General features: G+C 37.2%; 2 protein-coding genes and 3 long non-coding RNA genes across 5 annotated transcripts; 2 read left to right on the top strand and 3 right to left on the bottom strand.

Annotated features, from left to right (window-relative positions):
• Positions 1-5,463: 5,463 nt before the first annotated feature.
• Positions 5,464-9,306, bottom strand: LOC119787636. The gene is made up of 3 exons (XR_005281343.1): positions 9,221-9,306; positions 6,008-6,109; positions 5,464-5,901 (listed from the first exon to the last, which is right to left on the bottom strand). It is a non-coding gene; the product is annotated as an uncharacterized LOC119787636 (long non-coding RNA).
• Positions 9,307-20,029: 10,723 nt separating this feature from the next.
• On the top strand, positions 20,030-37,947 carry LOC119787669 (trichohyalin-like). The gene is made up of 6 exons (XM_038291650.1): positions 20,030-20,334; positions 36,056-36,315; positions 37,089-37,206; positions 37,271-37,460; positions 37,532-37,632; positions 37,758-37,947. Exons 1-6 carry the CDS (start codon positions 20,030-20,032, stop codon positions 37,945-37,947), a joined length of 1,164 nt encoding a protein of 387 aa, XP_038147578.1.
• Positions 37,948-41,474: 3,527 nt separating this feature from the next.
• Positions 41,475-44,042, top strand: LOC119787615 (beta-1,4-galactosyltransferase 1-like). The gene is made up of 2 exons (XM_038291582.1): positions 41,475-41,846; positions 43,269-44,042. Exons 1-2 carry the CDS (start codon positions 41,475-41,477, stop codon positions 43,935-43,937), a joined length of 1,041 nt encoding a protein of 346 aa, XP_038147510.1. The 3' UTR covers positions 43,938-44,042.
• A 1,149-nt stretch (positions 44,043-45,191) lies between these two features.
• LOC119787617 lies at positions 45,192-46,929 on the bottom strand. Its single transcript, XR_005281342.1, has 2 exons — positions 46,124-46,929; positions 45,192-45,579 (listed from the first exon to the last, which is right to left on the bottom strand). It is a non-coding gene; the product is annotated as an uncharacterized LOC119787617 (long non-coding RNA).
• Positions 46,930-47,243: 314 nt separating this feature from the next.
• Positions 47,244-51,018, bottom strand: LOC119787616. The gene is made up of 3 exons (XR_005281341.1): positions 50,864-51,018; positions 47,490-47,607; positions 47,244-47,407 (listed from the first exon to the last, which is right to left on the bottom strand). It is a non-coding gene; the product is annotated as an uncharacterized LOC119787616 (long non-coding RNA).
• Positions 51,019-65,966: the final 14,948 nt, after the last annotated feature.

Raw genomic sequence — 65,966 nt, 5'->3', positions numbered from 1 at the left:
GTTTGTAAGTGAGGTTTGACATTTAAGTTATGCTTTTGATTGCAGAGTTTTATTCTGATTTTAAACTTTGCACTCCCCCAACAACATTTACAGGGCATTTTGAATTACTGGTTATTTTAATATTCTATGGGTGCTCATCTATCAGGATAATATTTATTATTTTTGGCTGTTGCCTTTCAAAAGTGTATTAACCGTTATATTAGAGTTTGAGTTTTGATTGTACAGCTTGTTTTCGCTTTTGCGCCCATCATATTTGTTTGTAATTTGAAGTTGTTGGTTATTGTAATATTGTTATTTTATTCTTCAAAGTGGGTAAAGTGTCACTCTTTCCTTGGACACCAAATAACCTAGAGCCAGCCCTGCTTACAAGTATATAAGTCTGCTTTTTGGCATCTGACAGCTCCTTATACGGTGCATTTTTGTTGACAAAAGTTGTTATGGCCTCCAAGTGATAATCCTTAAAAAGATGCTAAATGAACTTATATAGTGCTTTTTCATGCAGAAGATAAGCAGGAGACTCTTAGATTGCGGGTCAAACTCCTGCATTCAACTCCACTGTAGATATGTATAACATGTTATTCAGTGACTAGTGAATCTAAGATGAGTTTTTTGTGATTTATTAAAACGATATGCAGCTATCAGTGGCACAGTGTCAGAATACAGTGGCAGGAATATTGAAGTCATGGGTACTGGAATGTTGCAGATAAACCAGAATAAAATGATGGCAGTCAACCCTAATTCTGACTACCAAATAACCTCTTTCTTGCCCCTACTCAGGTGAATATGCACCATTTAAAATTTAACACCTGCACAGACACATACAGGCAAACAATGTGCCAACACCCAGGCCTCAACCTATCCACATGAGGGCAGCAGACACACATGCAAAAACAACCCCACCCCTATACACACAGAGACTCTGCTTACCATCATCAAGTTACATGTCTTCTAAAACAACTATTAACTAGCTTTCAAACAATAAATCAGACAGAAAGACTGTTTCTGCTCCCCCTCTTTTCCCAGAATTTCTGGCTATATAAAAATATAAACAGCTTGACAGAGCTGCCTCATTTCTGCTACCATAATTCTCTCTTTTTTTTTCTTCTTTTTTTTTGCTGAATTTATGTAAGACAACATAAATCAATTTGATTATCACAAACTAACAAACTCTTTGAACGGAAAGATCTGTTCAATAAACCAGCTTTAATTTTTTTTTTTTACAGTGTCCTGTCTGGCAATGTGGCAATAAGAATAATTGTCTTGATACCAAAAAGAGCCCAAAAGATTTTACTTTCACAAGTGTAGCAGTACGGCAATTGCCATATTGCTGCACTTGTTTCATGCATATAAATTGCTTTATTATAATTATGCAGGGAGTTTTACAGTTTATATTGACACTGCAATGTAGGTAGAGCAGAAAAACAGAAGAAGAAAAAGAAAAAAAAGAGAAAAGATGAAAGAAAGAGGAGATAGAAAGGAGACAATGACAAAACATTTTCAGTCTGCTTCATCACCTGCAAAGAGATGAAAAAAGAACAGCACAACCGAAAGACATGGTACGAGACATACAATAAAGCAACACCTTGAAACTATCCCTGAAGTAGTATTATTAAGTCTGACATGTAGTCTATGTTACCTGAAGATATGAATGTGGGTCCTTAAAATTTTTTCTTCAAATCGGTTATATATTGGCTTTGAGCAGGACCCTGTCTGGATGGATTGATGGTTGGTTAACAGAAGAGAAGCTGCAGAGAGCTGTGTTAAACTATGACTCCGCTTGGTCTGCAATCTGGGATTTTAGGGTTTTGGAGGACAGGTATATTTGGGACTGCCCCATCCATAGTGGGAAGGATGCCATCTCTCTGAATCACACCAGGTCTTCCTCAAAATAAATTGCCAATTATTAACTTAGCCCACATCATTTTCAGGACAATGAGAACATTTTGATGTCCTTTTTAATTGATGAAAACAAAATTAATCACATACATAAATTGTTGGAAACAGTTTTTCACATCCCAGTTCAGCGGACTAGCCAGTTTAATTTGCGGCAATAACTGGTGATTTTAATCATGCTTCACTCACTGCTACACTGCCAACATTACAACATTTTTCAGCAGCTGTATCAAAAAACAAAACTTGAGACTTTTTTTTAACCAAAATAAAGTATCATGTGTCTCCAAACGGAGAGTTCCTCTTTAGAAAGTTCACTACATCTAGTTTTCCTCTGCTCAGAGTATAGCTCCCTTTACAACATGCATTAAAGATAATAGTAAAAAGGTTTTCACAGGAAGCTAAATAAGCCCTGTAAGGTTGTTTTGAAGCTACAAACTGGGAAGCCCTTTGTCACCCACAAAGGACATCAGTGCAAGACTCACCTCTGCCTCCTGATTTCTGCACTTGGGTCCTCAAAATCCTCCACTCAAACCATGACAGAGAGAGGCAAAATGTGCATCTAGCAATTGCAATGCATTTTTTTTTAATCAAGTACAATAAAACAATACTAGCTGATCTGGATCTCAGTATCAATGAATGTGAATGCTTCATTTTGGATCTTATGTAGCTTGCCTATCCTATCTCTCTCTATGGAATTGCAGTTATTGATTTTCAAGTGAAATGTAAAATGTTCAATCTGAGTAGAGGATTTAGGACCACAAAACAGACCTTCTGTTCTGTTATTCCACAGACCAGGTTAAACGACTTTGTAATTCTCTTTTTTTCGAACCATAAATTGAAAAACTTCCCCAAACTTGAAAATAGTTTGATTAATAATAAAATAATGCCTGTTTTCACAGTATACTTATACAGATTTGATTAATGGTATTTTGCCTAAATGACAGTAAAATATTTAATAGTTTGTTAAATTTGAGTAGTGTAAAATTTGGGACACAGTCAAAGCCAAAAAAAAAAAAAAAAAACGCTAAAAACACTAATTTGTTGTTGATTAGGGTTCTTTTATTAATTGATCCTGATCCTTTGTCATTATAAATTAATCAAATCCTCTTATTACATTTATAATAAAGTGCTTTAACATATGAGTACCAGAATAAATTTTAAATCCATAGGACCTGATCTCCAGGAGTTTGCTTATCTTAGAACACAATGAAACATATTTCTACATGCAGAGCAAATTTTCAAAGAAGGCAGAAAGTGATTTGCATTTGCAATCGATTGCGACCTTTTTCTTAATAGCGGCCTTCATACAGTAAACATGCAAATGATAATATAATGACTAAACCATGCAAATTCATGGATGGAAGATATTAAAAATTAGAAAGTTTACAACATGCAAAGTAATTTTTCAAATCTGAAACTCAAACACAACTAGAGGTTTTTGCTTCATTTTTGCACATCTGAAAATCTATTGCAAACTGAAACCTAACAATATCTACATTTATCCTTGATATTGCTACAAAGGAGGCATTGGTACAATGCCAGAGGATGGAAAGAAATTCTTTGCATATTTAAAAATATAATTCAACCATCAGAAATAACAATACAAGAATAATATTAATTAAGAAAAAAATGTATATACAGGCTTGTACAAATTGATACAGAATCAAAAAAAAAAGTATACTACTCCACCAAAATGAGAAAAAAAAAAGAGTGAATTTCAATATTGTATTATAAAACAAGATAAAACTGTTTTCTTGCTCAAAGCTCTTTAAGAGGCTCCAGTCGAAGCACAGATAAGTGTTTTTACATATTTATTGGCCTACCTTGTTAAGTATGGAGTTACATCAGAGCCAAAGGTTTTGTCAAATTGAAAGAAATTTTTGTTAATAGGCATTGGTGTAGATTAATCCAGCTCTTCAGAGCATACACTGCTTAAATTAGACTATTGTTGCCTGTATGAAGTGCACTATAATTGATATCTTCTATTATCATTGTTATTTCAATCTAAGAAATAAACACAAGGACAAAAGACAATTAGGATAAATGTATTAATACAATTACTTTGTCTTTGGCGCTCAGACCTCAGCAGGAAACATAGAGTTAATTTTGATAGCTATGCATGAACAGGAGCAAAGACAGAGCTGTTTCCTCCCCTGGCCTGAAACTGCTAGCCTCGTGAGACCATCCTGATCTCGCGAGCTTTCAAGGTTTCACTCGCAGATCAGTCTGGCTACTTTCCTTTAAAGAAAATTTGGAGCCGTTCACCAAACAAACGTCCAATCAGCGTTGGCTTTGAGGCGGGTTGAGGTGTGACGCAACGAGAAGCGCGACAGTTCAGTCTAAAGAACATGGCGGCTTCAGCCGATGAAACTAGCGTTAGCGTGGCTATCGAGCAAGTTCTATCGGAATTACAGAGTATTTCTTCACTGAAAGAAGAGCAAAACACTGCTCTGGAGGCTTTTCTCAGAGGAAAAGATGTTTTTGCTCTTCTCCCGACTGGTTTCGGCAAGAGATTGATCTATCAATTGGCTTGTGTCTGGCTTGTGGTTGTGTTTTCGTCGCCGCTCTGTTAGTACGTCATATGCTTCGTTGATCTGATTGGTTTATTTGGCCCGTCTATCACCAACATAGGCCAATCAGCTAACCAGTATTTTCGCCCCTTCCCAAAATTACTTCAACGGAAGGTTTCCAGATGGACATGCGGAGCAAATCCATCTGGCAGAGTCAGGTTCTGAAACTGGTGGTGGAGTGGAGATAGATCAAGTTGGTCAGTCTGTAGACTGCTGGTTAGTGAGACGGTCTGCTGAGCTTTATGGGGAGATCCAGTGGACTGCGTGAGCTAATACTAGAGCTTCACTCAGGGACCTGGAAGAGGGAAGTCCAGTTTGGATAACACAGGTTGAGAGAACCTGTCCATGATGAGGAAGCTAGAAGTGACGGTGGAGAGGAAAAACTTCCTGTTGGGAAGAAACATCTCCCAGAACCAGACTCAACATGGCGGTCTTCTGCCGGACCAGTTGAAATGAGACGTGGAACGCAGTAAGAGTCCAGGAGGAATGATACTCTGATGAAGCTTTAGCTACAATGGTGGAGGAGGGGCTGGAGGTGGGTTGAGAAGGTGTCATCTGAATGAAGTCACACATCGCATCCACCGCCTGCGCACAGGAGAACACAAGCGGATCGGAGACCTTTTAAGATGAACTTTGGATCCCGATTGGCTTTCGTGGAGGTGTTGTTCAAAGCTAACTGACTGTGCCGCAGGTGGATGAAGGAGAGCAATCAGTTTCTTCAGTTAAACTTCCGCCTAGGCTCCATTATTTAAATATTCATTTAAATTATCAAATTTTTATAATCCCCTCCAACTTCAAGGCTTTTTGTTTTTATGGTCTCTCTCAGACTACCTCTAGCACACACAATTGGCTTATTTTAATGTGGCAGAGCCAAACCATTTTGCACATAACTTTGAGAAATCTGTAGATCAGTTTTAACATTCCTACCTGTTGCATGTGCAAAAAAAAAAAAAAAAGAAAGAAAAACTCTTACATATGCATTTTAACACCCATTATTTGAAATCAGGCCCTTGATAATTATTATTGAAGTACTGAAAATAGATTAAGTTTTCTATATGAGTAAATACGTTTCATCATAAACCAACATCATCATAGATAATATGAGAACCCAAATACTGTTTGTACAGTATTTAACTGCTTTATGCACCAGGATATGGAGGAGGGTTTCCAAACACATTTCCTTGTGAATTCTGAGCCATGAAACCACCAGGGAATGGACCAGAATTTTGATTAACATACTGGCCCCCAAAACCCCCAGGAAATGGAGCAGAGCTTTGATTAGCAAACTGCCCACCCCAACCATTAGTAGGAGGAGCAGGATTAACCACCATGACTGGATTGGCCTGAACATTAATCATAGGTTTGGGCTGGGCGGTGATGACAGCAGAACCTCTATTAATTGCGACAGGGTAAGGGCAGCACCAGTTGCCTTGGCAGCCTGAAGAGGAAAGCAGAATACAGACTTATCAAAGTGATAAAGTGTCTTTTGGTGATTTTAAGGCTTAGATATTAGATTTTTAAAAATAAAAAATAAATGCTCTTACAAGTATGGGTACTATTAGAGCAATCACATATGTGACTTCTTGAATCTATCTGCTGGTGTTTTCCTTCCATTTTAAAATTCAGCAACAAATTCAAATATGATCCTGTGTGATCAAGAAAAATACAGTGAGCTCTGATGTTTTCTGTATATACAAAACAAAACAAACAATTTAAAAAACTGTGCAATGCAAAAAAACAGTTGACATGTTGGAAGATGATGCAGGTTTCCTAAAGCTTCTTTAAACACAAATATTTACCATGCAGCTGTACTTTCAGAAACACAAAGAAAAAACACCAGCGGGCTAGGGCAGGCAGACTCAGTGGTCGGGAAATTGTTCTGGTTGGTACACGAGCAGGCAGAGACCAGGCAGGAGTCAGAAGACAGGTCAGGCAAACAAATCAGACGGGTACAGGCAGCTCAGAGGTTGAGGGCCAGAACAGGTCCGGATCAGGTAGTCAGAACACACGAACACTAGAATACGCTTCTCCAACAGCTTGAAATAATCTGGCACTGGTCTGAAGACTGGTTAAAGAGAGTCTAATTCAGTAATGAGAACTGGGTGGAGCTAAGCAGATGTTTGAAATGAGTAATCAGCCCAGGCATCAGTGCTAAGATCATGACAGACATTAGTTGAAAAGCAGGTTAATGTTTGACTCCATGAGCTTTTACAATATTAGTGAATTGAAATGTGTTAGGTTCAAAAATGTAGGTTTGTAAAAGAGAAACTAGGTCCACACAGGAAAGAGATTCAAACAACTCCTGCAGGAGTGGCAAAAGCCCAACCCAACTTCCAGCTCTTTCAACGACCCCCCTCCTGCATTCGTCTTTTATTAACAGAACATAACACATGGTTACAAACAGAGTATTGTTCTGAAAGGACAATTGATCAGGTCATAAGACAGGATGCTCTACTGACTGAATCATAAGACAGAGTGAAGCATCTCCTTTCTTCAATGTTTATAAGCACACACATAAATTTTATAATCATCATTAAATAAACTTAACAAAATGAACAGAATTTTGATTTATAAAATTTTTGCAAATATTCACAGGGATATTTTTAAACATATGAGCTGGTCTCTAAACCAACGCAAACCTAAACCGTTCATTGTGGATTTGATCAAATGGACGATCTAAAATATGCCCTGAAATATGCCCTCCTCCCACCACCCCATGGCTTGTTAAGTCAAAGAAACAAAAAGATTTTAAACAGTTGACATTTTGTATTATTATTTGTCCATTGCAATGTATTTGTTTTTCTCATATTGTTTTGAATTATGTTATGAACTTCGGTAGATTAAGACTTACAAGTGGCAAATATTGACATAGAGTAATGTAAATATCTAATTTCAATGAATAAAAGAAGAAATGGAGACATAAGTTAAACAGAACTATGCACAAAATGTTTGTGTGTTAGCCACATTTCAGAAAAAACATCCTTTATGACTTCAGCTTTAGTCAAAATTTTTCTACTGACTTAAAAAATGTGAGTTAAAAATAATATGAAGTGAACAAAAGATAAAATTCTTGTTAATACTAATACAGGCTTTCCTGCTGATTATTCAGAATGGAACAAACAGTTTGTTTTTTCATTCAATACAATTCAATAAAGAATACTCTTAACATTATTTCATTGTCTTTTAAGAGAAGACAGTGTTCTTCCCTAAACAAACTTCATGGTTGAATTTTTTAAATCTAAAATTTGAAGAAAATCTAATTTGAAATTTGGCTGACTGGTCAGCGCCCATGACTTTCAACTAGAGTCTGCGGCATCAGATTCCACCCGGCCGCTCTGTTGTGTACCTACCCATAAAAGTATACAACTTTAATTCTCTGTAAAGTCACACTGACCCTACGGTTAGATCTTTCCTACACTAAATATAAGTATTTTGCAGAAACTCTATTGCTTTTTTAGTTAAATATCGCAGTCCATACACCTGCCCTGCTCCACCCATCTAACCATCGTAGACAGATTCTCTAAAATGGTCCATCTGGTCCCTCTACCTAAGCTCCCAACTGCCAAGGAAATGGGCACAATCCTGGCTAAGGAGGTCTTCCATCTGCATGGACTGCCGGCTGAAATAATGTCCAACAGAGGTCCTCAGTTTGTGGCCCATTATTGGCAGGAGTCCTGCTTAATGTTAGGGGTATCTGTTAACCTATCGTCTGGTTTTCACCCTCAGACAGATGATCAAACAGAGAGGATGAACCAGGAGTTTGAGAATAAACTTCGTCTCCTCTGTGAGTCCAACCCTACTAGGTGGGTGCAGAACCTTCCCTGGGTGGAACACGCTATCAACTCCACTCCTTCCAGCTCCACCGGCCTCTTGCCCTTCTACGTGGTGTACTGGTTCTAACCACCAGTATTCTCTGTTGAGGAGAGGGAGTCCAGAGTACCGTCAGCCTGTCTGTCCAACCCCAGATGTCAGCGTGCTTAGAGGAGGGCAAGGAGAGCCATTATCCACTCATCCCAGGTCCAGGCCCAGAATGCTAATCGCCGGCGGGTTACAGCCCTGTGTTACCAACCAGGAGACAGGGTCTGGCTCTCTACCAAGACCTACCATTAAAGGTGGACTGCAAGAAGCTGGCACCTCGGTTAATTTGACTCTTCCCCATCTCCAAGGTGGTCAATCCAGTGGCTGTCCGTCTTTGCCTACCTCAGACGAAGAGGATTCACTCCACATTCCACGTCTCCCATGTCAGGCTGGCAGAGACTCAAGGTTTGTACCCACCACCAGGGGGTGGGGAGATGGGGGGGTTCTGTAATGGTCTCTGCACTGATTCTGGCCTCAGTCCATACACCTGCTCTGCTCCACCCGTCCACAATCACCTCTGACCGGAGTCACCTGTTTCCATCAGTATATAAACCCCATCAGACCAGTCACCAGTGCCAGATTATCTCGTGCCAACCCGGTAAGAATAGTCCAGCATCTCAAGAAATATCTTTTGTCTACCCGTTTCTGACCCGATCTGTCTTCTGATCCAAGATCTGTCTTCAGACAGGGGTCGGCCTGCCTGACCCCTGTCTGAAGACAGATCTCTGGATCACAAACTCGGAGAAGCTCCGCTTAACTGTCTGCCTTCCCCTCCTGGATCATGAACTGGTAAACTTCACACAATATGCCAGCCTGTCTGCCTGTAGCCTGTTTGCTCCACTCAGATTCAGTCCCGCTCTCAAAGCAACCTCTTAAATAAACTGTCAAACATCACTAACCTGTCTTGGTTACCGTATATTTGGATCCAGCCTGTTTCACTACACCAGCTCTCAGGAGACGTTCTTCCGAGCTTAAAAGACTGAAGCAAACCAATCTATCTGTGTAGTATACTCTTTCCCTGAAGTGAAAAAAATGCTGCCTAACCTGTGACTAAGCATTCATCAGATGATGGTTTGATTAAATGGACTGCAGACATTTTCTCCTTCTGTATTTCATTAACTTTAAAAAAACCATAAGGCTAATATTCTCTGGTTGCTTTCTGCTGCCTGTCTCATAAACAAAGTTGAATTCTGCTGTTGTTGGAGGGATCAAAAATAATATGCATAAAAAATACTTTACTCGATTATTAAACAGGAATTAACCCTTTTTATTGTGTTTCTAATTTATGTAATCTTTTTGTTAGATCAGGGAGGTTCCGAAACACGACTTTGAAATGATTTTATCAGCAACCCGCATAGTACAATCTAGCCGAAAACTTGTAAAATGGAAATAAAAACTCAAAAACAGACCTCGGTTCATTAAACAAAACAGGTTTATGGAATTACAATGTGGAACAGCATAAAAAAGAAGATTTGAATAGTTTTTATTTGGTTTTATATGAGCTTTGACATGATTCTGATTGAAAGGAGTAAAAGTGAAACTAGAATATAACTAGAAAATAGAATAGAATAGAATAGAATAGAATAGAATAGAATAGAATAGAATAGAATAGAATAGAATAGAATAGAATAGAACAGAACATACTTTATTGTCCTCTAAAGGAAATTTGTCATGGACCCAATTGTGCAGTGCATAGTAGTAGCTGCCACTAGAAACCAAAAATACACATAAAAACAATTTTCAAACACCCCTTTAGAAACAAGTGAAACATTTTTCCCCCCCCAAGGTCATAAACAACCAATCTCGGCCTGCTGACTTCCACTTTTCATTAAACACCTTTTTTTTTTTGCCTCCCTTCTTTTCATTGTCAGTTTTCCTTTTTTCCTGCTCTCTGGATTTTCTGACATCTTGAATGTACGGCAACATTATCCCTCCTTTGCTTCACAGGTGCACAGGTGTGTGGTGATGAGAATTGTGGTGCGATAGTTTCTCAATTTAATTTGTTTAATATTTTAAATGCTATTTGGAGAAACTATCATTTAAAATACATATAGAATTCAACCCTGCAGGTTGACGGGTGTTAATGTCAAGCCCTAGTTATAACTCTTCCAAAAGGAAATTGATGCCAGAGACTGATCCTTGAACCGTCCTTATCTGTAACTGGAATCTGGAGGCACAGAAGCGGCAGACAGACCAAATACTTTCATTGTGTTGCATGAAGTAAGAATGATTAGGTACTGTTAAAGTTTCCCATAACAGCTGCTTATGAGCGTAGGTTCCTCTTTATAGCGTGACTGTCAGAATAATCTGATGTAGCAGAGAACAGGATCTTACTTAGTAATAGCTAATCTTGTGGCATGAGGGAGATTAGGGAGATTTCAGGTATGACCTAAGAAGAAGAACCAACAAACCATTTGGAACAATGAACAACAAGGAATTTTTTTCCATGGAGGTTGGAACCCATTATCTGCAGGGCTTCGATGTTTCTGAATTTTCAATTCAGAAATCATGTGACTGAAAAGAGGGAAATGCAGTGTAGTTGAATATGTATTTAAAAGGGCTACATAATGTTCCTTTATTAAGATCCTGTTGGTTTATATTAGCACCTTTAAAAAGCTGCTCATAAAATGATGTAACTTAAACTACCAGTATTAGGTAAGCTGAGGTGCCTGGATTTCTCTAAAATAAGAGCTATCTAAGAACTATTCAAAATAAAACGTAACAGAAATCAAGAAGTCTACCACATTGCATTGACATTAGACAGAAAATAATCTAGACTTTCTAGTCTTATTGCATTTTCAAATTCTCTAAACCTAGCTAAAACAAAATATTTTCTGCAAGTCTGCAGGTAAAACTGAAATGTTTAGTAATGAGTAGATTATTTAACTGAAAAAGGAGTTGATCAGCATAGTTTGAAGTAAGATTGCAATACTGTGCAATCATATATGGTAGTGTTGTAGTACTTGAGATTGGTCTTGGTCTCTAGACCATATTTTTAAGTTATTAATTTTATCAGGGTATTGTCGTCATTTTTACTCTGTCTTGTCTCGGTCTGAGACAGGGCAGGCTCAGTTTTCTTTGAAAAAGACTTGTCAGGACCATTGCCGATACCTTACTGAAAAGAGTTTAAAAAAAGACCCGGTCAAATAAATGTTCATAAAAAAACAACAAACACATAGTCCTGGGTTTTGTAATATTTCCCCTAGATGCAGCCACCTGCCTGCTGCCGGTGTGACGCTAACTTACCACTCCCTGAGTGTACAGAACTGCAACAGGAGGAAAGTAACTGCATGAAGAAACAGAGAATAACATCCTGAGCTATCTCTATAGTTATGCTGCTATAGGCTTAGTCTGCTAGAGGACATAGGGTCCCATTTTCATCATTCTGCTTCATTCTATCTCTATTCTCTCACTCAGAATTTGTTAGTTTAATCTCTAACGCTGTTCTATATCTGCTTTTTATCATGTAGCTTAATCTGGTCTGTTCCTGTTTGGCTGTGACGCCATCCTGGAGAGAAATATCAGCTAGGCTGCGGCCATCAGTGCCTTTTTTCATAGATGTTTGAGCTCTGCCTGTTTTTCAGTCTAGTCCTGTTTCCCTGATTGTGACTAGCTGGATGTGCTCACTTTGACCTTTGACATGGGGGGCTGGCTGGGAGCTTCTCTGCCTCGCTGTGTGTTTCCTGGAAGGGGCCGTCTGTGGAGAAGGTTGACAGTTGCCTTTTGTATGTCTGCTTCTTTCTGTATCTCTGGTTCTGTCTCTTTGAACTCCAGTCGACCTCTGCAGATGTCTGCTCACACTGAGCCTGGTTCTGCAGGAGGTTTCGTCCTGTTAAAAGGGAGTTTTTTACTATGGCCCTGAAGTGCAAACTCCAACTACAAATCTAAAAGCGCAACTACATTAAGGAAATCGCAACTACATAAAGCAAAGCGCAACTACATTAAGGAAATCGCAACTACATAAAGCAAAGCGCAACTACATTAAGAAAAACAAAACTACATAAAGCAAAGCACAACTACGTACATTAAGGAAAACACAATTACATTAACCTACTGGAAAAGGTAGGTACCAGTGGGAAACATGAGACATCGCTGATTGGACGACGGCGCCGTTTGACCCTTGAACCGGAAGTTGCATCGTCTGAACAGTCCAGCTTCTTTTAAGTGTGTCTTCAGTGTACGCAAACTAACTGAAATTTGGTGATTAGTCTTGAGCATATCCAGTATCACCTCGTACGTATGTCCTGATTAAAAATATTCCTGGATAACGGCAGCTATGTTTGGGGCGCCGACAATATCCATGTTTTCAAAAGCCGCAGCAGGCAGAATGACTTCCGGTTCAAAGGTCAGATGGTGCCGTCGCCTAATCAGCAATGTCTCATGGTTCCCACTGGTACCTACCTTTTCCGGTAGGTTAATGTAATTGTGTTTTCCTTAATGTAGTTGCGCTTTGCTTTATATAGTTTTGTTTTTGTTAATGTAGTTGCGCTTTGCTTAATTTAGTTGCGCTTTGCTTTATGTAGTTGCGATTTCCTTAATGTAGTTGCGCTTTTAGATTTGTAGTTGCAGTTTGCACTTCAGGGCCACCGTAGTTTTTCCTCTCCACTGTCGCTACAAGCATGCTTGGTGTAAGGGATTGCCTTTGAGTCAATAACTCAAGGCTATCAGCTGGTTTTCCTTAGATAGAAAACTTTATATCAGTTTGACTTTATGATCTCGTTGAATTATCTTGTCACGTCTTGTGAATTGGCGCTATATAAATAAACTGAATTAAATTGATAGGTTCCCTTTGTGAGAAACAAAGTGTGTGGCCAACTGCATTTCAAGCTGAAAAAAACCATTAAGGATGTAATCTGCTTCACAGCTGATTTTTTTATCTTTTCAATTGGTGTGCAGGGAGACGCTGTCATGCAGGGTTTACAACATTCTTAACTTTGCAGCGGGTGCTTTTTTTTGGCTTTTTGGCTAACCCTAACCCTTGGATTAGAGTAATACAGTAGCTATTTCTTCAGCATAGGGGAATAAATTACTGTTTCAGTCACACTAAAGGTACAGATTTCATCTGAGTACATTATGCCCACATGGATGGCAGAACCGCTGATGACAAAGATTACAAGACTCAGATTTGGCCCACATTCTTCTGTCAGAGTAAAACATTGCTTTTATGTTTTCTGCAATGTAGAAAGAATATACTGTCTGCCTCTGTGTGCATCTCTGCTAAGTGCTTGTATATGTCCATATGGGTGTAATGGTGAGATTGTGGGATCCACTACATACTACTAACGCTGGACCTCTGGTGGATAAACATCAATAATGGAAGAGGTTCGTCACCCACCGCTGCAATGCAAGAGTTGTTGGTTTAGCGTTCTGCTCATAAGCTTACCTGGAAGTAGCAGTTCCTTGAGATGGCTTGTGAAAGTGGCATTGGTTCAGAGGATATAGCAGACTCTGCATGAGCTGGTGTTGCTCATGCATAGTCTGCTCATGCTAGTGACTGCTCATGCCATGACTGACAATCCAATCATGGTTGATTTTATAACTTGAATGTAATCTACACCAGTCATTTTAGCTAAGCTTTTAAAATATTGTAAAAAGTTCCGTAGAAAAAGCAGATAATTCTGAAATATAAAGTCTTTCTTTATTTGTCATTGTATACAGCAAAATTGGGTGCAAGGATTCCATAACACAAGCGTTAGTGAATTCAACAACAAGGGAACCATCAAAATCAGACTGTGGTTTGGAAATAAGTTGAGTGGAATTAATTGAACCATAGTGTTTAAGAAAATCAATTGCTTCTTCCCCTACTTCCTCTGTTATGCCTACAACCAGCACAGCATTTGAAATTTTGATACCACTTTCCAAAACACCTCCATTTTTCAACACTTGTACAAGAATCAAAACTTTAATAATGATAAAGTACCTTATGTAAACATAGCAGAAATATCAAACACGAGACAATTCCTCCTGGTTAGCTCGCCAGGTTTTATGTAGCATGTACAACGCTGCAAATATATACAGTAGCAACTGTTATCAATGGACTAGAGCCAGAAGACTAAATTCGGCTCGGATGAAAAACATGTGCTTAAGAAAACACAGACAAAATATGTAATTGCATAGGTATGCTGTTTTGTGTTTTTTTTTTTCACAGTGAAGGTTTGCAATAATCATTTACAAAATGTACACAGTGAACCTGAGGAAGGTGAAAAAAGAGTACTATTATCCCCTTAGAATATCAAGAAAACATTCCAAAGTTCATACATTTTTATAATTTGCTACTAGTTTTACTCCTTTTTTCAAAGTCCAACCCACAGTTCAATTTCTTAGTTCTTGGATGGGCAAAACAAGATGGAATGAGTTCTTTAAAACAAATACGCACCAATAATCCACTGCTCTTTAGGAGGATAGCAACATGGGTGCAAATGTATGGGAAGAGGTAGGCTACAGAGCCTCCTACTGCACTGGCATAGAGCTGCTCTTTGAATCTTTTGGTCTTTTTTTTTCAGGTTCTGGCTTCACTCGCCATACATACAGACTTGGCTAGGTTTTCAAGTCATAAAGACAAGTAAAAAATCCTGAATCCAATAGAGTTTTCGCAGAAGGCAGAGGCATCTGTAGTCATGCAAGATCCTAACGTTTCCAACATCTACCTGGAACTGCTGGCAGCAGCCATCTTTTAAGCCTCACAGTACCATAAATGTTTTGGTTCAAATGACGCGGTACGAATTCTCGTGGTGATTTACACCCATTTATAAAAAGCAGGGCAAAAACACTGGGTTACATACATATTTTCTGTGTTGTCTATTTTTCTTTGCTTTTTTGTTTTATTTTCTCTCTTTTCATGCACGCGTTCCTGTCTTTCTGTCTCTCTCTCTCTCTCTCTCTCTCTCTCTCCCTCAGGTATTGTCCCCTCGTTCTTTCTTAGCCCCTGTCCATCTCCCTGTCCATTTTATATGATTTTTCTTCTCAAATGTTTTTCAATAAAGTTTATTATATCAAATATCAAGTGGAGCATTAAGGCAATTGGTCTACTTAAACAGGAAAAAAAAAATGCTGGTTAAAGTAAAAAATTTTAAGCTCTATCATTTGCTTTTCAACATTCAAAATAACTCAGGATTTTTAGACATTTAAAATAAAGCTGGATATCATCAGCAAATAGGTGAAAGGAAACATCACTAAACTGTTGGATGATATTTCCCAAAGGGGTCAAAAACAACAAAAATAAAACAGGGCCAAAAACTGAACCTTGAGGTACTCCTCACAACAAATATGCAAACTCAGAGCTTATTTGGTTTGCAGCAACACTACAGCTAGACCCGGACAAATATGAGGAGAATCACTGTAGAACTGACCCCAACAGTCCTACTTGATCCCTCAGTCTTCTCAGCAGAACCTGATAATAAACAGTGTTGATCATCAGTCACATCTATCTGCCTGTCTGTCTGTCACAGGCAGAAGATGGTTGTCAACAAACCAACCATATGTTATGATCTAGTTTCTTAAAGCCAAATTTATATATCCATAAATATAAATGTGACTAGAAATTAGCTATTTCAACTTTGCAATCGAATGCCTTTATGACAATAGAGATACATATACTTCTCAAATAATGGCATTTGGGATAATTGATAAAAGCAATTTATCTAATAATTATAGTCAGTTGTACAAAAAAGCTAAACACAATCATGGCCAGAAAAAACAAACAACCAGGTCACTCATTATGTATTTGTTTTTAATTATGTTAGTTTCAAATTATAAACCTTACATCTGATTGTTCTGTTTTTGGAATTAATTCCCTCATACAATATTTTTTATAAGTCACTTATACATATATAGTCTAAATCAAAGTCAAAAGTCCTAATGTAAGAATTATTAACAATAAGAAACATTTCAGCAGAACAAAATCCTCCACACCAACATCTTTTTAATTATAATATAAATCCAAGTTTGATGCTCTAAACACCATAGGGGTACGGAGGAGGGTTTGGATTATTATACTGAGCTCCATAACCACTAGGAGGAGGAGCAGGGTTTGGATTAGCATATTGTAGACCTGGGGTTTGATTAACCACCATGACTGGATTAGCTTGAACATTGATCACCGGTGCTGGTGGAGGCTGTGTGATGACGACAGTAGTTTTATCTCTTGCCTTTAATTCACGATGCATCTGACACCATGAGCACCATAAGCAAAAAGCAGAGACCACCATGTCGTTGCAGATGGAACCCTAAAAACAACCACATTAAAACAGTTTGTTACTTTTTAGTTGAACACGAATTAAGGTTTAGGTGAATGTCGAATGTGCCATACCTTTATTCCATATCTGTTCCGAATGGAAGCCCTCAGAGTCAATGATGCTGGAGGAATAAAAATGGGGACCCCACAGGCTGTGAATGCAGCAGGACTCATTATGTCACATAAGGGAAGGCAGTAGCACTCTTGAAATGTTCCTGAAACAGTGCAGGCAAGGCAAGGGCAACACCAGAAGCCATAGCAGCCTGAGGAAGACATCAGAATGCAGATTCAAATTGATAAAGTAGGGATTTTAAACAATTTCTTTTTGATTTTAGTAATAATAAAAAGAAAAATGTTAAGCTCTTACAAGTATTGGCATCTGCAAAGCAGTCACAAAGATGCGTTGTCCAAGCTCCTTCTGGCATTATACTTTAGATCTTAAAATTCCGGCACAAACTGAACCCTCTGTGGTCAAGAAAAATAAAAACAACTTCAAATGTCTCGGCACAATATGTGAAGTTAAACAGTTGATTTCTATATATCTTGACACAAGGAATATAGTATTTGTGGCCCAAGTGTATGATTCATCTTTACAGAGTGGTTCTTAATGGTTTGAATACAGCCTGACTTCAGCCCATTTAAATTCTTTAAAAAGATTTCCTTTACAGTCTTCTCAAGACTGTGGTTATTCCCATTGCTGATGGTCCTTTTCTCGCCTTTCTAGTGTGGTCGGAAAATTTGATTTCTCCTGTCTCATATTCCGTAAAAATAAAAATAAATATCCACTGGACTTGGTTTCCAAGTGGATATTTTTTGAATTTTTACGGAATGACTATGACCTGGATGACTGAAAATCTTCATCAGCATCCTGTCTCATACATTTAGTTATGCTATTTATCCAGTTATTCAATTTTTTTACTCAGTTTGTTTCACCTGCAAGGCTGAGAAAATATCTGAGTGAGGGGTGGTTTTAGACAAAACATACTTATTCCCATGACAAGCCAAGTTGTTTCTCAGGGTTTGTTAAAGTGTGTGTAATTTGTTTTGACTCTGACACAACCTTTACATCTTTTGTCATCAACATAAGTAAGGGAGGCAAACTCCGTCTAGTCAGAACAGGGCTGAATACAGAGCAGCAAGGGCTGTATGAGGAACTGTTCTCTCTTTGCAAAGATATGTGTTGGAATAACTATGTATAAGATACTTAATGTTTGTTCTTATGATGTATAATGTGTGACATACAGTATTACTGTTCCAGAGAGGTGTTGCACAAGCAGTATAGGTAAACTATCAGGAAGTATTGCTCAAGCTTAACGAAACCAGGAGGTTCTCGGACCTTTTAACCGCAAGACATTTAAATCCAAATTGACCTGTTCACTAAGGCTGCAAATTGAATTGTATTTCTTGTTTCCTATTCCTTTAGCTCAACCTTAGTTTGTGTAACTAGGGACCCCCCCCCCCCCGACTTTAATAAATAGCGAGACGGTTGGAGATTTGTAAACTCTGCAGTCTCTTCCTACTCTCCTCAAGAGTAAAACTAAATTAATTGTCTCTGTGCCTTCTTTCTTTCCCTGTATGTATGTGTGATGTTTTAGGTGCTTAGACGTGACAATATGAAAATAAAATGCAGAGTGGGTGAAATCCATCGATCTCCATTTTGACTAGTGTGAATAGTTGAATACTTTCTTCCCACTAAACCAGGAATGTGTTGCAACAAGCACTATTTGAACAACCAGATTATTTAGAAATGATCTTTTGGGGCTTACCTTGCTTGTGGTGTGTTTCAGCTAATTAACTAACTCAATTAGCTGGTTAAGATGACAGACCATTAATTCTGACATAATTTTCTCAGATAATGAGCTTTGAATTGTATTGTGTTTAGGAAGTCTTAATTAGTAACATGAGTTAATAAACTATTTGACAATATTCTATCTCTGAGATCTGCCTGTATATGGATTTTCATGTGCAAAAAGGTAATCTAAACCATCAACTGTTCTGTGTCACTGTTTTGAATCTAACGCTTGGGGAAACTGTAAATGCACCACCATGAACAATCTGAAAATTGTAAACAACAATAGAGATACTGTATATATAAGACTTTACGCTTTACGCGTTACTTAGACTTAGAGACTGAGACTTTATTATTGTTTTGTATACAAAATGAATTTTTGTTGATTACAGCTTACAACAGTTGTAATGATATTGCAATTGAAGCAGATAAACATTGCCAATATATAGTGCAGCAGTGATCAGAATGTAAAACAACGTAGGAGAACAAATAAACCAGTTTAAATAATGTTGCAAAGGGCATTAATATGAAAACATTCAGTCTTGTGCAAAAATAAATATGGTGCAAAATGCAGTACAAACATTGACTTGTGTCCTATGTAAAAGGATTATAGAAGTTCAGCAATGTTGGTAGTGCAAATAATGTTATGCATTACTAAGAGGGCGAGCCCTGCAGCGAGCTCAAGCTAGATTTGAGGGTAAATTTCAATTCCAAATTTCCTTTAACTAGTTTATCTTTTGTTCAAACAGACATTTGGATATACTGAATCAGTTTCTGACTTTTTCCGTAAGATGTGGAATCTAAAACAGGATAACCAGCCAGTATCACATTTTGCCATTGAGGTTCGAACTCTAGCAGCCTCTACAGCCTGAAACTTAGAAGCATTAAAGGGAGCTTTTTTTCAGGCCTTGGATGAAAGAATTAAGGATGAACTAGCATGCAGAGAGGAGTCTGAAACTCTAAGGGAACTAATCTCCCTCGCTATTCACATTTGCAATAGAATTCAAGAGAAAAATAGAGGACCAAGCAAAACAGTGGAATAATTTACCTCTACCCCAATCTCATCTTCCAGATCGTTCATGAACTTATGGCCTTTCAAGGCCACATCTAGAAGAACTGATGGTTGATTGGTTACACTTGGTTTTAAACTGTGGAAGAACAAGGTATGATGGAAACTGGACTCTCCCTGTATTGCGGTGAGAATAGTGAGTGGTCACTTCATTTATTTCTGCCCAAAGCATCTAAAAGAAAGTGCCCACTGGTAAGGAAGGGGCCAGTGTTCAGTTTTAAGAACAAATCTTTCCACTTGACATTACCCTGCTCTCTCCTACTGTATCAACCATTTCCCTCTTTTGCTTTAAACGATACTGGTTGTGACCAAGACCTTATGGATAACAATTTAGCTGAATAATTACTTCTTCCTGTTGTACGCCTACCTGAACCACTTCATGTCTTGGTTCTAGATAGAAGTCCTCTGCATGTAATCAATAACCGGATGGAACCACCAAAACTCCTGGTGTCAGTCAATCATATCGAAGAAAATATTATTTCCTGTTGTCTTCACCCCAATCTCCCATTATTTTACGATACTATTGTCTCACCCATCATAATCCTCACCTGAACTGGAAAGACAATAGGGCTGAGTCACTGAGTAACCGCTGTCTGTCAAACTGTCTGCAGTCGGCCATGTCTCCAGTCTCAAATTCTGAAGAACAGGAAACTGCAGTAGACTTCTTCCTGGTTCCACCTGAGTATCATGACCTTGATCTGATTTTCAGTGAGTCTAAGGCTCTCTTTCTCCAGCCTCACCACCCATATAACTGTGCTAATGAGCCACTCCCTGGAGCTTCTCTCCCCTCCACTAGGTTTTTTAACATGTCCAAGCCTGAGAAAAAGAGTATGGAGAAGTACTTAAATAAGATGCTAGATGCTGGAGTTATCTTCATCTCTACTTCACCTCTTGGAGCAGATACTTTCTATGTAATGAAAATGTATGAATCACTAAGACCTTGCATTGATTATAGGGGCCTTAACCAGATTACTGTGAAAAATAAATATACACTTCCTCTTCTCTCAGCAGAATATAGATCATGGCTCACATTTCTTCACTAAGTCAGATCTCCGAAACCCCTACCCTCTATTCAGAGACGAATGGAAGTTTGCACTCAAGACCCCCCTAGGTCATTTTGAATATCTAGCAATGCCTTCTAGTCCCTTGTGAATTACGTCCTTAGAGATTTTTCAAATCAGCTTTTATTCGTACACCTTAAAGACCTTCTGATTTCTGCAGGACCTTATCTGAATATAGGATCAACGTGGCTCAATTTTTCCCAGAGAACAGAGAACAGAGAACTCTTTGTCAAATCCAAGTAGTGTGAGTTTCATGCCACATTAGTCGCTTTTTTTAGAACACATTCTCAAGACTATGCAGGTGAAGATAGATGCAAAAAAGATTCCAGGCATTCTCAGTTGGCCTTCTCCCTCATCTCACTACAACATTTCTTAGAATTTGCCAACTTCTACCTCATTCAAACTGCTTAACCTCTTATTATCCTTACCTCCTCTAAAATACTTTGGTTTATAGATTAATTATAGATCCTTTGGTAACCTGAAGCCAAAAGAGCTTTTTTTGAGCTCAAGAAAAGGTTAGCCATTGCTCTGATTCTGATTCAGCTAAAAAATTTTCTTGAAATTGATGCCTCTGATTTAGTGGTGGCTGCAATCCTTTCTCAGATTTCCTCTGATGGCAACAAGCTCTGTCCATGTGCCTTCTTCACCTGCTGTTTGCATTGATGCAATGATATGTTGCAATTTTGGCCTCATCACCCTGCTCTTACTTACAGAAGTTTCACTTTGCATTTTTTGTCGGCCAGCTACAAGCTTTAACACATTGCTACCTAAATAAGGATTGTTAATACTAGCCGAAATGAGATTCTGCAAACGCATGTATCCTGACCTTAAAAAACATGGTAGTTAAAAGAAATTAAAACAACTGATAATTTGGAGTGGAGGGAGTGAAGGTTATTATCAATATCTTACCTATTAACATGGGCTTTTCGATTTATTTTTCAGACTAGATGATTTGGTGGTGTTTTTCTGTTTAAAGTAATTAAAAACTGTTTGCTTAAATCAAATTTTACATTATTTAATTGTTTTAAAATAAGCCAGTATTCTTTCCAAGACATACTTAGAAATTGACATACTTGGAAACTGAAATTATCTCATTTAAAATCTTAAAAAAATAAAATTTGTTCATAATGCAAGATAATTAAAAGTGTTCAAGGACGTTAAGCATGGCTGTATGAATGTAACTCTAAAGACACCAGACAAACTGAAAAAATCATAAACGTGTTAAGTTACTTTTAAACCTTGATTGCTTAGAGGTGCCCTGCTGCAGGGAATTTTGTTCATTGTTGTGGTTCTTTTTTGTTAAAAAAGTTAATATTGCTCTGTCCTTTGCCACACCTCAAACTGATGCTACAGATTCAAAGCAGTGCTTGTAAGAGAACAATTTTAATCAGGCTAAACAAAGTTACAATTTAACATATAAAGAGTTAAAAGTCACCAAGACTTGTAATTAAATTTGGAACTTAAAGTTACACCTTGAGATTTAAATACATTTTAACATAGAGTAACCGAAAGATTAAATCATTTTACCTTAATTTATCCTATTCCTATTGAAAGATATTTCCCGAATATTTATTTACCTTATAACTTCAGACAGAGAAACATATCTGAAATATCAAGTTACTGTACAATATATGTATAAAACTTAAAAAATGGAAAAACTACCAAGAAAGAATTTAATTTTCACTGTCTGGTAACACAGTTAAGTAACAATATTTTTCCTGTATACAATTTGAAGTATACATTTTGCTAACTATCCCGTTAAACTATTATTAATTTATTCACCTGCTCTTGTGGAGACCTTCCTTGCAGCTTAGTAGATGCCAGCAAATGCCAGCTTACAGTTCAGTTTGCTTTCTTGACTTAAACAAAAAAACTTGAATAACCTGTGACCCATCATGCACGCCATGCAGATTTAGTTACAAGATACTGCAGGTATGTTCTATTTTCCTGCTTATCTGCATTTGACCAAACAACATAATGTTGATGTTTTTATTTTCACTTTCTTTGGTCTATCTCTTAAACAAACCAAAGTCTTGCAGTTGTTAGACGGATTGAAAATTAGAAAATAGAAATTGGGAAATAAATAAAGTCATTAAACAGTCATCCTCCATTTTCACTGATATCTGAGATCCTGGACATGCTCTAAATGAGCCCTGCCTTTTTGTTTGCTCAAGGAAGTGACAAACAGGAGAAGAGTCATAACTATAAAAATGGGAATAAAAACACAATAAAAGATAGACTTTTTAGTCATAAAAAAAACATCACTATGGAACATTTATTTGAGATACCATAGCATAACATTTTACTTGTGATTTCACTTAGATTACTTAGGTTTTGACACAATTCTGACTAAAAGAAGTAAAACTGAGTCAAAACCTTAAAGTCTTTATGTTTTCAGGTTTTAGGCTTGATCACCTCAGAAACCAGGAGAAAGTGATTTTGTTCCTTGTTGTATCAGTGTATTTTAATCCCCTACATGGTGTAGGAGTTAGCCTTAATGCATCAGCTATGTTTTTTTCAATCAAGAAATTATTTTTGAAACTCTTTTTTCTAGCTGAAGTTTCTCTAATTCTGTCTCCTTGCACAACCCTCCCACTGTCCTCATCCCATCCTACTAGAGTCTCTGCTAATCTCCCTGTAGAGTCTCTCAGCTTTCCTACTATCCACTCTTAGATCCAGAGCAGGACACAGCCGGCTAACTGGGATAAACGTTTTGGATGCCGACCTTACCAAAGTACCATCTTTAATTATTTTTAATATAATCAATGGCTTAACCTTAAATCCCGTTTCTATAATTTTATTTCAATGTCTGATTCTATTCTGTTCTTTCAATTATTTCTAGAAACAAACAAGGAGTTAAGAAAAGAAATGTTTTTATTACCTGCTTGGAGGAAGCTTAGAGCACACTAGGAGCAATTTCAAGCAGCATAGCGACAGTGCTGCTGTATTGAGACTGACCAGTTTATCAACACCAGTTAAGATGGACTACTTCATTCATGTGAATCCTATATTTACTTACAGGGCAGAGTTTGAACAAAAACAACTAAAGGCAATAACTACAGCCTTCTATCACATTGTTATATATGCATTTGCTTTGTTTTTGGTTTTCCTTTTCTCTTTTTTTATTTCGAACTTTCTGCAGGTGGATAAGAAATATCTAATGTTTTATGATTCATTTTCAATAATGTTAATCTTTAGTAACAGATCCTTTCCCACAGCAGCTGTAAGACATTATAACCATCACTGATCCCAACAACCTCAGTAAGTTGTTACATTCATGCTGATTTTGCACATCTCTACCTGAAGGCCCATTCATACCTCACGTAAAAGACGGATACGGATACGTGTGGAGTGTTTCATACGTTCTAACCGTCGATTTCGTCCGTACTTTGACACGAAAATTGGGAGCTTACGCTTACGGACGAAACGGATCAATACGGAGCAATACTACCGGAAACGGTGGGGGCGCTATTGAGTTTTTAGTACAAAATGTCAACAGAATCAGGTCTTGGACCATCGCCATGTTTTGATCAATGACGAATCATTGGCGCCCAGCACTGCCACCTAGAGGAAATACGGGTTATTGCGCAACGGATAGAACGTACGGACAGAAATACGGACGTGCAGGCCAAACGTGAGGTATGAATGGGCCTTTAGTCAGTTAAATAACATGCTGCTGTCATTTTGCACATCTCTGATGTTGCTGCTATTTTCAAATCTTCATTACTGTAAAAAAATTCATAGCTGTATATTGGCTATTTATTCTGCAAGTGCACAGTTTTATATTGTTAAAACACTTTACAGTACAGTATTTGTTGTTTTTATTTTATTCTTGACTATTATGTTATTCTTATACACTTTCCTATGGTGCACATTTGTGTGACCATTTTTTATAATCTTTTTGATGCTGTAAACACCAGAATTTTATTTTATTGGGATTTTCTATTCTATTCTATTCTATTCTATTGTAGGTCAAATGTGGGAAATGAGTTTAATTCGTGCAGCCTGTAGCACAGAGACAGAAGGGGAAAAATCTGTGCAGATCTGCCCACCCTGCCTAGTCAGAGCCTCGCTATATGCAGTTAGAGTGACATGGAGAAAAAATGGATCTGAGATTAAAAAGTGGTACTCAACCGGTGTGTTCTGGCCTTAAACCTCTACACACAAATGCATGCGCTCCTGCAGGGCGGACAAACAGAAACCGTGGAACTGTTTATAATAAATTCAATTCAGTTTATTTATATAGTGCCAATTCACAACACGTCATCTCAAGGCACTTCAGAGACAATTCAACCAGGCCATACAGTCAAATTTATTCTAAGTTTTCTATTTAAGGAAAACCAGTTGATTGCATCGACTCACTTGAAGGCGATCCCTCACACCAAGCATGCTTGTAGCGACAGTGAAGAGGAAAAACTCCCTTTTAACAGGAAGAAACCTCCAGCAGAACCAGGCTCAGTGTGAGCGGCCATCTGCTGAGGCCGACTGGGGTTCAAGGAGACAGAAGCAGAGATACAGAAATAAGCAGAGATACAAAAGGAGTCAACCATCTCCACAGATGGCCCCGTCCAGGAAACACGCAGCCAGTCAGACAAGCTCAGACAGTCACAGTCAAACAAATGGGACTACACTGAAAAATAGACCATGCTCATCTATGAATAATCTATAAACAAAGGTGTTTGTGGCAGCAGCACGGCTGAGATTTCCCTCCAGGATGGTGTCACAGCCAAACAGGAGCCATATGAAGCTACTATGAGAAAAAGCAGAGAGAGCATAATGTTAGAGATTGAACTAACAGATTTTGCAGAGTGGGAGAATAGAGATAGAATGAAGCAGATTGAGGAAAAAGGGGTCCCTATGTCCTCCAGCAGTCTAAGCCTATAGAAGCATAACTATAGAGATAGCTCAGGATAACCTGAGCTACTCTAACTATAAGCTTTATCTAAAAGGAAAGTTTTAAGCCTAGCCTTAAAAGTAGACAGGGTGTCTGCCTCACGGACTAAAGCTGGTAGTTGGTTCCACAAGAAAGGAGCCTGATAACTAAAAGATCTGCCTCTCATTCTACTTTTAAAAAATTCTAGGGACCACTTAAACCGGCAGATTGAGAGCAAAGTGCTCTGTTAGGAATATAAGGAACAATCATATCTCTAATGAAAGATGGAGGTTGGCCATATAAGGCTTTATATGTGAGGAGGATTTTAAATTCTATATTCTATATACTATTATATTTGTAAACAGCAGACTGACGCAGTGAGAGAGGTGCCAGACTCAGGCCTATATCTTACTTACATCCTCTCATACAATGCATTATTTCCCTGACATTATTTGTCAGGGTTTAGTTGAGGTTTGAGGACCCAAATGCGGAGGCAGGGAGGCAGAGGTGAGTTCTTGTAGTTTTAATTGAATGTTCACAGGTTACAGAGGCAGGAATCCAAAAATCCAACTTAAAAAATGTGGAACAAACCAGAACCATGGAGACATCAGGGAAAACGGTCACAAAGAGCCAGGGAAAGATGAGGAAAGACAAGGAACCAGCACTGAGGAGCTGCACAGGGAGAGTATTGATTGGCTGAATGAACAAAGACAGGACTAACGAGCTGATTGGGAGCAGGTGTGAACAGAGGCTTAGGAGCTAGGGAAAAGGAGACCAACACAGAAGGGCAACAAAGAAAACCTAAAAACTCATACATCCAAAAAACACAACAAAATAGGAAGTAAACCAAGAAAACTAGAAAACATCGAAAAACGTGAATCAATATGAAACTGAAAACTCAAAGACAACTTGACAGAACCAATGTGCAATTAACATTAACATCTAGGTGGAATGCAGGAATAATGTTTTAATTTTTTGGTGTGCCAAATCTCCTTTAGGATAATGAAATATTTTTTGGGCTAAGCCCCTGATGATAAGAATGTCTAGCTTTGCCCCTGACAACATTTCAGTACTATCTTGTTGCATGAGGTGAGAGCGGAGCAGTGAACGCCCTCACCACATGGGATTCACGGCTGGCCGCTTCCCCGCCCTTCCACGTGAGGTTTGCATAGAGATACTATGTACATTAACCTCCCTCGCTGCGGACAGCGTGCTCGGTCTGAATGGACCTTAATATAAACTCTTCTGTTTATTTCAAACAAATTTTAACTATCTATAAAATGCAAATTTGGAGATTGTGTGGAAAGGGCATTGTCTGATACGTTTGCCCAAGCAGACTAGTCAGAGCAGACTGACCTTTGACCTACATAGGGAAACTTTAAAATAGCTAGAAAACCGTGATTAATTTAAAGGAGCCGGTTGTCGTCATTTGTTTTATTTCTGGGTTTTTTGTTACTAAAGTCATATTTTCCTCAGTCAAAGTCAGCTTGTCATTTGTTTATTTAACAGTTCTATTCTGTTTTTATTCTCTTGTTTGTTGTCTCATAATTAAGAGTATAAATTAAGAGAATAAACCAAATTAAAAATTTAATTGCCCTTGTTTAATCAATAAAAAAACTAGATTAACGTTAACATTACTTTTGTCTTTTATATTTTTTATTGGATTGAAATTAAAGAAATATATAGACATTAGAGAAAGCTTTTAAATTAATATTAGCCAGAAAAATCCTGATTATTGTTATTTCCATATTTCAGCATAAACCTTTCTTGTAGTCTGTGGTCTACAAATAGTTCAACCTGGTTGAGCAGTTTCATGTTTAAATATTTTAACCAGTGTTATGTTACCAAATCTGTTTCATCAAGTTACTTTCCTGTTAATCCAGTCTCTTTATTTTTTGTTGACGGACGTGCTGTATCTTTTAGATCTGTCTGTGGTTCCAAATGCCTGAGTCAAATAATTAGGCCATTAGCAGAACTTGGCATCATGTGAGGAGATAATCCAGTCATTTGATTCAGCTGCAGAAGAGATTCACATCTAAAAGGAGGCAGGACACTTAAGGGTTAGGGAACCCTGCTAGACATTCCTATCATAATGTTTGTGATGAAAGACCATTCTTCTGGAAGTAGTTTTTTGTCAGGAAGGAAAATCCATTTATTTCAGAACAGAAAACAGAAAATTTTAACTCCAAATTAAACTAAATTTGTTTTTGGTGGGATGATTAAATTACTGGTGAGGGGAAAAAATAATTTTGTTAATATGAATGATAAAAAGTAGTCTGATCTTGTAGGCACCAACTATACCATACCATAACATACCAACTTTATTTATGAAGCACTTTATACACTGGACAGGACCAAAGTGCTGTACACAATCATAAAATACGATGCAATCATAAAATAGAAAAGATCGATTATAAAATACATATTAGTATACAAACAGAATACAACAAGTGAAACCTCTCAAATTGTGCCAAAAGCCAAGGAAAAAATATGAGTCTTAAGAAGGGACTTAAAAATAGCAAGAGAAGAGGCCTTTCTTATGCTCAAAAGCAGATCATTCCACAGCTTAGGAGCTGCCACAGAAAAAGCACGGTCCCCTCTGAGCTTGCATTTTGTCTTTGGGACCCTCAGAAGCAACTGATCAGCTGACCTGAGGGAACGGGAGGGTGTGTAAGAATGTAACAGCTCAGACCGATAAGGAGGGGCAAGGCCATTTAGAGTTTTAAAAACAAAAGAATTTTAAAATCAATCCAAAAATGTACTGGCAGCCAGTGTAAGGAAGCTAAAACAAATGTGGTCGAATTTTCGTGTACCTGTTAAAAGACGTGCAGCAGCATTTTGAACCCTCTGAAGTTGGGAAATATACAAATCAATGACCCCCGTATAAAGTGAGTTGCAGTAATCCAGCCGTGAGGTCACGAATGCATGGATCACTGTTTCAAAATGTTGTTTTGAAAGAATGGGTTTTATTTTGGCTAGCTGCCTTAAGTGGAAAAAGCTGGACTTTATAACGGCTCTGATGTGTGCTTCCATCTTAAGTTAGTAATAACCGGCTTAACGTACTGAGCCAAGGAGCCAAGACTGGTCAAGGAATGAGCAGTGGTTCTGCCAAAGATCATTTCCTGAGTCTTGTATTCATTGAGTTTCAAAAAATTTAGGGCCACCCAGGCCTTCGAATCTTCAAGACATAAAAACAGAGACCGAAGAGAGGTGGAGTTTACATTCTTTAGCGGTAAATATATCTGTGTGTCATCTGCATAGCAGTGAAAGGCAATCCCATGTTTTCTAAAAATAGAGCCGAGAGGAAGAAGGTAAAGCAAGAAAAGATGCGGGCCTAGAACTGACCCCTGTGGGACACCACATGACAGTGGAGCAGACTATCAACAAGCCCAAAATCCCCTATGAACTGGATTATTGTTTGCGTAGATAGCCGGGTGCGTATATTGCTAGATGTGTTGGATCTTTCTATTGAGGGATTTATCTCTGTATTAATATCAACGCTGATTATCATCTGTGAGTCAGAAAAGTTATTAAAGGTTATGAAAAAAAGACAGGTAATGAGTTTTAGGGGTACATTTAGTAACAATCATCAGTGGTCTATTGTTGATTGAAATGTAAATGATAATAAAACGCCCATCAAGGTCTATGATGCTCTTGTTATGGATAAATGAAATTGACTTATGGATTAAAATCCAAACTCCTCTTTGTTTTCTATTGTAATGTGATACAAATGAGTTAGTAAACTAAGATGATTTTAATCTTATGTATCTGAAAGATGTGTTTTTTTGAAGTAAACAAATATCTGAATAGAATGATTTTAGGTTATTAAATGTATTTTTTTTTGTCTTAGTGCCATGCCATGGATATTCCAAGAAATTTTTTTTTTTATTGTAGATTGGTGACTGTTAACAATAGGGGGGCCATTCTTTACGCTGAGTGAGCAAGTGTGTGTGTAACAATGAGCCGTTGTTACCTCTACTGCATATTTGACAAAGATAACAGTTAAACAGAACATCTGTTATGTAGTTTGGTTTATTTAGGTTGTCTTGATTGCAGTATATTTGTTTGGGGTTCTTTCGCCGGTCTCATCTTGTTTTTTTTTTTTTGGCGAAAAGTTAAATTGATTTCATTTGGCAAAATTTATATTCATTGCTTAACTCATCCTAAAAAGGAAACGCATAAATTAAAGAGGTAAAATATCTAAGTTCATTGTGGAATACTCATCTTTGCCATATCCCTCTCCAAGCAGGTGCGCACAGGGATGCACCATTGGAGAATTGAAGAGGGGTTGGCTCATGTACAGTATGGTATTTCCGTTTTGTCTTGATTTTTAAATGTTTTTCTTCATTAGCTGTTCATTTAAAACATATTCTTGTTTCTTCTGATTTTGTGGCTGTATATCCTTTTAGAATGGTTTCTTCCAATTTAGTTTCACCCCTTTTTAAGAAACATGTCTGCCATTGTTCCGTTTTTTTGGTGTGATTTGGTTGATGTGTTGCATCAGAAGCAATTAAAGAAGTGTCCCCTGAGCCAGTTCTTTTCAACCGGTTTGGGTCCCACCTCCAAAACTGCTTTGCCTCTTGACGAGCATTTACAAGATAATGTGTGTACAAGATAATGTGGACATATGCAGGTTTTTGTGAAAATAACTTTACAGACACCAGGAAACTGAAGACTAGTTAAACGTGTTTGATTGTGTGGGAGATCTGTATCAAACTCATATGCAAATCTACAAGCCCTAAAGCAAGGATAGATGATAAATATTAACTTGAGTCACTACATGTAGAACCATAATTACTGATGAGGAGTAGATGTAGAACATCTGGAGAGCCACACCGGCCCAATCACACCCTGTAGAGAGCAGAGCATAGAACCACACAACCTAGATCTGCACAGATTTCAGAATCCAAGCAGGGATGTTTCTCAGATGGTGTACACAAAGAATGAAAAATCTTTAAGCACAAACAGAATTTATTCCAGTCATGTTTAACAAAATTACTGATATAAGCACAAATTGCAGAGGAAGTCTTTACTGTCTTCCTTATGCCTGCTTCCTCCTTGATCATAGCTATGGGACCAGAAAAATGGAACAGAACTAGGCTACTAAATAGTTTCCAATTTATCCAAAAATACTACACCCGGCAAGGAGGTTTACAGAGACTGTTTTATAATATATATATTAAAAAAAAGATATTTTATTTACTAAAATATTTAGTAAATTTTTTATTATTTATTACTTTTTTCTGTTTTTCTGTCATTTGATTTACTAAGCAGAATCTGTAATTTTATTTAATCAGAATAGTGTAATAGGGAAAGCTGCTGGACACACAGGGAATGACCACGCCAACCTGACGACCAGCTCTGGTTAATCCAAGTTTTTGTTGTTATTGCCTTAAAACTATTTATTTTCCTTATTTCTACTCAACAAACCAGTGTGTCAGAAAAACAGGGCTTGAAAACCCTGACATAATGCCAGACTTGCTAATATGGGTGCAGATTATTTAATTATTTTCTTAACATTAATGAAAATGAATACAATTTTAAATTAAAATAACTTATTTATGTTTGTTTTTTAAATCGCCAGTAACTGCAATTTACAGGGATAAAAACTTGAAAAACAAAAATTATATTTAATTTTCCTATATATTTAAATTCCAGACAGCTGAGGTGTACGTGTTAATGTAGTTTTTGTTAACTGTATGTTTTATTATTTTATTTTTTATCACTTCTATCATACACCGTGCTGTGAATACAAAAAGAGGAATAAAGATGGTGAAGCTTGTTCACTTTTTAAACATTTTTCTTTAGTTTGATTTTGGGGATTTTTTTAGCCTATTGGTGGTTGAAGACTGTAATGGCTTACAGATGTATGCTATAGTTTTATTTTTATCTCTAGCTTTATGCTCCCAGTTATGCTGTAAATCGAAAAAAGAAAAAAAATGAGGGCTAGAAAGCATGTTTAGTTTTTTAGATCTGATGTTAAGTCCGTTAAGTCATTGATAAGCCGCTTGTTCTGTTAACCTGATTAAAAACAATAAATAAACAAAAAAGGAATTAAATGGTGATCAATAAACCTGAGTCTATGTGAGGTGGAGTACCTGTATTCATTAGTTTACCTGCATCTGAGACAATCAAACCAGCTGATGGGTTTTGAGTATTTAATTTGATGTAATACCTGTTGCTCCCAGTAGGCTGCGCTCTGTATCAGTAACATAATTACTTCATTTATTTAAAAGGCCTTTTAAAACTACAGCTGTCTCTAAGTGCAGCAGATTTAAACTAAGAAACATTTAAAACATAAAAGCAGGAAAGAAATATAACAAACTTTAAAAACATCACAATCAAAATGATGAACAAAATCTTTAGACTCATAAGGTCAGTTAGGGTGTGTTGGTTGAACTCTATTCTGATCAGTTGGACTCACTACCTCTGTGACTCCCTTTGTTGCCTAGCAACATTAAATGGCTATTGATATTCTTTGTATTCCTCTGATATAGTTGATCAAAGAACCAAAATTAGCATCTTTGTTTCATAGAGTGAGAAGGTAAACTGGTGTGAGAGAGAGCAGAGGCGTCGGTTCAGACAAAGAAAAAACTGTGGATTTAAACTCCTGGAGGAGAGGCTAGAGAGGTAAGAGAAACAGGAAACTACAACCATTTTACCCAATCAATATCCAATCCGTCTATCCGCACACTAATCAGATTATTGATCCAAAGTCTCTAGATTTGAGCTTTAACTTTGATTTCTGCATTGGAAACCAATTTTACTCTGGTTACAGTTGGGTCCTTTTCCTCAGCTGTTCTCTGACTCACAAGGATCCATTTCAGGTTTGATTTTGTTGGACTTTTTGTCAAACAGATCTGATCTCAGCCCCGCCGTTGGTGGACATAATAGGAAATATGCATGGATATGCATACATTTGAATAGAAACAGATGTTCTATGCAGAGAGCCCTAACAGTGGGGGCATTAAACAGATTTAACTGACCAGTTTGGACAGTTATTGGACACCTGCTGAGCTGCAGATATGTTGATTTATTTATTTAGTCTGTTTTATTCTGTTTAAATGGATCCAACCATCCAACACATTTCAATCTCAGACAAAGTTAAACTGATTAAATACAAATTTTGAAATGATTAAGGGTTGTATTTGTTAAAGGAAACACTGTAACCTTTGACCCCTAGAATAAGCTTAATTTGAGATAAACTAATAGATTTTTCAGGTGAATATTTAGCCCTTGGTCTCGTCTTCACCAGGAACTCCAGGACTTCTCAAGCTGGTGGTCCAAACTGGTCTGATACCAGAACTTTTTTTTTTTTTGTAAAAAAATGTTTTATGACTTTTATTTGACAATTTTTATGCTTTTCACATTTTCTTCTTTAAAGCTCTTCTCTGACGTCATCAGACTTTTTTTTTTTTACTTTATTTAAACAGAGTTTAAGTTTTTTTTTTTACTTTTATTTTCATAAATCCAAATAACACTTTCAGAAAAGCAAAAACGTACAATTGAACATATGCCATCCATAACAGTTTTCTTTCAGAAAAAGAAACATAAAACATAAAAGAATAAGAAAGAAAATTTCAAATTAAATTAAAAAACAAAAAACAAAACACAGGGGTTTAACTAAAGTATATTGCTATCAAGTCTGAAAACTTTAAGACTTTGTTGTTCTCCAGTAACTTAATCGAGGCATGAAAACTTTTAATATCATTTCGAAATGCTTGAAAATTTGGAGAAACTTTAAAGAATCTGCACTTGTGGATAAAGAATTTTCCCATAATGAAAATAATATTACATAAAAATTCTACATTTTTATCATGAAAAGTAATGCCAAATTTAACTCCTTTATATTCAAACTTTAGGAATCACATTTTTCTTTAATAGCCAATCATAAATCTTGTCCCAAAAAGACTTAACCCAACAACAATTGTAAAAAAGATGTTCTTGTGTTTCTAAATCTTTCTGACAAAATATACATACATTAAGATCAAATTTAAATCTTAAACTTAAGATCTCTGCACATGGATATATATTATTTATAGTTTTAAAATGAACTTCTTTCATCTTTGGTAATTTATGAAATTAGAAAAATCTGGTTCTAACCTTAAAAACTTCCATCTCTGAAAACCTGTTTAAAGATAAGTTCCTCTTAACTGGGAGAGGAAAAATTGTATTGCTTATTTGTTCTCTTATCATTTTGTAATTAAATTTGAGATCCGTAAAATCTTAATTATCTATAAGAAGAGTGGGAAAGATCGGTGTTACATCAGAATATTTAACCATTCCTTTGACCAAATTTATCATGGTTGCCGGAATTGCCCTAATCAGAGATAGAAATTGTTTCTGTGGACAATCTAAATTATCTGATACCAGAACTACAGGTGCTGGTCATAAAATTAGAATATCATGAAAAAGTAGATTGATTTCAGTAATTCCATTTAAAAAGTGAAACTTGTATATTATATTCATACATTACATACAAACTCATATATTTCAGATGTTAATTTTGTTTAATTTTGATGATTACAAATGACAACAAATGAAAATCTCAAATTCATCATATCAGAAAATTAGAATATTGTGAAAAGGTTCAAAATTGATGGCCCCTGGTGCCACACTCTAATCAGCTAATTAACTCAAACCACCTGCAAAAGCCTTTAAATGGTCTTTCAGTCTAGTTCTATAGGCTACACAATCATGGGGAAGACTGCTGACTTGACAGTTGTCCAAAAGACGACCATCGACACCTTGCACAAGGAGGGCAAGACACAAAAGGTCATCGCTAAAGAGGCTGGCTGTTCACAGAGCTCAGTGTCCAAGCACATTAATAGAGAGGCGAAGGGAAGGAAAAGATGTGGTCGAAAAAAGTGTACAAGCAAGAGAGATAACCGCACCCTGGAGAGGATTGTGAAACAAAACCCATTCAAAAATGTGGGGGAGATTCACAAAGAGTGGACTGCAGCTGGAGTGAGTGCTTCAAGAACCACCACACACAGACGTATGAAAGACATGGGTTTCTGCTGTCGCATTCCTTGTGTCAAGCCACTCTTGAACCACAGACAGCGTCAGAAGCGTCTTGCCTGCACTAAAGAGAAACAGGACTGGACTGCTGGTGAGTGGTCCAAAGTCATGTTCTCTGATGAAAGTAAATTTTGCATTTCCTTTGGAAATCAAGGTCCCAGAGTCTGGAGGAAAAGAAGAGAGGCACTTCATCCACGTTGCTTGAAGTCCAGTGTAAAGTTTCCACAGTCAGTGATGGTTTGGGGTGCCATGTCATCTGCTGGTGTTGGTCCATTGTGTTTTCTGAGGTCCAGGGTCAACGCAGCCACATACCAGGAAGTTTTAGAGCACTTCATGCTTCCTGCAGCTGACCAACTTTTTGGAGATGCAGATTTCATTTTCCAACAGGACTTGGCACCTGCACACAGTGCCAAAGCTACCAGTACCTGGTTGAAGGACCATGGTATCCCTGTTCTTAATTGGCCAGCAAACTCTCCTGACCTTAACCCCATAGAAAATCTATGGGGTATTGTGAAGAAGAAGATGCAATACACCAGACCCAACAATTCAGAAGAGCTAAAAGCCACTATTAGAGCAACCTGGGCTATCATAACACCTGAGCAGTGCCACAGACTGATCGACTCCATGCCACGCCGCATTGCTGCAGTAATACAGGCCAAAGAAGGCCCAACTAAATACTGAGTGCTGTACATGCTCATACTTTTCATGTTCATACTTTTCAGTTGGCCAACATTTCTATAAATCCTTTGTTTTTATTGGTCTTCAGTAATATTCTAATTTTCTGATATGATGAATTTGAGATTTTCATTTGTTGTCATTTGTAATCATCAAAATTAAACAAAATAAACATCTGAAATATATGAGTTTGTGTGTAATGTATGAATATAATATACAAGTTTCACTTTTTAAATGGAATTACTGAAATCAATCTACTTTTTCATGATATTCTAATTTTATGACCAGCACCTGTAAAACACAGAGGGAGACATTTACCAACAGTGCTGCCAGTGGCCTCTAGCACCCCTAGTGGTTACAAAGAAAACACACTAAGCCGAAGGTCTTCAACAGGGGGTCCGTGACCCCTAGGGGGTCCACGGAGGTACTGCATGGGGGTCGTGAAGATTTTGGTTGATTAGACTTTTTCCCCACCAATTGAAATGTCTTTAAATCCACATCAACATGAATTCAACGCACTGTAGTAAACAGATAAATGGAGGCAGAAGATGTCTTTCAGTCATCAATGCACACATTCAGCGACACACGGGAGCTCTTTCAAGCTGGGCACCGTTTCATTCACAACACCTGTCCCATCAACCAGGAATCAGAAATACTTTAATAATCCCAGGGAGAGGGAGGATTCGCTCAAACTGAAATAATGAGAGATGATTTGACAAGTTACATGCTTTCCTTTAGTCTGGAGACTTTTTTCTACAGTTCTGATCAACATGAACGGTGATCTGCTGTTCAGTGTTCATCTGCAAGTTCTGGAGGAGCTGAGCTATGATCATTTATCCTGCTGTGTTCGCTCCTCTTCTTGTAAACATGCAGAGATTTCTAACCTTTTTGGTGCTAAAACCAGTAAATGATCTGATTTTTGGTTGTTGTGTCCAGTCCGTGCATCTTTTAGCATCTGCCTCAGTGACACTTTAATGTCTGATTTTCTCTCTGCGTGTCTTACTGTCCTGCAGGTATCAGGCTCAGTGCCACAGACTGCAGGGACAGAACAAAGACGTTGCTGCGAACAACAAAGTTCTGCAGGACGACATGCCTGATACTCTGGAGTGCCTACAGCAGCAGGAAATAGAGAAAGACATGAGCGAGCAGGTTGAGAAACAGCTGCAGGTGGACAGAAAGACCACAAAGAAAGACCTGGAGCTGCTGATCAGTCAGGATAGGAAGGAGATGCAGGAGATGGAGAAGCAACTGATCTCAGTAGAGACAATGCTGGGTAAGATGCTGACTGAACAGCTGCTTCTTCTGAAAGTCTGAGGAAACTGAAGTTGGTCTAGATGTGGATAGGATCTCTGATGTTGTCTGATGCTGAAGGTTTCTTGGATTTGATCAGTCTTGGCTTCTGTCTGCTACTGGTTTCCTGTTAGGGATGTTAGTTTTGGCCTCCATGTCTGTGAATATTAGAGCATCTCCATCAGAGAACCAAGGTCTCTGAAATGCAAACAAAAATTTCAAGTCAGTCAGCAAAGATCACCTAGATTTTCTAGGTCCAAACTGAACATTTACAGCAGTTTTCTAAACCTTTTAGCTTCTGCCCCACGGTATGGTTCCAGAGTTCCATCCTCACCCAAAGGCTTTATTTCTATCCATTTTTAACCACGATTTTATAATATAGCAGTAGAAAATGTCCTGTTTGCAGGAGAAGGTAGCAGAAACAAACCAAGTGAACAGAATCAAATCACAAATTCCTCAAACAAACTATGACCTGATAGTAAAGAACAGCATGTTAGTGATCTTCCTGTTAAAAGGGAGTTTTTCCTCTCCACTGTCGCTACGAGCATGCTTAGTGTGAGGGATTGCATTCAAGTCAATGAGTCGATGCAATCAACTGGATTTCCTTAGATAGAAAACTTTGAGTCAATTTGACTGGATGACCTGGTTGGACTGTAAAGGGCCTTGAGATGACATGTGTTGTGAATAGGCGCTATATAAATAAACTGAACTGAATTTAATTGATTTGTGTCTCCGTTTTCTGTCCCTGACTATCAGCTTCCAGGATAGAGGATCAGAAGCAGCAGCTGGTCAACATGGAGCAGCAGATCCTGAAGAATGAGTCACTGAAGGAGATGTTTATTCAGCTACAGGATCAGGTCAAGGAGGAGAAAAGGTGAGTGACATTACACATAGAAGTCCATATTATGGTGTCAGTTTGACAGCTGAGGCTCTGACAGGATCAAGGAGGAGAAGATCAAACCGCAGTTTGAGGAGGAGAGGAAGAAGCAGAGCCAGCTCAAAGAAATCTGCCAGCTTGAAGAGAAAACAGAGTTGGAGCTGCGCAAGGTGAAGAGTTTGAGTCAGACAGCAATCAAGCTGAGGATCATCGCCTTCAAACAGATCCGACAAATCCACAGCCTGAAGGAGGTACCATCCTGAGTGGAGGTCTGTCCGTGTCTTTCTTTTTTCTGTAATTCAAGCAGAAATTTTCTTCTTAGACATCAGTGAAGCTGACAAAGCAAAAGGACCTTATGATGCGTCAAATCAACAAGCTGCAGAGATGGAAGCAGAACAACAAAGACATAAAGGAGGCCTACAGGTAGAACATCAGCAACAGATGCAGCTTTATGCTCCCCTTTGGGTCCACCGGTCAGCGAGCAACAGCAGCCCAAAGAAAGCATCTGATCTAGAACCCTTTTAATGTTCCACATTATCTGTCCACAGACAGCTCCGGGCTCAGAAAGTGTCTGGTGTCGATCAGCTGGAGGAGAAACTGGAGCAGGAAAGGAGCAGGACGAGAGAGCTGGAAAAAGACCTGAAGAGAGCTGCCTTTGTTCTCAGAGATGTCGCTATGGTAATGACATGGCCCATCAGATGGTTCAGATCCCATCAGATCCACCATTCCAGGTTCTAGTTCTTATTCTGGTGGAAATGATAGAAGAAAGATGCCTGGACTGATGTCTAAACACTTTAGTCCCATTTTTGTTGCCATAACCCTTTACACCGACATGTCCTGAAACCAACAAAGCAGAACATATCAAAGTCCAGAACCTTCTGGCCTGAAAACTTACAGAACCTTGATGGTTATGGGTCTGATCTCCTTACACTGCAGGACCCCAAGAACCCAGAAGCTCGGCTGAAGTTACAAGAAGTTCTGCAAATCCTTGGTGCTAGTGAGCTGCAGGAAACCAGTCTGGACCAGTCCTCTGGGGCAAACAGTGGAGAACTGAAAACACAGACCCAACAGGAGGAAGATTCCAGGTACTGAAATAAGTCTGCTCATAAGCTGCATGTGACAAACAGTGAGATCAGCTGGTTCCTCACAGCTTCTCCTTAAACCGGATCATAAGAACCATGACCCAACCAGGTTCTGTCTGTCCCAGCAGCACAGGCAGCCAGGACATCTCCAAGGATCTTTTGTTCCTGATGGAGATACTCAGACTTAAATGCATGGATGGATCTGCAGTGTTTCAGCCAACTGCTGCTGCATCCCAGGAGAAGTCTGAACTCTGAAATTTGTTTCATTAAAAAATAAAAAGAATTTAAATTAGATCTTGTTTTCTATTTCTAAACATATGATCAAACTATTCCAGACCTATTCCACTTCCTTAGATAGTAGTGACTCATTTTACATGACTGCACTATTTAAAAGGAGAACCAGGGTCCATGTCACTGAGCTTTAATCTGTATGAGAGGAATGAGATTTAGGTTTTTCTTCAGAACTATGGAACTAAATTTTGTCCATAAAGTTTGTTCAAAATCTTTTTTTTTTTGAAACGTTGAAAAATAACATTGGAAATGGAATTATGTTTTTTGTCGAACAGCTGGCCCCTTTACCTGTGGGCGGGACTTAGATGACATGGGATGATTGACAGCCAAGGTGTCCGGACAAAATATTTCCTACTATTTTAATCAGGAACTGGAAGTTAAAATATCTTTGATTCATTTACTGAAACATAATTTTTCATATCCCTAGAACAATTAAACAGAGAACAGTTCATAGTCTCCCTCTTAAAGTGATAATGAGGAACAACAACTATTTTTTGAGATGAGTAAGAATCAGGAACAATCTTTTGCCATCATTACACCAAAATCCAAACATAAGATAACATTTCTAAAGAATTTGTTTCCTAAATCTTTCTTTAACAAACATATGTCTGTTAAATATATCAAATATATCTATAACCTTTTCTTTCAATGTTAGCTGAAAATTTCACAAACAGACTGTTTTTACTTTGCAAAAGTAAAATGCAAGTCTTATGTTTGTGACGACTAAAGAGTAGTACTTAAAAGTAATAATCGACTTTTAAAAGTGGTTTGATTAGCCACATTTTAGTTTGTAACTTATGTGAGGTATAATGTCAAATCCAATCTTATAATTGATAACATAAAATAAAATAAGAAAAGAAACGCAGTAAAAAAAATAAGTTTTTACATTGGTTGATGTAGAAAATATTTTTTTAAAACTCAGTTATATGCACTTTTCAATGTTTCTTACGTTAATGAATAAAACCCCATTTTGTAATATAAATACTTCAGTTTTCTTCTTGTAAATAAAAAAATTCTATCAAGAACAGTTTCCTGTTGCCCTCTGGAAATAATGTGCAACTATATATGTTTGCAAAGAATATTAAAAGTTTAGTTAATAAAGACGATTCCCAAAAATACTGGTGCACCACAATCAAACAAAATATGTGATATGAATATTTTACAGATATAAAAAAATAGCAAACATAGTTCTGTAGTATAAAAGCTTTAATTAGTTGATTATAAGCTAATAATACAAAGAAAAGATTATAGTGGCCCTTTTGTAGTTTCAGTGAGAAATACAGCTGGTGAATTAACTTCAGAGTTCAAGTGATCATTCAGCGGCTCTGTCCCCTGTACCTATACAAGATGTGTGACTCTAAACTGACTCTTTCTCTGTGAGATTAACAGATTTTATTTATTAGTGCCATCAGCTGTTCTCCGGAGTAAACAACGTCAGCTGATGGAAGAGGCATTAAAACAACATGAAGACCCTCTCAAACAACATCTTTAGAGAGGGCAGGACTTCAAATAGTTACCGTGAACAAATAAGTATGAACAAAAAGAGAATTGAAGTAATAAAAAAAAAAGCTAACTCAAAGGCTGTAACAGGCAGCTTGCAGCTTTCCCGCCCCTATCGCTGCACCACCAATTACAAGGCCGTATATGATTCGCTGGCCCTGTCAGGTCCCCCGTGATTGGCCAAGAGTCCATTCTTATTATGTTAGCATCAAGTGCTTATGTTTGAATCGAAAAAATAAAGAATTGATCAATTGTAACACAAAAAAAGAAAGGAAAACAAGTACAAAACAGTTAAGCCTTCCATCCAGCTCAGATACCACAGGTGAAAATAAAAATGATGATGTAGGCCTGCCTGCTGTAGGCCCCACAGCTGTAACGGGTAAGCCTAAAAGAGAGAAGACCCAAAAATATACACACAATTATCTGAAGTTTGGGTTTACCTTCAAACAGACAGATGACCTTGAATTTCCAATGTGTGTCATTTTTTTCTACTGTGCTGTCAAACGAGTCTATGAAGCCATCAAAGCTGCAATGTCACTTGCAGACAAGCCACAGCCACTTAAAAGAAAGACCGGTTGAACACTTCCAAACTTGTCTCAAACAGTCATTGATAAAAAAAAAAAAAAACAGCCAAAGTTGTTGAGCTAGCTTTGAAATGCTCTTATCAAGTTGATCTTCAAATTGTCCAAAAGAAACAGCCATACACACTCTGAGTTTTCGATTCTTGTGTTCTAGGTATTTTTTATTGTATTTGAGTTCTTAGATATTTCCTCTTTGCCCTCTTGTGTCAGTCTCCTTTTCTCTAGCTCCCTTCTTGCCCCTGTTCACACCTGCTCCCAATCTGCTAATTATCCTGGTCTTTGGTTCTCTCCCCCATATAATCTCCTCCTGTTCTGTTACTCTTTGCTGGTTTGTCATCATTACTTTGTCCCCTTGTTATTGTGAGTATTCTTGGTTTTCAGCATTTTGGATTTTTGTGGATTTATATTTTTGGATTTTTACTTCTGTTAAACTTTTGTTATTAAACCTTTAAGTAACCTATCAAGTTTTGTGTCTGCATTTGGGTCCTGTCAAACCTTCAGCACCACTGTGACAAAGGCAGTATTCAGTTTAAGAGGTTTCCCTGTTCCAACCCCGCCAATTTTCCTTATCTGGTGATTAACAGGCTTTTGTTGAACTGTAATCACGATAATCGGCTTTGCTAAAGCAGAGAAACCTGTAAAACCTGCAGTACAGTCACCTCTGAGAACCGTCTTTGCACATTCCTGGTATATTAGATAAGCAAGTTTTTTGTGAAAAAAAAAAAAAGGTGGGATCTTATGTGAGTGAAAGAGAAAATAAGAAGCAAAGCTGAAAAGGGACCGCAGTGAACACAGTGCTGAACATTAAGATATGCAGGGAAAAATTTTCTACATTTTGGCACTTTCTGCTTTTTTTTCAATAATATGTTACACTATATTTTCATTCCACAGCAACGGCAGTTTTATGAGACTTCCTTTCGTACCACAAGGTGTGTTGGAAAGAAACCGGACCCCTTTTAGAAAGATTATGGAGCATGTTTGGACAACTCACACCTCAGACGTCCGCCATAAAACAACAAGTAGACATTTGGATGTGTGCCCTGACACCCCTCCAACTCTTGTGGGTCCACTTCTTGTTGAGTTCGAAACCAAACGCACTCTGGAGAGTGTCAGGAATCATGTTGGGTCTTCACTTCGCCAGGGAGGACGATATAAACCCCCAAACTACATTTCAAAGCAGAAGGTAAGTCAACAGGTAGACAAGTATATTATAAGACAAATGAACGGATGCTAAATGTTAACGTGTAAAGTGAAGTAGAGATACTGAGTCTAATTTCAGACTCAGCTTCAACTTCAGACTCAGAAGGATTGTTTCTGTACACAGAGAAAAGAAAAAAATATGAATCCGTCAAATACAAGATTCTGGAGTTACTTTAAAGACAAACTAAAAGAGATTTTACTAGGTCTTTTCTAAAATGTAGCATTTACCGATGCCCATCAACTGTTAAATGATACATGATTTAGGCTTCTAATAGGGTAAAGGGTAGGCCAGGGTCTGCAACCTGTGGAATTGTTTTTAATAGAAGCTAAAAAGGATATTAATAACTAACCAATCTACTTTAAGAACAAAAAAACGGTGATAGGAGCTTTTGTGGTTTTTATAAAGAATATTTGAGCTGAATCTTTACAACAGAAAGACATAAAAAGGATCAGAAATATGTTTTTAGAGCCGTTTTTCTTTTAATTAGCTTGGAAATTATATATTTGATCACTATTTTAAAAGCAAGAAATACCAATTAATGTTTGGTTGTTTAAGATGGCAACAGGTTCCCTACACAACAGATATTTGAAAAAAAAATAACAGGTTGTGTTTGATTAAAGATTCATGTAATAATGCGGGTCTAAATGGCTGTTACCTAGTCTGACCAAAAATAGCTGTTTGAATATGACAGGTTGCAGACTCCTACACTCATACAAATTTCAAATTAGCATATGCTTCCCAGCTGCATCTGTTCGGGATCTGGTATTTCAGCCAGACCAGGAAGTACCACAGGTGCAGAGGGAGTGGTATGAGCTGCCGATTGAGGACACCCTGACATCAGAGCTCTCCGTTCTCTGTGAGACGTAGATCTATCCGGTTCCTCCAGCTGCTTCAGGGTCTGAGGGTAATCACGGGTTGGCATGCATCCTTTATCTTCTCATTCTCATTTATTTACGATAAAGTGATTTTTGATCAATTGGATTTAAAACGCTGGGTAACAAAAAGGGGAAAAGAAACAAATGTTTTCTTATTTATTACTAAAAAAGGTTTAGTTGCTAACATGGAAATGCAGCAAAGAACTTTTTTGAAACATTTAAATAGCTTATAATTAACAAAAGTCATTGTCAATTTCTAACACTACTCATTTCTAACACCGTTGCCTTATTGCAAAGAAAGGTCTAGTACTGTAGCTTCTAGAGCTCTCTAGCATGTCGATTTTCCATAAATCAAGTCACTTTGAAATGCTATGATGATTAAAAGTTATCCTTACTGAAAAGAAAAGGCTTCGACATAGCGACAACATTAACAACACTATTTAGAGGAGTCTTTGTCCTCCACTGTTATAACTACATCTACAATGCATCAATTTATCAGATAAAAATTTTAACTGCATCCCTCTTCTAGGTGGCGATCATAATCCCATTCCGAAATCGTTACGAACACCTTAACCACTGGCTTTATTATGTCCATCCGATCCTGATGCACCAACAGTTGGACTACGGCGTTTACATCATCAACCAGGAGGGAGACGGAGTGTTTAACCGGGCTAAACTGATGAATATAGGATTTGTTGAAGCACTACGTGAATACGGTTATGAGTGTTTTGCCTTTGCTGATGTAGACCTGGTACCCATAGACGATAGAAACCTCTACAGATGTTCTGAACATCCAAGACATTTGTCAGTGGCTATAGACAAATTTAACTATGTATTATCTTCAGTAACGGCCTTCGGTGGGGTCTCCTTACTGTCAGAGGAGCAGTTCTTGAAGGTCAACGGCTTCTCAAACACTTTCTGGGGCTGGGGTGGTGAGGATGACGATCTCTACAATAGAATCATCTTTCGAGGAATGTCTATATCACGGCCAGACGCCAAAATTGCAAAATACAAGATGATCAAACATAAAAGAGACTTACACAATGAGGTAAATCCAAAGAATGCTATCAAAGCAAAAGAAACAGCAATCAATATTGATACTGATGGACTTAATTCTCTAAATTATACTGTCAAAGAGATTTTGAAGGACAAAATGTACACTTTTATCACTGTGGATGTCCAGGCTCCACCAGTTTAAATACCGACACTAGACCCCTGTCTTAACTGGAGTTCAGACGTTTTAACTTGGAATGGTGGCAGTCATAGATTTGTGTTTATCTTTTTAAAAGCAGCTAGAAAATGTAATAATACCAATTTGTTGGATTTATTTTAAAAGTAAAATAGCTTCAGTATATACTATGAATGAAACTGTAAGATAACTGTTACAGAAAAGGGAGGAAGGATTGTTCGCCTTATTCTTTCCAAAAGTCAATAAGAGCTTATTTTACATGTTCAACATTTTGTTGCCAGTTTCTAAGACAAATTGTTCAATAAATGTGTTCAACAAACCTGATAGGTCTGACCTTCCATCTTCACCTTGTTTTTTTTAATAAAGAATTGTATAAGCAAATCATAAAGTAAAAATAAAGTGTGTTTTTTTACATGTCAGATTGATAAAATATATTACACTATTTACCTTAGAGTGGAATAAAGCAGTTTTACAAAGAAATTATATTGTATGGTGTTGGGTTCAAAAATGTAGGTTCATAAAAAAGAAACTGAGTCCACACAGAAGCGGGATTTTTTAACGGCTTCTGCAGAAGGAGAGAGCTACGTTCAGCTACATCTACTCTCTGACGGGCTTCCTCAGCAGAAGCCTTTTTATTAGCAGATCATAACACAAGGGGTGGGTTACAAAATAGTGTTCTTCTGACAAGGCAATTGATCAGGTCATAGGACAAAATAATCCTCTGATTGAATCACAGAATAGACTGGTCTCCTGATAACTGTGATTAGCCTTGCACAAACATCAGCAATTTTCTACCACCGTTGCATGACAGTTTGCAGTAAACAGAGTGAGGCATCTCATTTCTCCAATGTTCCATATGGACACACATTAACTTTATAATCATCATTGAATAAACCTAACCTATGGGTAAATAAATTAGCATGAATTATTGTTTGGCAAGTAGTCTTTTTTTATTATTTTTGTGTTGGAGGGGTTGAGATAAGGAAGATATATTTAATATTGTGTCATAAAGTGACTTTAGGAAAGAATGTCCTTTTGATATTCATATGATAATTCATTATCTCTCTTTGGTGAGTTAAGATGCCCAATTTTTTTTCTATTCAAGGAATTTAATCAGTATTGGAAGTTCAGATCAATATTAATAAACCTTGGTTCTTCCTTGAAATTTGGCATTTTGTAGTGTGCACTATCTGTACTTTCATTTTTCAAAATTAATGGATAATGTCCCCCAATAAAAAACAAAATATGACAAAAACATTTTTCTTAAATAATTTATTGAGTTACATCCATCACAGTACAGTAACGTTACAGAATGTTTTTAAATCTAAGCAAACTTACTGCAAATACGTTGCCTAAAGTTGACTTTTTTGCCAAAGTCTGTTTAGGATTTTGAGATGTTTATGAGGGAAAATTTGCAGATTGAATCCTTTGATAGGGAGAAGAGGAGGAGAAAGGCAAATAATACACACATCTGATGTAACCTTGATTATACAATATAACTGTTTTACTTGTGTTAATAGCATTTGATTTCAAAATAGTGTTTGATTTCTTTGAGCTTGCTGCTCTACGGTGACACACCCCATCTAAGCCGATCACCTTTTGGCAGACTGTCAGTTTTTAGCACAACACCACCTCGCCCAAGTTTCTTAACCTCTTACACCCTAAGGGAGTATAAATAAATTTCTGCCTGACAAAAACACACAAAAGTAAATAACTTATAGCCTCAAAGCTATTAGATTTAAGAAGAAACATTTGGTACGTCTGTAAAGGTAAGATGTCATAGAATGGTTTTCTGGTGTCAGCACCATTGTAGCTTTGACCCTGCCTGAAATATTAGGGACAAAATACAAAATATTTAGCATTTTTTGAACCTCGCCAAAATTTTCTTTGAAATAAACATTGTAAAACACTACCAAAATATTATTTATAGCACAAAAAAGTAGTACAGACTTTCAAATCTAAATGTTGTGTAAAAATATACCAAATTTGGACTCAATCAGATGAATCATATTTATTTTAGAATGGTATTAGTGAGAAATTTCTTAGGCGGAGAGGCCATTTTGGCACATTTATCCATAAATGTCACCAAACTGTGCCAAATATGCTTTTTACATCAATACTGGGGGTTTGGTAAAATTACGAGGTCACGTAGCAGCTGGACCCGCCGGTGGGTCCGTAGGGTTCAAGGGGTTAACGCTGCTGGGTCAAGATCTATTTCAGTAGTTGCTTCTAGCAGTTTGATTCTGTCTGTTAAGCAGTCGAGACAATACAGAACATAATCATTAGAAATCGTGATGTATTCTGACAAATCAGCAACTTGCCTTAGTTTTCTATGGCATTCCATAAGTTAGTCATTGCTACATCTTTGCCTGGAGGGAAAATCCAATCCTGCACTACTCTTACTTAATTACCATTTCCGGGGAGCTAGGCTTTGGCCAATAGTTGTGTAAAAATATTGTGGTGTGAATCGGCATGAAACATAAATAACAATGTATTTTAATTTTGGCGTGAATAAATATCAACAATGAAAAGGGTTACAGTGGAAATCTGGAACAAAAAAAAAACAACTTGTAATAAATACACAAACATGAAATAAAGATAAAAATAAAAATAAAATAATGTATTACAGAAAATAAATGGGTTCAAAATAAGTCAGCAAGAAGAAAAGATAAAATAAAAGTGGAAGTTATGATAAATGTTTTTAGATAATTGATCAATTGTTAAAGAAATAACTTCTTTTTATTTATATGTTGCATTTAATGGCACACAAATTCATAACATTAGCCACTTTTTCATGCATCTTTATATTATTTAGTCCTAAGTTTATTTCTGTATGTGTTTTCTATAATGGCAGGATTGGTCCTCCATAGCATTGGGGGACAATAAAGGGATTTTCTATTCTGTTCTATTCTATTTCTAAATAAAGCACAATTATCTAAACACACCCTTCCATTTTGCATAATTCTTCAAAAGATCACTGTCTTGTGCATAATCGGTGAAATCAGATCAGCCCTTTACTGGGGGGAAGCCTGGACTATCGCTGGCTGGGTTGGATAATAGACTGGAGGAGGCATCATCATCATTGGAGCAGGCTGCATGTTGACCACTGTTTGAGATTGCATATTGAGGATAATAGGCTCCTTCTTGCGAAATTTCAGCTCACGATGCATCTGACACCAAGACAAGCCGGCACAGCAAAACGAAATGCATATGTCTTCACAGAGGGACCCCTAGAAATGAGCACATCAAAAATCGCTTACTGTTAACATGATGTGTATAATAATGTCTAAACATCTAATCTTGTCCTACCTTGATTCTATATTTATATCGCATGGCAGCTCTCATGGACACGGCTGCAGGAGGAATACACCCATAAAACCCGTAACAACATACGTCCCACAGTGGGAGACAGCTGCCTTCTCCAAATCGTCTTGAAACTGTGCTGGCAAGGCAAATGCCACACCAGAAACCCTAACAGCCTAAAACATAAATACACAGACATTGTGTGATCAAGGTTCGTGCGCTGTATTATTTATAGAAGATTTAAAGTTTGACTCTTACATGTTTTTGCATCTTCAAAGCAGTCGCAGAGACCACTGTCCCAGTCTCTCAGGGGTTTCTCTTCCATCGGAGACACAAATTCTGAACTTGCACTTGTTAAATAAGTTTATTGCAGAAACTAGAAAAAAGAACCAACACTCAGTGTTTAATGTTTTACCTTGTCATTCACCCTGCAGTCTTTCTGTTAAGCTTGTTCTGTGGTAAACAGAGACTCTTAAAGCTACAGTGTGTAATTTTCAGCGACATCTAGCGGTCAGACTGCAGACCGCAGCAACATGAACATCTCCCCCCCACCGCTTCTCCCCCCCAACAGTACGGCGAGCGTTACGGGACAAAATTTCTTCCACGACGTCCGCATCACCTACCCTCTCAAGTGATGAGGTTTGTTTACATAGATAATTTTACAGATAGTATTTCATTAGTCTGAGTAGGGTATAGATTTCATGTAGACTTAAGATAATAAATATACCCGTTATTTTTTCTACATCGTTGTGACGTTTTGGTGAGCTGCTTTGCATGGTGATATAAACAGACTACTAATTGTAGTCATTAGTTTAACAGCGAGATTGTGTTCGCTGGAAGAATATATATTCCCCGTTTACAGAGTCCAAGTCATTTTGGTGGCACGGGGGTTACAACGCGAGGAAGAGGGAGAGGACGAGGGCGAAGGCAGGGAGGCCGTGCAGCTAGGGCCAGGCGAGAGAGGGGTGCCAGCGGGGTGAGAGCAGAGGAGGAAACGCTTGAAGATCTCCAAAGGAGCCGGAGAGAAGTAACCGAGGTATATATCCAGAAAATTATTTTACAGAAAATTACTGAATCATTACCTATGAAACGTCAGGGACGTTGCTGAATAAGTATACTGGAGAGGAACAGCATCATCACGCCGCAGCATGTTATTGTTTTAGACAGGTCTGAGCATCCTGTACTCCAAAAACTGCAGTGATATTAGACAATTGTGTGTGTAGGATTAATTACCTGTCCAAGAGAAAACTGGCAACTTGAGCGTCACTTTGAAAACCTTTTTCCTCCATCAGTGACTTCCATCGTGTAAATGCCGTGCCAATGTTGATCCGTGTTTTTTGTCGTTTCTTGTCACGCTTGCGTTTATTCTCGTCGTGTTTCCGCTTCTTAGATGACGGGGGTTCGGTGTCCGCCGCTTTTCGTTGTGATACAGAGTAGGCATGATCCTCCATTCGTCTGATGTTTGGCCACACAGTGCCAAACAGTTTGCAAAGTCACTCACGCCTGCCGCCTTTGTTCACCTTTCTTGTTACTGATGCGCAGTATACCTGCTTCTTCTTCTTCTTTGGTTTCAGGCAGACTAAACGCTTCTCAGGCATAATACTGCCATCTACTGTTCAGTACCGTCTCAGTTCATCTCTCTCAACTTGCCGTAGTTATTTTCGAGCGTCATGGGAGATCTCGCAATCGCTAGTTTGTTGCCTCTGCGCTTGCCGTAGCGCAAAGATGTCAGCCTCCATGGCTGCGAGACCCGCTCCTATGTAATTATAAATAACGAATTCTAAGGCAGCGCAAATATTATGGTTAAAAGGCTGAGCTCATAGGTGATGATAAATAACATAGTTATGTATAATATATTAAATTTCTGACTTTATATGCCTGTAATTATTACACACTGTAGCTTTAATGGATAATTTCCTGGATACCATGCATTCCACCACTTTGGATCAAACATACCAGTAATTGGTGTCATTCTTTTTTCTTAGCAAAACAAATTTCATAGTGAAGGGTAATTTTTACTTCAAAGGCGTCATAGAATGATTATATAGGTTATTTGCTGCTGGTCCTTAAGGTCTCTGAATAGGGTGTGTAACATTGGTGGAAATGGCATATTTGCTGTTCTATGAGCCCTAATGCAACCCTGGTTAAGAGCCCCGGAATGAAACAACAGGTTTTCTTCCTTTTATGCTATGCTCATGAATATTTAGATGAGTTGTGCGCTGATTGGTTCAAATTGTTGATATGGTCGGGTGACCAGACGTCCTCTTTTTCCCAGACATGTCCTACTTTTCATACCTAAAAGAATGTCCGGGGGGAATTTCAAAATCGTCTGGGATTTTGGTTGACTACAGTGCAGCAGAACAGATCCGTGAGATCCAGGGCTGGTCGGGGCTGGGGACAGAGCTACCGAACCCGACCCAGTTCAAATGCCTGGTCCGGTCCAGTCAGCGGCCCCAGCAGCCAATGTTGAGTTATAGTCAAAAAGGTTGCTTCCTGGTTAAGATCATCAATGGTAGATCAAACCTCAAAAACTCACGCAATTCTAGCATAATAACTAATGTTGAAAACATTTTAATGAATCAGTGATGTTTTGTATTCAAATTCTAATGATTAAAATTAGTGTTGCGCCGATACTGATACCAGTATCGGACGGGGCCCCAATACAGCACTAGAATGGTGGTATCGGCGAGTACCAACAAATAGCGCACCGATACCATTTTGAGAACCAGAGGTTTATTCAACTATCATCACCCATTCCAGGTAGGCAAATAAAAAGTTCAACTAGATTCACTTTGTATTAGTCTTTTTCCTGCTTCACAAAGGTAGGCAGCAGCTTGACAAAGCCATGATGGCAATTATTTTACATCCAAGTTGTATGCAGGTCTTCATATATACACACACACACATCAATTTCAAACAGATGGTATCGGTATGGTATCAGTATCGACCAATACTGCACAGCCAGGTATCGGGTATCGGTATCGGTGCCAAAAAATGTCTAATTAATGCTGAATCAACTTATGCTTTTTTTCTGCACATGTTAACCTTATTGTATTTTTATTACAGCAGTATTAAAGACCTTTTAATTTTGGTCGATTTTGGTTCCCCAAGTGGACAAAAGCTGTTTTGTTTTGCCAGCAGGAATAATAAGGATCAGTGTGGCAAAGACCATAGCAGGGGAAAATCCTGATCTTCCCGTCGCCTGCAGTTGGGTTGAACTTCATTTCTGTTTCTAGTGGCTGTGTGAGAGTTTAATAGCAATGCAGTATTGAATCTAACTGTGGCGAAACAATGACATGATGATGTTAAAAATAAGAAACTTTAACTTTTGTATCGTATTCCTGCACCATTTTGTATGTCTGTCGTCATCCTCTTGAACCTCCAATCAGCCTTGGCAGAAGGCCTCTCCCTTTGAGCCTTATTCTGCTTGAGTTTTTTTCTGGTAAAATGGAGTTTTTCCTTTCCACTGTCAATACATAAATACATAAATACACAGAAATAAAAACCATTTGAAATTGTAGCAAACATGGAAAGATTAAAAGCTAAAACTTTTACTTTTTAAAACTTCCTTTAGGAAAAATGCTATTATTGTGTTTTGGAAATAGATTAAGGTTTTTAGCAGAATGTCTTACCTGAGAAACTGTGGTCAAAATTGTTGTAATCCAAAGATTTGTAATTACTTAGTGTTGTTTTATTAGAACACGGACTGTGCAAAGTACTGTATGGTCTCAAATGATTTATCCAGAGAAATCCAACAACTAACTAACCTTTTTGTGGTGAAGACGTGCTAACCTCAAACTATTTGTTTAAGGGACTGCACAATTTGCATACATTCTCATGTAGATGCTATTTATTTGCATTATGAATAGCAAGTTGATGTGGTCAGAAAGCAAAAGCCCTGCCTACCTTTCCTTCATCCTTTTCTGTTAACAAAGTGATTGCGTTGTGTGGAGCTGCAAATAGTGGCTTTTTTATTTTCTGGACCTGAATTGTCCAGCTCTGTTTTTCAGATTAAAGCTCCAAAACACATATGAAACATAAAGATAATTAGAAATATTTTATGGGTGCTACTTATCCATGAAGTAGTCCACATATCAGTAATTGCACTTAGATATAAAATCTTTACAGAAGATAATTTATCTTTGTCTTTTTTATGTTGAACTCTTAACATATGCTTAACTTGCTTAACTTAATTTTTTTGGTTGTTTTTAAAGCAAAATAATGAGATCAGCACCCCTAAAGAAACTGTGTTTACAAATCACTCCTCACTTTAGATACATTCAGGCCTATTTAACGTGATTGTGATATATTATTTCTCATTAGGCTGACCAGATGTCCCAATTTGAGCCGGACATTCACGCATTTCTCACTCTGTCCCTCCATCCTACATGTCGATAAAATGTCCCTGATATAACTGAGTCCTGTTTTAAAAAATGGTCTTAAATAATTACCAGCCCTTTTCCTAAATGTGAATAGAGCAGAGCTGCAGTTATTGTCAGAGATGGGAAGTAACGAAGTACAAATACTTCGTTACTGTACTCAAGTAGATTTTTCTGATATTTTTACTTTACTTTACTACTTATTTTTATGGCGACTTTTTACTTCTACTCCTTACATTTTTACACAAATATCTGTACTTTCTACTGCTTACATTTTAAAAATTGTCTCGTTACTTTAGTTTTGAATCATTTCAATGGAGTTACCGTTATTATTTTTCACGCCATCAATACCAAATTCAATCTAATTGGATGGGAATCTACGTTGCATTTGACGCACCACTACAAGATGAATCGACAGATTTGGCGGTATTCATTGGCGGCCAATCATTGCAGCTTGGTGGCGGTGGCGTTAGCATAGTAGCATGGACGACGAGATGATTGAAAATGAACACAACGGAGATCTAGTCCTATTGGCAGACATCCATTTAAAATGTAGGCAACGGCATGAAAAAAGTGGTTTCTACTTTTACTTTTATACTTTAAGTAAATTTACAAGCCTGTACTTTGTTACTTTTACTTGAGTAAAGAAGTTTAATCAGTACTTCCACTTTTACCAGAGTATTTTTTAACACAAGTATCTGTACTTTTACTCAAGTACGGAAAGTGAGTACTTTTGCCATCTCTGGTTATTGTCACACAGCTGCGTACGTGCCCCATGTCATGACCACACTGTGCAAGATGCTCTTAAAACAGAAAAGATAAAGGATTTTAATACATAATTTATTGGAAACTACATTTAAGTTGTGAAACCAAGCCATAACAAAGACTTTGGAACGGTTTTACAACAAAGTTAAAGTAAAAGGTGATTCTCAGTGATTTTTTTGTCAACTTTGCAGAGGTTACTTATTATTATTTTTATTATTTCATGATTTTTTTAAGATTTTAGGCAGAAAAAGCATCCAAGGAGGAAGTGCACACAATTTTATAGAAAACCTGGGGGGGTATACTCCATGGAGACAGTAAGTTTTTTTCTATGCCATAATGTACTGTGCAGGACTCTTAAATCTCATGTATTTATCATGAACAGAAGGTGTTGTGAATTTATTCCACGTGTGCAGAGTTAACTGTTTGATCATGATTTGACCTCGGTTCACACTTTCATTTGTTGTCTTAACGCAAAGCCAGTTGGGCGTATGTTCGCAAAACAATATATGACAGTTTTAGAGTTATTTGTTTAAATAACATATCTCTTCACCATCAACCCTCAGTCTAAATAGGAAGCTTCTCTCTCTTTCTGTTTTGCTGCCCCATTGTAAACTAAAATTATTTTTACGTTACGCATAATAAAAAGCATAAAGAGCATTTAACTTTTCCCTTGGGCTGTAATAGAGGATCTTTCAACCGCATATTGTATATAGAACTCTTTTGTACAGGCTTCAACAGATGCATAAACTCTATCGATACTACATCACACTCTATATGCTTTGGTTTAAACGTGATCAAATGCTAGATAAGCTGGAACAAGCCCATGCAAATGCTAGGTTGAAATGCAAGCGCATGCAAATACTGAAACCAGGTTTGAATAGGAGCTCTACCTTCCATCAGAATTTGTTAAAGAATGAGGATACTACATTCAGTCTGCCAAAGCTTATTACAGAAATGAAAAAATAAAAAAAAGAATGTCAGCAGCTTGGGCTTGAAATAAACCATGTTTAAAATAAAATAATTCCCATTTGCAAGGATAAGAATAGAAAAACTGATGTATTAAAGCAAAAACCAGATACTTCCCTGTTAATGCTCTCCTAATGATTATATAGATGGTTACTTTGAATTATTTATTTTTTTTATTATTTAACTCTTGCAAGAATCTGTAGGTATTTGGGGAATTAGCTTCATCAATCTATTTATCTTCTTCTGCTTATTATGTCAGAGTTGTGGTGAGGCCGAACAGGCCTCCCTTCACGGACTGTGGAAAGTGAGGATTTTGTCAAGATGATGGATCAGATTGCTAAAAGGCTCACTGTTCCAAAAAAAAAACTAAAATGAAAAACATTGTGGACAAACTATACCTGTCAGAAAAGGACAAATTCAAACAAAGACAACATTGACCTCAAATCTATTTATTTTATTATTCTATGTGAACTAGCTTTAAACAGCCAGCACTTGTGTTAAGTTCATAAGACACTTTATTTCATTTATTTGTTTCCTTTGTCAGGTGTATTTAATTTGTTTTAATGCAAGCATTTGTGTTAGTGTCTTTGAACCTTAACAATGTTCAAAATAAAAATGCAAATATTGTCAGAACATCTTCCATGTCTGCATGTGTTCCTTAAAATTGTGTTTTTTATCAAAAAGATGAGAGAAAATGTTGAAATGTGAAATAATTTTAGGAAATGTTAAATATTATCTGCTGACAAAAAAGTAAAAGGTTAAAATGATGTCCTGACTAAAACTAGACTAAAATGTTGACAGTTTTTGTTGACTAAAACTACAGTAAACGAATAAAGTTATGTTTTCTTCAAGTTTTTTTCAAGTGCTACAAACTTCATCACCGTGCAACCCCGGAACTTAGTTTCACATTTCAGAATTTTATATAAACTTATAAATGCTGTCTTAATCCCAGATACTCAGAGGCCATCGGGAACTACGGTTGACTGGTCCCAGAAAAATTATATGTGTGCAAAAATGACATGTGAATAGTACTTACTCACACCACAGAATATGTTATAAGATTAGCCCAGATGCTAGGAATAAGTATGTGGCTGACCAAGTTAATCAGACGTATTTTGTTGTTTTATTATGTTTAATCAGAGTGAAGAACATGGTTAAATGTACATTGTCTACTAAAAGAAAGACACAAGACATCTTAGGAATATCCAGAGCAAGACTTTCTTTGGAAATCTGGTTATATAAGATAACCTACAGTATTTAGAACCATTTCTAATGGAGAAAAGTGAAAAATTATAGAAATCAGTTGTTGCATTTGTATATGAGCCAAAACAAAGAGTGGTCCTTTGAATGTTGAATTTAAAACCGAACCATATGTTGTTAGTGATGCAAACCAGCAGTTGGAGGAACTGCCATCATTGAAGGAGGCTGCATGTTGACAACAGTTTGCACCTGTAAGTTGATGATAACAGGGGAGTTTTTCCGATATTTCAACTCCCGATGCATCTGACACCAGGCACATCTTGTGCAGCAGCAGGACACAACAATGTCCTTGCAGAGGGAACCCTACAAACGAGCACAAGTAAACATTTTTCTTTTTCCAAACCATTTATATTTGTTATTACTGTAACTTGTTCTTTCATACCTTGATTCCATATTTGCGTCGAATTGCAACCCTTAAAGACAGTGCTGCAGGAGGGACAATATAATCAAAACATATATCACATAAGGGGAGACAGCGGTTCTCTCCAAACATTTCTGAGACAGTGCAGGCGAGGCAAGGACCGCACCAGAAGCCATAGCAACCTGAAAAAGACAATATTTGAACACAATGAAATACAGTCTTTAAGCATTCATATAGAAATGCTTAAAGGTAAAAAGGAGAAGCTTACTATTTTAAATCATAATGTTTGAGACTTTTTTTTTTATTATTCATTTAAGCAACATAAGAATTCAACCCCTAAAGTTGATGCGTAATAATTGGACTCTTACATGTACTTGCATCCTCACAGCAGTCAAACAGTCCAGTATCCCAGTCTGTCAGAGGTTGTTCCATCATAGATGAATCTGAGTCACAGATTGTGAACTTTTATTCAATGAGATGATTATTTTTTAACAAAAATAGGCAGAATTAAGCATTTTAACATGGAAATTGCAAATTTGCATTTGCAGCAATTATTTTATGTGCACTCTGTCTAAATAAGATGGTAAACTTTAGTAGTTTGAATCATAAGGTTTGACACTGAGTTTTTTTCAGGATGGTTGTTAGCATATAATATAAATCTTTATGTGCTAATTGTTATTTGAGATATATTTGACATTTGAATCTAAGGGTAACTTTAATGTCTTGATGTAAATTTTCTTTGGTAATATTTCAGTTTTACTGTCAGAGTTTAAGTGATTTTAGGGATCAAAGTTTGTTTTTTAAGTGAAAAAGAACTTTTTATAAATGTTATAAATGTTGCAATTGTGAACAATTTTTAAAGTAAAGAGTTTTTGCTTTTAGATTTTTTTTAGTTTTTATCTGTAATAACTAACATGCTTATATTACCAATTCTTTCTAAAACATTAAGGTAAAGGTTTATAGGTGAATTTGTTTCTGTTCTTTTTAGTATTGACTTTACTCCTAAACCTCAAACGTTTTTAGTCTACAAAGAAGTGCTATTACCAATTTGTTCCATTCTAGACAGAGTTTGTCTCTGTATTTTACAATTTAACTAATTGTAAATGTATCATAGCTGTCATTATTGAGTTAAGAAAGCTTTTGTCTGATATGAAAATTGTTTCTATCACTCGAGAAAGTTGTCAAAGAACGGTCTAATAAACTGGGAGGGACTTCAACAACAAATCAACAACAACCAGCAATAACAGTAACTGTACACTGACCACATTTCCGTGTGATAGCAATAAAATTTCCCAAATATTTATTTCCTGGTCATGACTTGATCTTTTCATTTATAACATCATCAACAAAACCTCAAATATGAGAGGGAATAAACATAGAACACTACTAGCTCAGATGTCGCTCGGTCAAACAAGGTGAGGTGTTAAGGGGCCATGATGACGTTGGTTATTGGGAGAGGTGACACAGGAACATAATAGGCACTCAGGGAAGATAACCCAAATAAAATATAATAACACACTTGTTTAGTTATTTAATAAAGGGAGCTAAAACCCTTTTTCATTTTAATAGCCCTGGGAAGACTCAAAGCAAACAGCAAAACACTAAGTATTTATTCACCTGATTAAAAGCTAAAAGGAGTCAGTAACCTGTCGTGTGAAAAAGAAGCCCAGTTAAATAAACAGACATCTATGGATTTCACTCAGTTGACACTTTATTTTACTTTGCAAAATAAAAGAGAACAAGACAACAGTAAAAGCCTTCACCATATAAAGTCTTGCACAGTTCCAATCTACAGCGTTTTTCTCTCCCTAATTAAAACCATGCAGAAAGGCTGTGACATATTGACACATTTTTGCCCAAACAAAGACAGACAGTTGGAAATAACGCATAATGTTATGAAATAATCCCTGAGAAACACTCCAGCTTGTTATGAGAACCATTATTTTTAACCCAAACACTCCTTAATAGGATAAACAACCTCCTTTCTCTTAGACACCTTATAGCCCTGCAGCTCTGAGGCCTGAAAAAACGAAGCTCAGCACTCATAAAATCAATATATGTCAAATGGAATTAATAGGAATTATATTTTTCCACTCTTTTTCATTATAAAAAAGATATCTTTTTATGTAACCAAAAAATAGAAAGGAAAAAAATGAATGACTATTCATCATGGGATTTGCTATTGCGTAATAAGATCAGTTATAAGAGCTTCTGATAAATTAGCAGGAGTCAGGTGTGTCTGTACTGAGAATAAAACTATTTGTTGCAGCAAATATTTTCATGGAAAAGACCCTGTCTACTTTTAAGTTTATAGTTAAAAACAGAGTGATGTTTGCTTAGTTGGGTAAGTAGAGAGGTAGGTGGAGGTAGAGCGTTAACAGCTTGATCCAGCAGGGGAGAATTTCAGTCCAGGTAGATGTTTCTCCTTGGCTCTACCTTGGCCACATTGTGGCTTTACCTTTCTTACACCTCAACCAAAATACGTAGGTTATCCTTTGCTAATTTCTGTATTTGTGCTGCTATAGGCTTATGCCCCATTTACACGACCTCTCTGAAACCGATCCGTGCTGAGTGCGGACCAAGCTTGGATCAGTTAACCATACTGAATTTGGTTACTTATGAGCATTTATACATTTTGCTAGGACGCTTCCTCCCCTCGTATTGGCAGTCCACATTACTATTTATTACAAAAATAGCAGCGTCCACAAAATTCCGGAACTTATGTGCCTGGATAGCGTCCTCCACCGAAATTCAAATGAGAGCCTCAGTCTCTGCATCATCCTGTCATGGTTTTGGTTCTGTTTAAGTTTTACCTTTGAGTTTTCATTGATTTTATTTCCAGTATTTTTCTAGTTATATTTGATTGTATTTGAGTTCTTTGGTATGTCTAGTTTTCCTCTGTCCACACCTGCTCCCAGTCTGCTGATTAGCCCGGTCTTTGTTTCTGTCTCCCATATATACACCTCCTGCTTAGTCACTGTTGGCTGGTTTGTCATCCCTTTCCTGCCATTCTTGTTAGTATTCCTTGTTTTTACTTTTTTTTTTTTTTGATTCAGTGGACTTATGTTTTTGGATCTTTGGTTCTGTTGCCACCTTTTAAATTCAATCTGCAAGAAATCACCTTCAGCTTTGGTCCCTCCATTTGTGTCCTCCTCTCAAACCTCCAGCCACCCTGACACATCCCAGGTCGTTCCACGCTCTTTTGATGCCATTTATTGTTAATAAGCTTAGAAGAAGTTTGTGTTGTGAACAGGTGAAGAGATCTAATTACAAAGCCGTACATGGCGGAAAACCCAGGAAATGAGTCAGCTGACTGTAAATAAGAGTTTCAGTCTGGCTTTAAAACTCAGGTAATTTACATCTAGTCAATAAACAGCAAACCATTTACTATTCTGCTGTAACCCGCTGTCACCTGGGATGAGAAAAAAGAGATCTCTCTGAAGACCTCCTCACCTCTGAACTAAGAATCAGAACACTGTATTGCACATTCTGCTGCAATCCTTAAAAGTTAAACTTCATGTCGAGCCCTCCATCTAATTGCTGTGGGGGGTCTTCAGGGTTCTCAAGTAAAAAAATCATAATCACCTTTTATGTTGCAGTCCTAGTAGAAAGTATTGTCAGCTATTTATAAATTTACTTCAGTTGCTATTTTAGTCCTATTTTTGATAGTTAGTTTGATAGTTTTTAATTTTTTTTTTCTATTATACATTTTCCGGTAAATCTATTTAATAATTTTAGGTATTACTCTATTAGAAACATACATGTTTTAAATGCAGCAAAAAAAAAAATAAAAAAATCTAGCAGTTTAGTTAAAAAACTCATCCAAAGTAGTAGTTGGTAATGTATAATTTATTGTATCACTTTAAGGGATGAAAATCACTGATTTCATATCCTTTTTGAGTTCAAGAACAGCTTTTCTTTCATTGTTCATAAGTTTTAGAATTATATATGTGTAAATATATGGCGGAAAGAAAAATCTAATTCTTTAGATTTTCTTTTAGAAAAGTCTAATTTAAGACAACATGACACATAGCTTTAGATTTGATTATATATTATCTTTTCTCTATTAGTTGCTATTTTTTTACAATTTAAAACAGTCAGAGCAAACATCAACTTGCTACTGTCTTGGTCAGGACATCACATATTTATGGCACAGGGAGAAAAATCGACATAACACAAAATCATGAAGAGGTAAAGCTAATCTCTCCAAAATGGCTGTTGTGAAAAAAGAGAATTTTTTTGTGAATAAGCCAGTGCACATTTTAGTACTGCGTCAGACCATGTTTGGACGTTTTTCTCTGGATTTGCCTAAGGTTCCATTTCCAGGTCCTTCAATAACATTATGGAACAAAGTCATAGCAGGAAATAAATAAACAAAGTTGTTGCACAAGCCACAGGCAAGATAACACACCCTATGTTTTCCAGTCCTGATGCCGACATAGGAAGACATAGTTGCTGGTTGCATTTTTTTAGAAAGATCATTTTTGTTTTAGAGATTTAAGGTTGGTTCTCATATTATTTGAAAATATTATACTTATCCGATTAGTGAAAGCCTACAAGGCCATACATTATCACCCTCTTTAGATATGTTCCCATAGATAAAATTTCATGAAAAGAAATTCAGTTTTTCAGAAAGCATTTTCTTAATTGCAAGATGCTGAAATACATCTAAATGATTCAGCTATTAAGCTTTTCTTTGCATCGTTGAAAATCTAGAAAAGAAAAAAATAAAATATCACTTACTTTACCCTTATTGAATGCTTTCTCCAACCCGTTTCAGTCCTGGAGCCACCAACCCAAACAGGTAAGCCAGGTCTCAAATCAGATCAAGTTGTTAATTAAATAAAATGAATTTAGCACCGGAGGGAAAAAAGTCTTGTGTCTCCCTGTTTCCCCATCTAAGAGAAAATAAATCCCCCACTGCCTCATTGTTCTTAAACACACACACAACTGGTAGCAAGTCGCAGCTCACATTATGAGTTACTAGACCGAGAGGTTCAGTGCAGATGAAGATCGTTGGTTTAGTCTTGTTTTCCCATATTTTCATTTCCATCACAGCGTGTGTGTGTGTGGGGGAGAGCCCTTCCAGGTCTGAATCCCGCATGGAGAAAGTGATTCACTCCATCAGGGTAGGACAGGAACAAAAAAAACAATCGTTAGTGGAAAGAAAAGTTGTCAGATGTTTCAAGTGATTACAAAGATTAAGTTACTCATCTTTACCACATACAGAAAAGGCCTTTTCAGGAGAGGGAGATGAATGTTGCCTTTTAATCATTCAGCCTTTTTAAAAGTCCATTTTCACTCTCACCTAATTTTAAAGCAAACTTTTGCTTTTCCCTTTAATTTATTTTAGTTTAATTCCTCCAGTTTTTGTCACAAAGTTTTAAAAGCTTTTAATTTCACCTTATTTTATTCCCTACTTACATTAATAATTTGAGTGTTTAGCTATGAGTCATAGGGTGACCAAACGTCCGTATTTCCCAGGACATGTTCGTATTTCACGTCCTGTCCTGGGCGTCCCGGGTTTTTTTTAGAAAGTGAGGAAATGTCCTGTTTTTTTTAAATTACCTTCAATGGACCATTAAATTTACAGACCCTAGGGCACTGTGCATGGCGCTGCGTGTGACGTCACCCCTGAGCCGCGCCAGTGCGGGCAGCCCTGTTCTTAATCAGAATATAGATTGCGTGGCTGTCAGTACGCCAACAACATGCAAAAGCTCAAATGTATGTTTACCAACGATTTACAAAAGAGTTTCCCCGCTTTCAGACCGGATTGAGACAAATGGGAGGTCTTGTGCACAGTGTGCAAAGCAGTCACATATGTCTTGGTGTCCAATGGAGGTGCAAGGGATCTGAAAAGCCACCTGGACTCCGAAAGTCAAGATATTCTATTGATATGTTTGTTCGTTTTTGATACATTTTGAGTTATTTTTGCTACAAAAGAGGTATTTTTTGTTAATTAGCTCATTTGTTTATTTTTACCAATAGCCTACAGAACAGACATTATTTCATTCATTGCTGAGGCTGAGTATCATCATATTGGGAGTTGAGAGTTATTGTTAACTTTTATTGTTAAGTGAGGGATGTTTAGATGAGACATTATTTCTTTCATTGTGCTATTCCTTCATTACAGGAATTGTTAATCATTTTTAATAAATACATTTTGAATAAAATTATCATTTGTTATTGGAGTTATTGCTGTTGACTTTTACTGAAAAGCATTTTTAATAAATCAACTGTTAATATCATGTTATGTAGGATTACCTAGGCCTATGCATGGGAACAGAGATCCCCAGCCGCCGCCCCCCCCCCCCCCCCCCCCCCCCCCCCCGCTCCAAGGTGTCCTGGTTTTTCAAAATGAAAATATGGTCACCCTAGCTATGAGTTATTAATTTCCTGTAAGAGTTTGGAGTTTTTCTTTCTTTAAAAGCACCATAATAGATCTTAATTATCAATCTGCCTGTAATTGGATTCTTCTCAGGAAATTTAGCACTTTGAGGCTGACCTCTTCCTCCAACTAGCAAAGCAAATTCAGGCTAGATTCTCCTCCAGAGTTGGAAGTTGGTAAGCAAAGTTATCCATAGATATAAAATGGTCTGAATGAATACTGGATTCTGATTGGCTGTAGGGTGTCCGTCAAAAAGGATTATAGGACATGTACAAAAAAAGGGCAACTCAAATTGTCTGTTAGTTTCTGCTAGCTCAAATTGCAAATATAATTTTTTTTTACGCTGGTTACCCTGATTGACAGGAGCAAGCAGAAACAGATCCATACTTGAGGAGCAGGGAGGCTGCACGCACCTATAAATAAAACCACAAGAGGGCAGAGAAGGAACACTCACTCATGGGTGTGATATACAGTATTGGGCCCATGGTACTCTATATGTAGCCTCTTGAGACCATCCTGATCTCGCGAGCTTTCAAGGTTTCACTCGCAGATCAGTCTGGAGACTCTCCGTTGAAGAAAATTTGGAGCCGTTCACCAAACGAACGTCCAATCAACGTTGGCTTTGAGGCGGGTTGAGGTGTGACGTGTTAGCGTGGCTATCGAGCAAGTTTTATCGGAATTACAGAGTATTTCTTCACTGAAAGAAGAGCAAAACACTGCTCTGGAGGCTTTTCTCAGAGGAAAAGATGTTTTTGCTCTTCTCCCCACTGGTTTCGGCAAGAGTAGCCTGGCTTGTGGTTGTGTTTTCATCGTCGCTCTGTTAGTACGTCATATGCTTCGTTGATCTGATTGGTTTATTTGGCCCGTCTATCACCAACATAGGCCAATCAGCTAACCAGTATTTTCGCCGCTTCCCAAAATTACTTCAACGGAAGGTTTCCAGATGGATATGCGGAGCAAATCCATCTGGCGGAGTCAGGTTACTCTATTTGAGCATCTAACATGTTAAACATACACGTGAGAGCAGTTTATGAGTGTCTGTACAATATAAAGCCATTTGTAGAAGTATTTATTGTGTGTGTGGACTTTTGGCAGAATCCTGATGCCATGCACAGATTTGTAGCAGTTTTTCTCTAAAACCTGTGCCCTATACACACTAACCAATCAAATATCCAGAAAAATCATTAGTTGAAAGAAGATGATCTGTCATTAGCATTTTAAAAGTTCAAGTGAAAGTAAAGAGGGTATCTGCAATTGATTCAGCATCAACCTTCCTCACCACACAATCTATAAAAAGATTTGCCCAGATGCTAGGAATGTGTGCCTGACGAAGGTGCTGCCAGGATGTGCTGAATCAAAATCATTAGATCTTAGAATAATTGTTTGACTGAATTTCTAGTTCAGTAATAAAACAAAAAATTCAACCAGACAGTAACGAGAAGGGTTTTGTTTCTCTTGTTTTATTATGTTTAATTAATGTTATACAAATGTTTAAAAGTGTAATGCCCAAGAAAGGAAAATTTTATTCTGAATAATTTTTTATTTCACCATTACAAATAACAAACTAAAAGCTTTTTTTCTTTATACATCTTAAGAAGACGTAGATTAAGATTTAAATTGGAAATCTCATCACTTAAAATGTTACTTGTTAATAGACTATTTTCAAATTTAGCAAAACTATACATGTCAGGGCAAAAATAAAAATGATAACGATCTTGCGTTTCAATTTCATAGATCAAAAGAAAAAGCGGTTCTTTGAACGCTGAAATGAAGTCTGAGTCGTTTCTTGTCAGTGGTGGAAGCCTGCAGATGGAGGCTGCCTGTTGACAATTGGTTGCAGCTGTGCATTGATTATAACAGGGGAGTTTTGGCGATATTTTAACTCCCGATGCATCTGACACCAGGCACAACTTGTGCAGCAGCAGGACACAAGAATGTCCCGGCAGAGGGAACCCTACAAAAGAGCACAAATAAACATTTTTTTATTCTTTCTCAAGCATTTATTACATTATTAATTCATGTTTTCATACCCTGATTCCATATTTGTGTCTAATTGCAACCCTTAAAGACAGTGCTGCAGGAGAGACAAAATTATCCACACATATATCACATAAGGGGAGACAGAGGTTCTCTCCAAACATTTTTGAGACCTTGCAGGCAAGGCAAGGACGGCACCAGAAGCCATAGCAACCTGAAAAAAAAAACAATATTTGAACACAATGAAATAAAGCCTTTAAGCATTTATATAAAAATTTAGCATGTTAAGATGATGCATTGTAAAAGGATGGACTCTTACATGTATTTCCATCCGCAAAGCAGTCACACAGCCCAGTAGCCCAGTCAGTCTGAGGTGTGTCCGCCATGAGATGATAGATCTTATATGCAGACAGGGAACGTTATTCTATATTAATGTTCAGGTAGAATATGCAGAATAGAGAATTTTAAAATAAAGAGCAGTTTTAATTTGATTCGTTATTAGCAGTATTTACACGACATCCAAAAACAACAGAGAAGCTTACTATTTGAATTAATGTATGAGATTTTGAAATGTGTTCCTACAGGATGGGTTATTATATTATATAATGTTAGTCTTTATGTGCTATTTGCTATGTAGACATATTGAACTTAAAGTTTTTTTTAAACCTTGGTAATGTTGATTTTTCTTTGTTAGAATTAGCTCAACTTTGGTGTTTGAGTTAACCACATTTTAACCACAGATAATGGAGCAACACCCTCTACAAGAATGGTAAAATAAAACAAATCAACGTTTACTTTAGTCTGAATGAAACTCATAAAGATGCTGCAATAGTAATCAATTGTTGTTTTAAAGTTTCATTTGAGCTTTTATATCCTCCTAAAGAACATGCTTAAAACACTTTTTTTCTTAAAAATTTGAGCGAGCATAGAGAGTTCTATATGTACAGTAGAGTTGCGTCTATGCTTCTAATTAATGATATTATTCTTAAAACTGTGATGAAACCTCAGAAAAACTTCCTTGTGACAAACAAAAGTTGATTAAAACCAAAATGATTAATTTTAGAGAGAGGAGCATGTCTCTGTATTTTATAATTTCATACATTCTACAGCATATTATAGCCTTTAAGGTTTAGTTAAAATAAAACAATTGAAAGTCTTACCTGACAGTTTGATTAAAACAACTGTGTGATGTCAAAAGTGTTGCAATTGCTTCTGAAAGTTGTCAAAGAAGATTCCAATAAAGTGGGAGGGTCTTTTAAACGTTCTTCCCAGCCCACAAAAACCTCAACAACAACCCCCAACAAAGTTGTAACACCCCATTGTAAGTACACTGAGCGTATATTTGCAAAGTATTTATTGATATTGATGGACGAACGGATAGAAGGACAGATGGACAGACAGACAGATATAGTATTAGGTTTGTTGGAGTTGGGAGGTCATCTGATGACAAGTAGTTAAAAATGTAAAGCCAAACACAGAGAAAAAATGGAAGAGATAGAAGGACTAAGACATTTTAAGGAAGATAAAAAATGTGGTGATTGAAAGACAGCGGGTAATTTTTGTCAGCTTATCAATAAAAGTCCTTTATATATATAAGCTATAATTAAAGCTGGAACAATAACAGGTTGTTATGAAGATTGCTGAGTGCCTTTTTGAAGGAAAATCAAACAGACAACAGAGCTGCTCCACCATATATTTGAAAAATATTAGTATAGAGGTATAAAAGTCTTTTTTTTATATAATAAATTAGCTTTTTTTGTTTTGTTGTAGTCAGTCTTTGTAATTTAAGTCAAACCTATGCAATTTGAGCAAGTGAGAAGTTTAAATTTAGCAAATATGGTTAGCCTGCATAAGTCACGTAGTTTGGTTGGAACATGAGGTTTTATCATGTCTGACAGGAAGTGGGGTAGTAGCAATGTGTTTCAAAATGTTGTGTTTAACCAAAGAGCTTTTGTCCTTATAAGTTTGCCTAAACTTCTTCCAAAACTATTTTTCAATCTAGGATTTTTAGAATTATTTATGCAAATGTGAAAATGTGCCATTTTATTAGTTATTGTGCATAAATAATATACATATAAATATCCTTCTGTTTAAATACCCATATAAACACCCTGTCAGAGATGTCAAAAGTAATCACTTTCCATACTTGAGTAAAAGTACAGATACTTGTGTTAAAAAATACTCTGGTAAAAGTGGAAGTACTGATTAAACTTCTTTACTCAAGTAAAAGTAACAAAGTACAGGCTTGTAAATTTACTTAAAGTATAAAAGTAAAAGTAGAAACCACTTTTTTCATGCCGTTGCCTACATTTTAAATGGATGTCTGCCAATAGGACTAGATCTCCGTTGTGTTCATTTTCAATCATCTCGTCGTCCATGCTACTATGCTAACGCCACCGCCACCAAGCTGCAATGATTTGCCGCCAATGAATACCGCCGAATCTGTCGATTCATCTTGTAGTGGTGCGTCAAATGCAACGTAGATTCCATCCAATTAGATTGAATTTGGTATTGATGACGTGAAAAATAATAACGGTAACTCCATTGAAATGATTCAAAACTAAAGTAACGAGACAATTTTTTTAAATGTAAGGAGTAGAAAGTACAGATATTTGTGTAAAAATGTAAGGAGTAGAAGT

Source organism: Cyprinodon tularosa, unplaced genomic scaffold, assembly GCF_016077235.1.
Source record: "Cyprinodon tularosa strain WSP-4 unplaced genomic scaffold, ASM1607723v1 ctg30, whole genome shotgun sequence".
Lineage (NCBI taxonomy): Eukaryota > Metazoa > Chordata > Actinopteri > Cyprinodontiformes > Cyprinodontidae > Cyprinodon > Cyprinodon tularosa.
Note: the sequence above shows the minus strand (reverse complement) of the source record. Positions and strands in the feature narration are given on the sequence as shown.

Coding starts and splice junctions, on each gene's coding strand:
- LOC119787615 (XM_038291582.1), top strand. CDS start 41,475: ATGCAGGGAAAAATTTTCTACATTTTGGCACTTTCTGCTTTTTTTTCA. Junction 41,847..43,268: donor ACTACATTTCAAAGCAGAAG/GTAAGTCAACAG, acceptor TCCCTCTTCTAG/GTGGCGATCATAATCCCATT.
- LOC119787669 (XM_038291650.1), top strand. CDS start 20,030: ATGTCTCCAGTCTCAAATTCTGAAGAACAGGAAACTGCAGTAGACTTC. Junction 20,335..36,055: donor ACTTTCTATGTAATGAAAAT/GTATGAATCACT, acceptor ACTGTCCTGCAG/GTATCAGGCTCAGTGCCACA. Junction 37,207..37,270: donor CAGGTCAAGGAGGAGAAAAG/GTGAGTGACATT, acceptor AGGCTCTGACAG/GATCAAGGAGGAGAAGATCA.